Source organism: Hypomesus nipponensis, chromosome 3 (assembly GCF_054491055.1).
Source record: "Hypomesus nipponensis isolate SF chromosome 3, ASM5449105v1, whole genome shotgun sequence".
Lineage (NCBI taxonomy): Eukaryota > Metazoa > Chordata > Actinopteri > Osmeriformes > Osmeridae > Hypomesus > Hypomesus nipponensis.
This window is the reverse complement of record NC_140363.1, coordinates 8,743,489-8,815,303: the sequence shown is the minus strand read 5'-3', so window position 1 is coordinate 8,815,303 and position 71,815 is coordinate 8,743,489. Positions and strand designations below refer to the sequence as shown.

At 48.4% G+C, this 71,815-nt stretch overlaps 1 protein-coding gene across 1 annotated transcript; it reads left to right on the top strand.

The window, feature by feature from the left end:
* The first annotated feature begins 14,045 nt into the window (after positions 1-14,045).
* bmp4 (bone morphogenetic protein 4) lies at positions 14,046-25,083 on the top strand. The gene is made up of 4 exons (XM_084675323.1): positions 14,046-14,330; positions 19,040-19,162; positions 20,027-20,391; positions 23,370-25,083. Exons 3-4 carry the CDS (start codon positions 20,034-20,036, stop codon positions 24,239-24,241), a joined length of 1,230 nt encoding a protein of 409 aa, XP_084531449.1. The 5' UTR covers positions 14,046-14,330; positions 19,040-19,162; positions 20,027-20,033; the 3' UTR covers positions 24,242-25,083.
* Positions 25,084-71,815: the final 46,732 nt, after the last annotated feature.

Below are 71,815 nucleotides of genomic sequence, written 5' to 3'. Positions count from 1 at the left end.
AAAGCTGTCAGTGACAGAGCAGGTGCAATGGCATTATAAAGTTAGTGTTTACTGAATCTGTTGTCTTCTGTTTACTGCTGAGCACCTCAAGGAAAGAGGGAGAGGAAAGACACAGGGAGAAAGAAAGCGGGAGAGGAAATGATTGGCCCTGAAGAAGTCGACATAGCAACACATTTGTTGCTGACAAGTTTGCTAAAAGGCCTCCGTCAAGTGAGTGATTTCCTCATAATCTTCCCACTCTCTTCACTTGCCAAACTCTGTCTCCTGCTGTTCTCCCTTTTCTCTCCAGTGACTGCTGACCCTCAAGGTAATCAACAACTCGCTCTGCTCCTTTGTGTGTGCGAGCCTTGTGTCCGGCATCTCATTCCTCAAATCTCATCTCTCTCTACACCACATTATATCCCTCACCCCCTCTATCTTACTCTCTCGTTTTCCCATTCTTGTTCTCTCTCTCTCTCTCTCTCTCTCTCTCTCTCTCTCTCTCTCTCTCTCTTTCTCTCTCTATCCCTCTCTCTCTCTCCCTCTCCCTCTCTCTCTCTTTCTCTTCCACTCTCTCTCTCTCTCTCTCTTGCTCTCTCTCTTTCCCCGTCTTTGTCGCTCTCTCCCCTCTCTTTCTCCCTCTCCGTCTCTTGTTTTCAGTGAGGCATATGCTTCTGATATATCTTGTGAAAGGATTGTGTGTGTGTGTCCGCATGTGGTGTGTGTTTCGGAGCGGGATTCCATGTGCATACGTGTGTATACATCTGTGCGCGTACAAGAGCACAGGAGTTTGCGGACACAGAGCATGTGTGTGTGTGTGTGTGTGTGTGTGTGTGTACGCACTAGGATGTGTGTGTGTGTGTGTGTGTGAGGAGGAGATGTGTTGAGGGCAGAACGGAAAGACACAAAGACGCAGCCTGGCGAGCTTTCCAGAGTTCCTGGTGTTCACTTTGGTCAGTCTCCCGCTGGAACCACAAAGCCAGCAGCTCCCTCGCATTTCTGGAATGTCTCGCATTTCTCCCCCCTGCTCTCTCTCTCTGTCTCTCTCTCTCTCGCTCTCTCTCTCTTTTCTCTCTGTCCTCTCCCTTATTATTGTTGAGCTACTTCAGGTTTTAAGAAAGCACAGCCAAGATGTCTTCCTCCCTCTCCACGTTTCTGCAGTGTCACTATGGGACGATGAGGTTAGATAAAGAGAGAGAGTGCAGCTCCAGCGCGTGGAGACGAGGAGCTTCCCTCGTGCTGGGGCGAGCAGTCATCTGGACTCCATTTAGCCTGTTGCTCTTAGATGTTATCTATTTTCTGGGATTTTTTGTGAGGAGGGGGGGGGGGGGCAAGTAATAAAGTGACCAGTTTATACAAAAAGAGGAATTCATGGGAATTTATTTAATGTTCTGCAATAGGGCTAGAAATTGTGGAGAATTGCATGATTTCTTTTCATACACGTGTAGGCTACTGTATCACACACACACACACACACATTTGTGAAAGCTCAAGTGAAACGTAACATGGTCCATAAACAAGGTCATTTGAAGAATGACCATAGAAACTCTGTCAGTAGCTCCTGCAGCCAGGCAGAAGATAGCTATGTGCTTTAGAGGGGCTGTGGCTAGCACCATGCTACTGTAGGTCCTCCATCTGCACACATGTGGCTAATAGCTAACGCTGGAACGTTCTTGTGTCGTCAGCAGCCGAGCGATTAGTTCAAATACCCTTCAGCCTATTTCCAGATTTATTCTCTGGAAGCTGGAAGCGGGGCGACGGAGAGTAACTCAACACTTTAGCGCATTATCCTTATCACCTCCGTCTCAGCTAAATCACCACAGTAATGGCTGCCATGTTTTCATTTGTTATCTCCTCTCTCTCTCTCTCTCTCTCTCTCTCTCTCTCTCTCTCTCTCTCTCTCTCTCTCTCTCTCTCTCTCTCTCTCTCTCGCTCTCTCTCTCTCTCTCTCTCTCTCTCTCTCTCTCTCTCTCCCTCTCTCCCATCTCTGTCTCGGTCTCTCTTTCCCCTCTCTCTTTCATGCTATCATTCTCAAATTGCCCCTCCTTTTTTCCCTTTACTACTCTCTCACTGTCCTCTCTCTCTCTCTCTCTCTCTCTCTCTCTCTCTCTCTCTCTCTCTCTCTCTCTCTCTGTCTGTCTCCTCCTCCTCCCTCTTTGTCTTTCTCACTCACTCCCCTCTTCTCTCTCCCCTCTCTGTCTTGCTCTCTCTCCCTCTGTCTCTCTCTCCCTCCTTTCGTTCGACTCCAGTGCTGCCCCACAGAGACCGAGCACGAGCACCTGCAAGTGCTCACTTTGAAAGATGTTGCAGGCCCAAGAATGCGCACAGTAAACACACGAGAGCTGTATGTATAATAAATCAGCTTTATGGCCCTCTGATGGAGGTGATATCAGTGAAATTTATGCTGAGAGACCTCTCCGTCCTGTGCATACAGCTGGGAGATAGCGTTCCTTCATCCTTCCTTCCCCCTGCCCTGCCTGAGTGTCCTGGCTCAGCGCTGGCTAGCACAACATGGCTCTCTGTGTGGCGAGTCCTGGGGCTTCTGGAACACTGGAGAAGAGATCGAAATAGACCGGGGCTGGTGGGGTGGGCAGCAGTTTGTGTGTATGTGGGTGTTTGTGTGTGTGTGTGTCTGTCTGTCTGTTTATGTGTGTATGTGTTTGAGGGTGAATGCGGGTGAGTGTTCTGTAAAAGAAGGTTTGTCAGTGGTAGGGGTGTGTGTGTGTGTGGGGGTATTTTAGAACATGGCTCAGCGGGCGAGGCTGAAGGCGCTGGAGTGTGTGAGGATGGATCAGTGCTCGGTGACTTCAGCTCGTCTGAGGTTGAACCCCACATTCCAGACGCTCCTTCACATCGTCCTTCAGCACCGCCCTCAGAGCGGCGATAAGTGCGACTTGTCATGAAACACACATCCCTAAAAATAAAACGATCTCAACGAGAAAAGATCTCAAACTGAAAACCCCGGCATGTGAATAGGAATGGAATCATCCCCCCCACCCCCCTACCCCCCCACCCCACACACACACCGCCCACTCCACCCTCAATCCAGCCCCCACCTAGCCCCTGCAGGCTGTCTGAGTCCCCTCCAAGCACCCCAGATGGTTCCTGTCACCCCTGGCCAACGTACAGCAAATGAGTTTAAAAGCGATGATGTCACACCCTGCAAGCGGTTGTGTGGTTTCACCTTACAGAACCCATTCCCATCATTCCACGATGAAAGGTGACCACCCGCCTCTGTTTGGTTTTCAGCAGATGCAGGCAATAATAACAAGGGGCTGAGGCTGGAAGTGTTCCTCAAGCCTCCAGAATGCCGTGGAGTTACACATAATGAGGACGGAAGGAAACTGCGCAAACACTGTTACTGAGAGTTTTTTTTCTCTCTCTCTCCCTTTCTCAATTAAACCTCTTTTTCTCGTTGTCGTGTCTTTGTCTCCCACTCTCCTTCTCCTTCTCCTTCTCTTTTGCTTTTCTTTCTTTCTCTCTCTCTCTCTCTCTCTCTCTCACTCACTCACTCACTCACTCACTCACTCACTCACTCACTCACTCACTCACTCACTCTCTCTCTCTCTCTCTCTCTCTCTCTCTCTCTCTCTCTCTCTCTCTCTCTCTCTCTCTCTCTCTCTCTCTCTCTCTCTCTCTCTCTCTCTGAGCAGAGCTTCTGTAAATATTTGTTGTTCTGTTGTCAACACTACCCAGAAGGACCACGAATAGTTCATCCAGTGCTATTTTTGAATTGTCCAAATATCCCTACATAGGTGGACTACTCATATCAGAAAATTGGAACGGAGTCAATGACAGCAGTAGTCTCCCTGGGTGAACTCCAGTCAGTCGTTAAGAGAAAGCTTTAATTAATGGCGTGGCTCTGACTAATAGGCCTCAGAGTGGGGGTTACTCATTTTGTGGTTAAAAACCTGGCAACTCATGGATCTCCCAGCCAGGAGGATGTGTGTGTGTATGTGTGTGCATGTGCTAATTGCTTGTGTGTGGTGTCTTCCTCGTGTGATAAATAAATAGCAGATACTGTCATAAAATGTCTTTTTTAATAGGCTGCTAACATCTGGGTCCGTGCTGGGAGGGACACTATGGAGGGATGGCGGCAGGTTCTGACTCAGACCAGCCCAGGTTGCCCTCTTTCCATCCCTTCCCTCCCTCCTTTCCTCCATCCCTCCCTTCTCTTCTCACCTCCTCTTCCCCGCCGTGTCTCGGGGCTCCCAGCGGGTAAGGCGAGGTACGGGAGGGGAAAGCGGCGGAACAACGCAACAAATTTGGCATTTAACCCAGCGCCAACCGCTGCCTTGTTGGAGGGGTTGCCATGGTGACCCGTGTGCCCCCCCCCCCCCCCCCGTGGCGGATTCGGGCTTCCCGTTTTTCACACTGGCGGCGCCCCGGGGAGAGGAGGCAGCTTGGGATGAGAGGTGTTGGTTACAGCGGAACTGGAGAACGACTGAAGGGAGGAGGGGGGGGAAGAAAAACACGGCGGAGAGAAGGAAGAAGTGGAGGTGTGCGAGTGCGTGTTTGTGTGTGAGAGAGAGAGAAAGAAATTGTGAGGTTCACTGGTTTATTGCAGCTTTCAGAAAAGGGAGCTCATCTTTAATTCCTTCCACCCCGCTCAGCAACATTATTCATGTGTGTTTGTGAGTAGGGCAGATGCTCTTCCACACTGCATGAGGGCCTCCTGGGATAGACTGTGTGTGATCTCAGGCAGGTTGAGTCTGCAGCTTATCCATAAATCGAGACTGTAATATAACCACAACCACACACACACCCAAAACCACACCCACACATACAATCACACACACCCACGCACACAAAGATGTTTTATAAAAGGTTTTTTAAATTACGTATATATTCCCATAACGTTTTGGGGAAAGAAAGAATCCACACCACACACATGCTATCGCACATACAACCGCCCCCCCATGCCCCCCCCCCCCCCCCCGTGCCCCTACCCCCCCCCCCGTTCCCCTCCATCCCCTACCTCGTTGACAGGCGTGATCTTCAGCTGCAGCTCTCGAGGTCTCAGTAAAACACACCAGCAGGCCCAATGCTTGCGACTGTCCTTTTACACTTCCATTCTGTGTGTTCCCTTGTCATCTATCTCTTCTGCACTCAATGGTGGAAAATGTGTGTCATGTCATCCAGCCCCGGGGAAGAGGGGAAGAGCAGCTACAGGAGGGAGGAGGAGGGGGAGGGAGGAGGGGGGAGGGGGGAGGGAGGGAGGGAGGAAGAGGAGGAGGGAGGATGAGGAAATGTGTCTTGAGTTAGCCAGACCCATTACCACCATGCCTCTGGAGCTACGATCACTTAGACTACAACGTTTTTTTTTTCTTTATGTTTCTTTAAATCATCTCTGTTTATTTGCTCGAAAAGACTTCTCAATGGTCGTTTATGGATTTGTACTTGCAGGGCAGTGACGCTCTGTGGAGTCATGGAGTGGAGCTCTCTCAATAAGGAGATCCAACTGAGAAGGAATTACAGGTAATGTGACTAAGCCTGCTTTTAAGACCTTCCGAGCAGTCAACAACTCTGGTCACTTCCTGGAACTTAACTATCTGATTAGGGATCAGACCAGGCCCACCCTATGTCTAAACATGAGGTCGTAACCTAAACTCTCACCCACCATGGGCCAAACAGCCCTCTAGGTCTAGACCCAAACCAAACCAACGCACACCCACATCCAATCTCAGTAAACAGTCCTTCATTAAAAAATACCCTATGAATAGCAGTTCAAGTACGAAACAGTGACTTGTAAATATGCAATGTATCACTATGAGCACTTAGAGAATATAGGGAGGAATCTTGACGCCATTTTAGTCACAGTGGTGTAGTCTAGTATGACGTAGGTGGCATAATAACAGTTTCCATGCCCCCCCCCCCCCCCCATCACGTAGGCTATGCCACAGATCACAATCACATCCCAATCTAAAGAGCATCAGTCAGAGTGTGTTGTACTTTGCTAAATCAATGCATGAGTGGATAAGGATCCAGTAGTCTGTCTGTAGCTCATGGCTACAGTATGACCCAGGCAACGATGATGTGGGCCAAGCTACACCAGAGACCCAAAGAGCCACACCGCAGACTGAAACCCAGACACTCAGTGTGTGTGTGTGTGTATGTGTGTGTGTGTGTGAGAGTGTACGTGTGTGTGTGCCAGACCCTCAATGTGTGTCTGTGTGTGTGTGTGCCCGTCTGACACTCAGTGTGTGTGGGACTGGGTGTGTGCGTTGTGTGTATGCGTTGCGTGAGTGTGTCTAAGAGTGTGTGGGGTAGACTGGATCCCACCCCGGAGTTTCAGCTCTCAAATCAACGCACAGAAAATAAACACTGCACTGCCAAAGGAACTCGTTTATCAAATCTGCAACTGCACTCATAGGGCAAAATGACCTACAATTACAAGCCCAGCTAGAAATTAACTTTTCAGTCAGCCATCCAGAAAAAGATCATAGGACATCCTACAAATGGGAATTCTTCAGCCATCCCCCCATCCCCCATACCTTCCATCAAACTCCCTATTTACCAAGATGGTTGGTTACTGTCCTGCAATCCTTCAAAGGAAGAAAGGTGGCCTGTTTATGAATCAGACCCCAGTCGTGAAGTGGTGGGTAAATCACTTTTAATCACTGCATGTGTGTGTATGTGTGTGCACAAGCAATGTGCATCCCATCCTACTTTTATCTGCAAACTTTCCTCCAAATATTCCAGACAGACCCCATACTTACATGGAGAAGAGCTCTCTTTTTACCAGTTTCTCTAAGATATTCCAACCACTCCCTAAACATCAGTCATTCAAGCTGAAGCTTACACGCATTGCTGGCCCAGGACTAACCCAGAGGAGAGGGACTCTTTAAAGTGAGCAAAGTTCCCTCCTAGTTTCATCATGTACTGTTGGGTGGAACCTGGGGGCCCTCCATTCAAGCTGCTGCTTTTTATCACAGCACACACACACATACACACACACAAACACACACACTACCTGCTCACACTGAGCCATCGCAAACACACTGTATCCCAAACGGCAGGTTTCACGGCCTCTTTTCTCATGCCAGGGTATTGTGATGGACCAGCAGCAAGCTGTGATGTCACATCATCACATGACTCACAGGCCGGCTGGGGTTCAGCCCAGGGGACATGACACCTTCTCAAGCACAGGTTCAGCACTTCAGCTGGATTAGACTGTCTGGTTTGTTATGTAAAACAGGAATAACTAACTAACACTGATGAACACGCTCCGCTTCTGACACTTCATCTCTGTTATGGATTCTTGGTGTACACAGCTCATTTTCAAGGTGTCATTTAAGTTACTTTATGGTATGTTGCTTCGCTGAACCGCGGACACACATATACAAACCCACATACACACTGAAAGCATTCAACTCCAACACATTGATATTGATATGATAACAGTACAGTACATCATCACATGCCTCTCAGTCTATGATTAAGCCTTGGAGCAGTGTTGATATTGCAAACAAATTTACTTCAACAAATATCCAAGCTGGGGACAGCAAGTTTGATAAACATCTCAGTGACTCCTGGCAATTTAATACATGTTGTTGCCATTACTGTTTTGATAGATCAGCTTTGCACCTAATCACTCACTGCAAGCTGCTTGCACAAGGTCTGTTGACACGTTCACAAAGACGTCCAGCTATGATTTGATTGGTCCATTGCTGTGTTTTGGCAGTTCTATGTTTTCTTAGAACCCAAGGAGAGGTGATCATGCTGAAAAATCACGTTTGAAGACATTCTTTCAAATCAAATGCTGCACATTTTGGTTAGTGGTGTGGATCAAGTCCTGAAAGCACTGCAGACAGCAGACTCCAGTCATCCTCTGCTCTCTTCCCTTTCTCCTTTCTTCATTTGCTTCACTGCCGCTTTTCTTTTCCTATATTAGTGTCTCTTTTTCTCTCCTTTCCTCTACAGTACTCCTGGCTTTCCTCTCGTGTACCTTTCTGTTGTGTCCTCTCCTCTCTTCCTACCCACAGAGCTCCCACACAGAGATGTTAGCATATTCGGACTGCTTGGAATTCCAGCCTGCCGTCTTGGGAACACACACTGCATTTAAAACTTGTTGGGTCCTTTCAAGTTTTATTTGAAAGTATGTAATTACATTCTTGAAAGAATAGCAGGTCCCCGGAGTGATTTATTTGCCGTATTAAATGTCAAGGTTTGAAAAGACACAGTTAACACTCGCTCATCCACTTAAGAATTTCTCAAAGGCCTGAAACATAAGATGACCTCTGGTCTAAGGATGTTTGGTAAAAAAAAACACATCAAATTGTAGGGGGGGGGGCTAGAGAAAGAGCGAGAGAGAAGGAGAGAGAGAGGAGGGGGAGTGGGGAGGAAGAAGTTAGAGGGCTAAGGAAGACCACTTTGACAGCTCACCTTCAGTTCAAGCTCTTGTGTAACCACTCCCTCCGCAGAGCAGCCCTAGTGGGTCCCTGGTCTATTTGGGATTAATGAGGTCACACGACTTTGCCTCAGCCTCGGCTCCTTCCCTGGAAGACAGTGGACGCGGTGCTGCATAGACATACGGTGTGCTGTGTATATCATTCTCTTGGTTCCTGGAATGAGAGGAGGGGTTACTTAAAAGGCCCGGCCTGCCGTCATTGCTGCTCTGCTCGCGTTCAGGGTCAAAGAGTCAGGTGCCGCATATTTACTTTTGATGGTCTTGCGATCCTCTACTAATTAGATTAGAACAACTCTGCCTTTGGAATGGGGCTCTGGTTTGTCATGGTCAGGCAGCAGGATGTACTTTAAAGTTGTTTTTTTCTCATGCGTTTTAGAGTTACGTCTCTTCACATAATTTGATTGGCTGGTTACGGAGCTCTCGTGTAAGGGATTGGTTGATTACGTGACTTTAGAGATTTAGCACCCTGAGTAATATATGGTCACTGTGGTCATGCGATGCGATCCCAAAAGCCAACCATTATCTGTCCTGTTCTCTCATCAGGCTGTTCTGCTCCTTCTTGTTCTATTATTGGTTGTTCTGCTCGGTTCTCCTCCGTTGGGCTACTCAAGTCTTTTAGTGCTCCAGATCCAAGCACTTGTAAGGCTCCCTATCACAGGTCACCTGACTGCTGTTTGGCCTCTTCCCTGGCCTCTTCCCTGGCCTCTTCCCTGGCCTCTTCCCTGGCCTCTTGCCTGGCCTCTTCGCTGGCTCTCCTTCCCCGGCCCTCAGCCTCACAGGTCTCAGGCCTGGCCATGTCAAACCAGTGATTAAAGGAGTATCTCTAAGTGCCAATCCAGAAACCCCTGATAAAAAAAGCTTTTTAATCCATACGGAAGGTTCCCCAGTGTAACACCTCCCCCCCCCCCCCCGACACACACCTCCTCTCTACCCTCCTTCCCCTCAACCTACCCCCACCACCCCCTGCCCCCCACCCCTGCCCCCTCACTCCCCAGAGCCCGGGCCGAAGGCGTGGGATTGCTCAGCCTGAGGTCTGGATAGTGTTGGGGTAAGAGTGTCTCTCTCCCCTCCACACAGAGACAACAGCTTAAAATACACCCCGACTCCCCCCTGCCCCCACACATACACACACGCACACACACACGCACACACACACACACACCCTCCCAGCCCGCCACTCACTTGAGCCAGCTTCCTTTGATAAGATCGACCAGGGAGTGGGATGGGGGCAGCTTCGAACCCGTCGGTGCAGAAGATGGAAGGGCATTAACGTCTTGTCACTCACTTGACCAGAGAGCCAGCGGTCATTCCCATCATCCGCAGACCTGGCCCGGTCAAACAGGGTTGAGTGTCTGTGATGGTCACCCTCTCTCTCCTTCTAATGAGGCTACAGGGAGGCCCTGTCTATGGAACTGACTGGATCTGGAGAGGACAGCACAAGGTCTTAAACTGGAAGAGTCTTTGACGTTGTGTTATTTCAGTTAATAACAAGCACCCAAGTCTTTTTAAATAGCACTTCAGAGAGTATGTGAGCTGCCAAAATTAGGAAATCCTAGAGACATATTTCCCCTCAGTTTCCCAGCCCAGAAATGCAGGCTAACACTGACTATTCATTCAGGCAAAGTTCATCTGCAGATCCAAATGGACATGAGAGCCACAAAAACGATCTAATATTTCTAGTAAAAGCAAATGGACTGTGTTTAATAAACAGCATTGTCTGTTCAAGAAGACAGGCCGGAAGAGTAAGGGATCTCTCTTTGTTCTCTTGTAGTGTGTGTGTGTAGGATGTGTGTGTGTGTGTGTAAAGGAGGTGGAGGGTGGGAGGGCAGTTTCAGCATAGCGTCCATCCGGAAAAGCTCCACCGATTCAACATCCATCCCTCTTCATTTTCTTGCTGTTTACTCCTGGGTTCATGAGTTTACATACCAATTCCATTATAGGGATTAAAATAGTTTGTTCAACCCCCACCACACCACCCCCACAACCCTCTCGACACCCCCCCAACCCCCCCTAGCCCCCCCAGCCCGCACTCCCTCCCTCCCTACCCTCCTTCTTTCTTTCAGTCTCCCTTAACTCCTCCCGCCACTTACAGGCTTTCAGATCCATGGGGCAGAGTTAGAGGATTACTTTGCAAACACGCTGTGGCACACAGACCATTACCTAGAAATGGGAGAAGGCCCGGCGCGGGGTTCGAAGAATGTTCCAGCAAGAGAGAGAGAGAGAGAGACTGAGAGAGAGAGAGAGAGAGAGAGAGAGAGAGAGAGAGAGAGAGAGAGAGAGAGAGAGAGAAAGCTACTTTTGATGGCCCCCGGCGCGTGTCTGCACTAGCGAACACTTCACGGGGCATCTGAGAGATAGAAAGAGGGGGGGGGGGGGGGCGTGTTATGACACCAAGCTCCAGTGGTCACCTGTAAGCTGCAGGTGATTAGAGGCCTGGTGTTTCACAGGTGAGTGGCTGCAAGCGGCATTTAAAGAGCCCAGGACACAGAGGTGAAGCTGGCCGTTCTTACACCTAACACGCCGGACTGGGTGACCTCACCTGGAACACCTCACCTCTTTACCACACTCAACAACCCAGTCGCTGGGTAAACGTTCTGAATAATGTTTTAAAAACTATTTGAGTCCAACCTGTGTAATGAACAAAACCATTGCGCTTCCTTCTAGTAAGGGGTTTCTGTGTTTGTGTAGCGTTAGACAGGCAAGTCAGTCAGTTTGTCAATCAATGAATCAGTCAGTCAGTCCATAAATCAGTCCGTCAGTCAGTCACTTAGTGCCTGTGGGTCTGCGCCACCCACCCAGACAGGCTGGGATAATCTCCCAGGGATCTAAGGGGACTCACAGGGGCTAAGCCCAGTCAACCTCTGGGAGTGGACCTCCATCAGAGACGCCCAGGTGCTCCCCTCCTCTGAGCTCCCTGCTCCAGCATCCTACACCAGGCCCACGCAGACCTGGATGGGGAAACGCAGCCCAGCAAAGCCCTCCACCCCTCCAGGTTTGACCCTCCTCCTGTCTGCTCTAATGGAGCAACCCAAAAGATGATGTTCTCTTTGTGTCATGTACCATTATGGTAGACATGGTGCTTGTGTGGGAATCATTTTCTTCTCTATGTCTTACTCTGTGAAAAAATAGTTTAGTGGCCTGTCAGTAATAGTGGGTGAGTGGCCAGATTGACTTGTTATGCAGGATAGACATATGGGACCAGATCCAGTCAGACTAAGTGTTCTGGGACTCATACTGACTAAACATTCTGGGCTTGTCTGTGGAAATCACTGGAAAATATTGAAACAATTCTGAGAGACACATGCCCTCGAATGAGATGCTCACTGGCTTCCCGAGAGAGAAAATATGCTTTGGATTTGTTAAGAAGGGGTGGCTGACCACTGTGTTGCAGGGCCATGCCTGTTGAATGGATTCCAGTGACACACTTTCCTCTGTTTGTACAATTGGAGGAACTCTCCAACATTTGTCCAACTTTCCAAGCTGCACCACAGTGGGCCAATCAAAGATCCTGACAGAACTGTAATGTTTTATTGTTTTATTGCAGAACGTATTGAAAGTATTGATGTTAGTAATTTAATACATGTCAAGCCTACTATAACCTCTGCAGTTCCTTTAACAAATCTCAGGACATCCTCCTTGGCTGGGCTGGTTGCCATGGCTACTGTGGACCAACAGGAGGACCGAGACAGCGTCGCACTCTGATGACCCGGCCGGCTGCCTGGACAGCTGCTGTGGGATGTGAGCCCAAGTGTATTGCTGGTCTCTCTCTGTAGGCATGGAGACTAAAACCAACTCATGTCAGTGACTGTGGTGCAGGAAGCAGGGAGTGAACCTCGGTCCCCTGACTGCCAATACCATGTCTGGGAACCAGAGAGTCTACAACAATATCAAGAGGCTTGCATTATGGTCTGAGAATGACATCACGGGTCTTAGCCAAGTGTAGATAAAACCTCCTCCGATACATTTTCAATGACACACAAGTAAGGACAGCTTCCGGAGACCTAAAAGTAAATGGTCAAAACCAAAAACAGGGCAGTGAACCCTCAGCAAACATACCCAGGACAGAGCGAGTGATGTCAGTGATAGGAGGAAGTCACAAAGTGACGTGTGGCTACTCTGTCATGTAGAAGGCACACAGCAGACGGTAGGGGATACTAGTGCCCTGTGAGTCACCAAAAATAACTCAAACACACACACACTGGTGCACCGATCAACTTTTGCATAACTGTTTCACATCACAGATTTATGTCTGAGGAGACAGCCGTTAACTACGAGTAAAATGAGTTTCCCCCCGCTCACAGTCTCTCAACACAGTCCCCAGCGTATGACTGACACATAATGTAATAGTTGGCAAATAGAAAGCGAATACCCAGCAACCCAGGCCCTCGTCGTCAGACTGTAACTTGCGAAAAGGGGGAGGTGGGTCAGAGGAAAGTAAATAAAGCGTGAGAAACCAGGGCGGCCATTTGCAGGGCAGGTCCCTGGCCAGCGTTTCCTGTTTGGTCCACTGCTCAGTCTCAGTACTAATCCCCTCACTACGAGCGCCTTTCTCAGGATGCTTAAGTGACCCCAGCCAGAGAACCAGAGAGATCCAGAGCAGATTTAAGGCATTAAGATTCACTGTGGCCAATTTCTCTACTCTGCAGTCTTAAAAAATGTGTCTTAAAGACTTAACTGGTCCTGAAGGACCTTTGCGCAAGCTGAAGCTCAGTTCTTTGTGTTAACTGTTGTCATGTTAATAAAGTTGTTTCAATTTTGGTTCGTTTTTTGTTTGGATATGAGGTATGTAGTTGTAGTAGGAAATTGTTGAATGTTATAAATGTTCTGCATGTTTTATAAACCTTGCCAATAAGCAATATATTAAGGATTGTTTTATACTATTCCAGCTAAGACTATGCATAGGCTACATGTTTGAGTCAGGTCAACTCCTGCAAGACTAGCCTAATGCATTGAGAAGTCGTTGAACAAAACCCGAAAGTGGAATTCTAAAATCTTCCCTGAACCCCAGATTATGGTTTCCATGGGAACACGATAAACAGTGAGGCTTGAGAAGAGTTCTTGTGGAACAAGAGCGCATAGTTTGTCCATAGCTGTGAATGGCGGTGAGAAGTAGATAGAAAGGCCTAATGGACGCGTAATTATGTCATTATCAACTACGTGGCTGCCAGTTGCCTAAAGTATGTCAGTAGAAAACGTATTTTTTTAAGAAAACAGATGGGAAAAATTGGCGTATAATTGAACGGTTGATATAAAGGCTATACCAAAGCAAAACAACAGACAGTGCGCGCCCTCTCCAAGTTGGAACACGAACCTACTTGTTTCTCTTCGGGCATTAGTAGACCTAATTTGTTTATTATCAAAAGGAAGCGCGGCTAAACACTGTGTAAGAAATTGTTTGATGTGAATGTAGTCTAGTGTGCATTTTTTCAATGACGTCGATCCAAAAAGTATATGGACAAACCGCATTATTATTAAGGTCAAATTAGAAAGTTCAAATGACAAAAATATATATAAATAAAATGCGCGCATTGTGTTTTAGTGGAGAGGTGTTTGAGACAACGGAATGGGGTGGGGGCCGAGGAGGAGGAAGGGGGGTAAATTGGGCGGACACATAAAAACTGCAAGGGGCAATAGATGCTTGATCAGTTGGAGAGTCTGCCTGTCCGCGCAGTGTTCCGCCCTCTTGAACTTCTGGAGATAGGAGCCCCGCTGCAAACCTACCCGACTTCCATTCCGTCTCAGTCAGTCTCCGTCCATCGTTTCGCCTCTTGTTTTAGAGGGGTCGTTAAGGAATTAATGAGCCAGAGGCACCGAACTTCTCCGTAGGGCTCATTCGGTGTTTTCAGTACATGGTTCACACCTGGGCTGTCTTCGCGTGAGGAAAACTCGCACCTTTTTGTCATATTCACTTCAATCGAGGATACCTGTACCTCTACTGATGGTAAGCGCCGATCGAGTTTACATCTGTGGCATATCAAAATGGGCTTGTATTTACGTAAAGAAAGTTTGTAACCCACAAAACGACTTTATAGTTTGAGCGGATTTTTGAAACAGTAGCTAGACTACGTTCTAACACATTTTGGTTTTTATAAGACAACACGTAGGGAATAATCCAAATCACTAACACTAGGCTAACTCTAAATTATCGAATAAACACGATTTATGAACAATAAATATGTTGGCTATTCGTGTTACTGGATATCAGAAATGTAGAATGTAAACGAATGTAAGGAGTTAATCGTGATCATTGGTAATTCAGGCTATAGACATGTTGTGCCTTTGCCAGATTGTGTTCAGAATCTGCAGAAACTCGTCTAATGAGGTCATTTTCTGCTGAAGTCTCACGGGAGACACTTTTCTTTTTTTCGTGTTTTCTAACGCGTGAGTAATAGCACACCTTTATTTATACTGGTTTCTTTTGGTTATTTAGTGGTTTTATAAAACTTGCCGATCGCTAGGCTATTTACAGATTAAGACACCTGTGTGCACAACGTGTGGCCCCAATATGCGCGTATACTTTTTTTCTTTGAAACGCACCCTTGCGTTTCCAACAGAATATCGTTGTAGACAGTCTAAATAGCCATTCTTTGAATTGATGTGGATCTTAAATATATTTGTCTTGCTTATTCATCCATTTTCAATTATTGAAACAGGCCCATTATAATGGAGTCGCATGCGTAAATTAGGCCTGTCCATTTAGGTCACAGACTATTATGAATCAAATGACAAAGTGCATTGCTACCGAATGTTTGTGAATGACAAATGTTTCAAATATTTCAAAGCGCAATACAAACTACATTTTGTAAATTCCATTATATAACATCACCATAATTAAAGGTGTTTAAAGTTAATGAAGCTGTGATTAGGCCTACTGACAAAAGCTTTACAGTTACAAACCAGTGATTTTTTCACAATCGAATACAAACAATTCCGTTTATTGATATAATTCTATCCAACATAGTTTAAGTCCAGTGCGGACGCATTTTGGCGTCCCGTGCGCAAAAAACTTCTTAGCCTATACTGTCCAATCTGCAGCTTCCGTTTCAAAACCATTACACTGTGAGGATGAATGTTTTATCATCGTTAAAACATTACTATTTAGCTATACGTTTCTTAGAGGAAGGACACGTTGATATTGGAATTAAAATAAGGTCAAAGGTAAGCATTCATTGACATGTCAGATTGTAACAGTTTATGGAATGTGAAGAGAAGATCTTACGTTTAACTACCAAATAGGTCAAATCAACAGTCTACAATTGCAGTAATGGAAAGTGCCATATTTGTATCGGATCATAAGTGGCTACACTATCAGAACAAACTACCGGGAGCGCAAAGAAACTACAGAATAAATCAACTATAGGGTGCTTGACATTGCCAAACCCAATTGTTTTGTTTAGTCTATTTTCGTACCATATTACAGGGAGCGCAGGCAACACGTTGAGAGGAGAACTAATCTCTTGAAAGACATATTATTAACGATACGAGTGAGGATATAGGATGCACAAGTCACCTCGTTGCCTCACATGTTAAAGTTACCTTTCAGTGATCATGTTGTCGATAGTACAAACATGTCTTAAACATAAGTGAGCACGGTTGATGGCCACCAGAACTTATAATTGATTTGAACTAAGGGCAAGTGGAATATCCTGTTTTTTATAAAGGGATTGTTACGGTAGGCCTACAGCAATATTTCTTTCACAGATAAACCTATTTTATCCGTGATATTGTAGTCTCAGATTTTTCGTAGTCTTCTTTCACAATTAGGTTGTGGGCTTCAGCTTATCAGCTTTATTGAAAATAAGTTATAATCGATGATTGGCTATAATTCACAATTTAAACAACATTCGATTGAACTGTTGCAAGAACACTGTCATGTTGCAGTGCAGAAAAGAGCAGAGCAAATGTGGAATTGAAATACCAGACAGATATGTTTTAGCAACATTGTGTTCTTGCTGCCTGAGAGCATGGCAGAGAGATAAAAGGCTAAAATTGGGCCCTTCAGCTATTGTCTGTTCCCCTGGTAACCCCCCCCCCCCCCTCTTCCCCCATCCCTGTCAGATTCCTCAGGAAACACGTCTAAAGGGCCATGTGCATAGTCTGATCACATTATCTCTGGTCAGAAAGAAAGAGAGAGAGAGTTACAGGGAGGCCTAGAGAGGACACTGCCAGGCCAGGCAAGGCCACGAGAACCAAACTGCAGAGACCTAATTGCACCCTTGACTGTATTTGTTGCAAAATATGCATTGCTGTGTCTTTAGCCTATTTGGAATTTAGGAAAATGTGAGACCAAATTCCAAACCGTCTCCTTTCCTTACTTATGTCGTGTTTAGCAGAGCTAAAATGACAAGAGGGGAAAAAACGACCCATCGTGTTACAAGGTTGTCCGACTGTCAACATCACACTTACCACTACTGTGAAACTAATCTGCAAATAGGAACCCACTAATCTCTCTGTTACGGCCAGCTATCTGTCTTAAACGCGTCTTCTGCAGTCATCGCAGCACTTGGAGAATGCTTTCGTTTGAGCGAGCGCCCCAGTAACCGGCCCGGGTGTCACAGCCGCTCTGTGCAAGCTCACAGTTTTTTTTTTAGCTCGTATGAATCCCTGTCATCTTGGGAGAGGCCTCTATCTCTGTACAATGAGCGTTTGTTGTCAGGGATGCACATACACGTTCCCCCCCCCCCCCTCCCTCTTTGCAGCCCCCACCTCCCCACCCCATGGGTAATAGAGCTGATCATGTTCTGAACCCTCGCCCCCCTTCTGCCACTGGTTCTCACGGACAGGCGGGGACATTCACTCACATACACAAGACACACCAATAAACTGTTTCTAACACACACACACACACACACATACACATACACTCATGTACATGCACACATTCACGCACACCACCACTTTCTCTCACACACAGGACCGAGTGTCACGCCCAGGAACAGGGGGTCATATGGGGGTCAAGGTCTAATTCTGTGACCAAAAAAGATATAATTGATTGCCTGTACAGTAAAGCACACATGGACTAAGATAAGCACAGAGCTATGAAGCCAAACACAATAACAAACACATACACACCCTGTGTATCAGAATGTTTCTGCTAATGTGCATCTTAGCTGTTGTAATGCTTGGTCCAGTTCCAGTGGACACTGTTCCAAGCGATGACCCAACACTTGCGTCGCCCTGGATCGCCGTGAGCTGAAGAGTCTCCCGTGCTCAGCCCGTTTCACACACACTCTTTAATTACATTGTGTGTGATTCACCAATGTGCTTTTCAACCAATAGAATCCTAGTACCCAGTTGCTTTAGTTGGGGTGGTGCAAATCTAGGCTATGTGTGTCAGCTATGCAAGCGGTACAACGTTTAGGCAGGGGTGTCCGGGGGTAGGGCTCATTGTCTCAGTTGGCATAAGATTGTTTTACATCATTTAAAACTCGCGATTTCCTTTGACCTGGTTATTTAGCAGGCCCACGTTAGTAAGTCTAAGGGTTGGAAAAAGCCTTGTTGTGTCTGTCTGCTTCTCTCATCTGTGGAAACGATCCGGTTTCTGAGTTGAATCTGGTCCGAGTGCCAAGCCGTGGCCCTCATGACAGTTGGACGGATTGCAGCTTAGAGACTGCAGTTCTGGAAGCTTTCTATAAAGCACATGGGCTGTTAGCACCGTGTGCCTGTCGCAGGGTTTGGTGGGAGGAGGGCTGCAGAGCTCCAGATAGCTGGAGCAGCTGATGAGTGAGTGGCGATGAAGCAGTGGGCCTGTCATTAGAGGCCAATACAGCCTGTGTGATCTTAGGAGTGAGGTGGTGGTGGTGGGGGGGGCAGTCAGTATGGAGAGAATGGGTCAGTCTTGTGGGGGGGGAGACCTAGGTGGGCCGATTACAGGTCAGTCTTCTACAGAGTGGGTTGGGAGGGAATCCTTGAGACGGGAGTCGTTTTTTTCGGAGCACCTTTTGAAGACAAATTAGCCCTTCTACGCCTCTTGCCCCCCTTTCATATGTAGATTGATCCTCTCTCATCAATGCAGGGCTATCATTGTGCCATCAGATAGTTGGGCTCTAATGAGAGGGGAAGGCTCCGGGTGGTATGACGAGGGCCACTACTTGGCCGTCTGTGTCTGTCTGTCTGTCTTACGCTGTCGGTCTGTCGGTCTGTCTGTCTGTCTGTGTCTGTCTTACACTGTCTGTCTGTTTGTCTGTCTCACACTGTCTTACTCTGTCTATCTTTCTGTCTCTAGTCTTCTCTCTGTTTTGGCTTGCCCATTTGTGTTATTTAGACAGTGAGAATATATCAGTTCCTATGAAAGAGAGCTGTTTAAAAGAGTGGTAAATATGCAATGTGGCATGTGGCCTAAACTCTTCACCCTTTTTTCCAAATGTTTTTGTAGTCATATAGGCCTACAGTACCTGAGCCGGTTGAATGTGTCTGTTTTCACATGGTGTGTTATGAGAGCACCAACCGAGTACACAAGTGATCTGCTCTTCCTCTGGTGTGCCTGTTACAGTAAATAGAACATTAGCGTAACCTTTTACCCACGTGTTAATGTGATAAGCCTTAAAGAGAGACTGGGTTGCACACACACACACACACTAACACACACACACACCTAGTCTTCAGTGTCCAGGCTCTTATTATTACCGTCTTCCCCTGTGATGTTTTCAGGAACAGGGTCATTCCAACGTTCTCAGGCAGCCCTCCAGCACCAGCTAACATTTCCTTGAGGAACGCGTCCATTGCTGGCTCCCAACAAACATGGACTGTTTTCCCATGCTTTCTTTTCTGTCGGTAAGTGGACCACGCCGATTCAATTTGTGTCATGTGACGGTATGTCATTGGTACCCCGACCCCCCCCATTTCTCTTTCTTCTCTGATTGTGTTATTTATTGGTTGACCATGCCCTGGCTCGATGCTCGGGGGGGTTGTGTTGAGTGGGATGGTTAGAGGGAACGAGGCAGACGTTCCTGTCCTGCCTTTTTAAGGGAAACCTCGGTGAAATGTGCAGCACATGGTCCTTTGTTTGAGTCCGCCTGTTTGTCTGCCTGCTTGCCCACCTGCCTGTCTGCCTGCCTGTCTACCTGCCTGTCTGCCTGTCTGGCTGCCCGCATGGGTCAGACTCACAGAGACTCCGGCTCCTTATCGAGTTAAGAATTTGCTCTGACCCCGGGGCTGCCTCTCTCTCTTTCCTCTCTCCCTTATTGGTCTAATCACACTGGAGAAGGGAGAGGGGGAGGTAAAAGGAATGGCCCTCAGATTCCATTCAGAAAGCTGGGTTCTTAAAGCAGCTGTTTACCTTGGGAGGATGTCGCCAGAGATAAAGTCCTATCTGATGGGAGGCCATTTAACTGTAAACAAGGCAGAAGGGACGATTAGAGCCAATCTGAGCGCGCGGGCGGCTGGAACATTAGTGAGGAGGCCTCTGGGAGTGAGGTTCCTCCTTTAATGGTGGGGATGAGGAGAGGGGACACGAATGTTACATGTCACGTACAAGAGATTTCTCTCTCCCTTCCGCTCTCTTACGTCTTTCTTCCGCCCTTTTGTTCCCCCTCCCTCCCTCCCTCCCGCTAGCTCGCCCGCCCCTCCTCCCTTCTCGTCTCATTTCCACACTCTCTCCTCACCCCCTTATCTCTCCTTCCTTATCTCCCCTTCCAGAGACATCATGATTCCTGGTAATCGAATGCTGATGGTCATTTTATTATGCCAAGTCCTGCTGGGAGAGAGCCACCATGCTAGTCTGATACCTGAGGAAGGGAAGAAGAAAGTGCCGGGCCTCCAGGGTCGCACGGCTGCTCAGAGCCATGAACTTCTGCGGGACTTTGAGGCCACGCTGCTGCACATGTTCGGGCTCCAGAGGAGGCCTCGGCCCAGCCGCTCGGCCACGGTGCCCCGCTACCTGCTCGACCTCTACCGCCTGCAGTCGGGCGAGGCAGAGGAGGCTGGCGCCCACGACACCGCCTTCGAATACCCCGAGAGGTCGACCAGCCGCGCCAATACCGTGAGGGGCTTCCACCATGAAGGTGAGGAGGACAGGGGGGAGTTGGAGGAGGAGGGAGGGGTGGTTAGGAGGAAAAAGGAGGGATATGCTGCAGAGAGAGGGAGGGATTGAAGGGGGGGGGCGGTGAACAAAGATGGTCTGAGGAGACAACACGCCGGTCTGTCTGTGTTTTAGGCAGGAACAGAATGAAGAATTCAATTAATTCTTACATAAAAGCCACATGTGATCCCAAAATGGAAGCTTTGAATGAGAGTTGTCCTCCGTAGCTAATTTGCTGCCATCATTCACAAAAGGCACAGACAGAAGGGGAGCGAGAGAGAGATACAACCACTAAAGAGACCAAACCATAGTCAAGGTAATTGGTTAGCGCGCACCTGGAATAGCAGAAGTGTGGGAAGAAACACAACCTCAAGAAGTCCTCTCCCATTCTCCCGGTCTTCAAATCAGCAACCGGTCCTCGCCTCTTCACATTCCACTCGTTCAGATGGTAGCTGACTTCGTTAGCGTGGGGCGTTTCCAGTGGAGAGAAAAAAAAAAGCAACATTTCCTACATCCCTTCAAGATTGTTATAAGACATCCCCACCCACCCCAACATAAACTACAGACGATTAAGGATGTGGTCTCAAAATGGTGGCCAAAGAAAGGGCGGAATTCAGGCCTGACAAGTTCCTCACTTCTCCCAGGAGTCTCTGTGGTCCTACAAAACCCTACGCCGTGTGTTTGGTTTGCAGCTCAAGGAAAAGCATACCTCCATGTTATTGAATTACACTTCTCACCCCACCCTGCACTAGCACAGTTTTTTTTTAAACCTCCCTGGGATTTCTCTTTCTGTCTCTCTCTCTCCCTTTTTCTCCCCCAGTCATCGCAAACTGTCTCTCTCTCTCTCTCTCTCTCTCTCTCTCTCTCTCTCTCTCTCTCTCTCTCTCTCTCTCTCTCTCTCTCTCTCTCTCTCTCTCTCTCTCTCTCTCTCTCTCTCTCTCTCTCTCTCTCTCTCTCTCTCTCTCTCTCTCTCTCTCTCTCTCTCTCTCTCTCTCTCTCTCTCTCTCTCTCTCTCTCTCTCTCCTCTCTCTGTCTCTCCCCCTCCAAGTTTATATGGAGGGCCCTTCGAGAGGGCCCTTCCTCAACATACAATTATCTTTAATGCTACTCTGCAGAATTCTAAATAAAGTCTTTGCTGCCATCAGTGTGGGTACAGGCAGATCAGACAGGAGCAGGTCAGAGCGCTGGGAACGCGGGCCGAGGACGCGCTCTGAGAGAGTGCCCGGGACGCAGCCTAGACAGGAGGCTCCCAGCCGTCTGACGGTGTGTGGGTGACCTGAAACTGAAAGCATGCTCGGGAGACGTGCGTCAGGGAGGGAAGGATAACAGTAAGAACACGTTTGAATAGGTGATTAGGGACAGCCATCATGGAACAGCGAAAGTGATGACAGAGGGGAACAAAGGCCTTTGGATGAGTGTGATGTGTACATTACAGTCCAGTACCAACCTGCTGGCATCAGTTCACAGTGAGAGGTAGGTGTGTATCGAGGGCAGAGACAGGCTGAGCTGGAGGGCTGAGGAAGAAGTCAGCCCTGAGGAGGAGGAGGAGGAGGAATGAGTCAGCCTTAATGGGATCTGAGTTCTACACACAAACAAACACACACACACACCCTACCACGGCGAAGCACCAAGGCCACGCAGGAAGCACACTCCTCACCGGCCTATGATGCAATGCTTGTGTGTGTGCGTGTGCGTGTGTTCACTCAAAGATTCTAGTGGTATTTTAGTTTCCGTCCACCCAGCTATGTTAATAACATGCTTGAGGTCTTTCTGAGTTTCTAAGTTGCTTGCTTTCATGTACAGTAAAGTCCATTGTGTGAGGCTTAAACGAAGGGAATGTATATCTCACCAATTCCCGTTTGATTGAGTAAAACACTTACAATGAGACGAGAAACAGTTTGTTTCAGCGAGAGAGAAAACAGGACTGGATGGAAACTCAGACGCCAAAGATGACAAAGAGGTTAAAAGATGCGATAACACTCGTTAAAAATCCTCAAGGAATTCAGGACGCAAAAAAAAAGGTTTTCCAAACCTCCTCTTATCCGCCTCCGTTGCTCCGCCACCAAACACCCGTCTGTCAGAATCCTTAACAATTATTCTTGATGAAAATGATAAATGTCCCAAGTTAACAAACTGCCGAGCCAATCAAAAACACAGCAGGTTTTAATAACGAGAGCCACCTGGGTAAGATTAAGGTCTGGGTGTGAAATAACAGGGTCGGATCGAGCAGGGAAATAGCAGACACAACATTCCTTTCCCAACAATGGTGATCTTGCCAAAGATCTGCAGACTGCACACGGAACAGCTCCCCCTCCTCTGTGTTTATTCTGTAGCAGTGCTCCGATAATCACCACTCTCCTGGTAATGCGTGTTTCAGCAATGTGCCCCAGAGAAAGGCACCGAGCAAAGAGCGGGCGATGATCCCTGGATGGATAGATAAGGACGGATAGAGAGCGTGTATATTTGGACTCGGAATCTCTCCGCCCCAACCATCCCTCACCCCCTAGGCTCATGAAAAGCGAACATGTACATTCTTTTGTGTCAATTAAGGCATGTTAAGAGTGCAGAGGTATGTGTTTTGCTCAGTTGAAAGCTGTCTTCCATAACCCCTAACTGCAGGCGATTGGAGAGCGTGTGGTTGCAATCACGGAGATTGACAGAAAGGGAACCGGTTCAAACATCAGAAGGTGTAAGAGTTTTGGAGGGAACGAGTGAACAGCGAGTGAGAAGGAAGAAAAAGAGAAATAGTAGGGGCACTTTAAGTACAGGACAGTGGTTCGTTAGTTCTGTGGTAGCTGTTACCATTGTGGGAGTGTGTGAATGTGCTCTGTTGAAAATTCTAGGTAAAATACTGTTGTCTCTCATAGTGTTACCCTGAAACCTACCTCAGAGACTTGGCCTGACCATATTCATTGTAAAGCTGTAGAGATTGACCTTCTTGTTGCTCTTCTCTTTTGTCAGAACACATGGAGCGGGTGCACAAGGCCAGTGAGGCAAGGGACGGGGAGGCCACGCCCCTACGCTTCCTCTTCAACCTCAGCAGCATCCCCGAGGACGAGCTGCTGTCCTCGGCCGAGCTCCGCCTCTACCGCCACCAGATCGACGAGGTCATCGGCCGCGCCGATTCGGACGGCGGGCACGGCGAGGCGCTGCATCGGATCAACGTGTACGAGGTCCTGAAGCCGCCGCGGGGCGTGCAGCTGATCACGCGGCTTCTGGACACGCGGCTGGTGCGCCACAACGCCTCGCGCTGGGAGAGCTTCGACGTGAGCCCCGCCGTCCTGCGCTGGACACGGGAGCGCCTGCCCAACCACGGGCTGGCGGTGGAGGTGCTGCACCTCAACCAGACGCCGCGGCACCAGGGCCGCCACGTCCGTATCAGCCGCTCGCTCCCCCAGGAGCCTGGGGAGGACTGGGAGCAGCTGCGCCCCCTGTTGGTCACCTTCGGCCACGACGGGAAGGGCCACCCACTGACACGTCGCGCCAAGCGCAGCCCCGCCAAACGAGGACGCAAGCGCAACCGCAACTGCAGGCGACACGCGCTGTATGTAGATTTCAGCGACGTGGGCTGGAATGACTGGATAGTGGCGCCCCCAGGGTACCAGGCCTACTACTGCCACGGGGAGTGCCCCTTTCCCCTGGCCGATCACCTCAACTCCACCAACCACGCCATTGTGCAGACTCTGGTGAACTCTGTCAACACCAACATTCCTAAGGCCTGCTGCGTGCCCACAGAGCTCAGCGCCATCTCTATGCTCTACCTGGATGAGCACGACAAGGTGGTCCTTAAGAACTACCAAGAAATGGTGGTGGAGGGCTGTGGCTGCCGCTAGCTAGGACTAAGACTACAGACAATGACTGGGCGACTCAAGGCAGGCTGCAGCTTGCACAGACACTAGGAAAGTTACTTTAACTCCCAAAAACTTCACTTGGACCCTTATTTATAACTTTTATGTTGAGATGTATGTTTGTCTCGTTTTTTTTTTCTTTGACAATATGATCATATATTTTGACAAAATATATATATTTATATCTACATATTAAAAAAATGAGTGCGTTCTTATTTTAAACATAAATAAAACAGCTGTACAACTTTTGATAATGTATATTAGATTGTATAAGGGTTTTTAAAATGAGAAAATTGTAAAAAAAAAGAAAAAAAAATCTGAAAAGAAAGTTTATTTACTGGTAATATTTATTGCTTTCATATTATATACATTTACATGAAAAATAAAAACATAAATTGCCTTTCAATATTACATTTGAGCAGATCACAAGACGCACCATTTGTGTACTTAAATTAGAGCACTGCGTGAAATTGTCACAACACTGATTTACTACAAATCAGTTGAAATAATCAGAAATGTACATGATTTAATTCACCTCTTTACATTGATCTTTAAACCTATGATTTTGTTAGATAGGTCCCTTGAAATTGAATCAGTTTTATATTTGTTTTGAAATAACTGTTAACTATCAAGATGACATGGGTTGTGAAAAAAAAAGAAAGATCCATGACTGTTTTACATGAGTTTGAACTGAACACTGAGGCCATTTTGAAATGTATTGAAATAATTGTTGCAATTCATGAAAAAACAAGAAAAAACAGAGACATCTTTCTGATACTCTGTCTCTCCCAAATAAAAGAATGTTCGTTTTCACATCTGCCATCAAACAGCTTTGACTAATTAACAATTTTTTTTTTTTTGATGCATTTAAAACCAATGTATAGGGAACGAACTTACCTATTTGTATTAACAATTGGTAACCTAATGGACAAGCTAGGAATTCGGTGTGGTTTTGATAATGAGCTGGTAATATAGACTAAAAGAAATAACTTTGAACAATGGCTTGAGGTTTGCCTTTGTTATCCTCAAATTTCACTTTTATGTCAATTAGGCCAACATGCTGTGGTTAGACACTCGCTAATCCAATTGCCGTCTAGGCGGATTGTTGAAACTGATTGCGGGAGACACTTGGGGGAGTGATCCTATTGTTTCTCGTGGTTTGGCGTTGGCGGCGGCATGATTGCAGACGATGCGTCGTGCTCTGACACAAGACGATTCCGTCCACAGAAGAATCAAAGGTTAGACCGTCTGTCTCCTCTTCCTTTGTCCTCTGCAGCTCATGCCGGCAGAATAAAGACGCCAGTCTCCAACCTGTGCCCCATTAGACAATAGACTTCTACATCACTTATTTACAATCCGACGGCTGCGGCAAATTATGTGATAACATTTAGAGGGGGCGGAGGCTGAGGGGGGCGGGGGTACTTTGAACGTTGAGGGGTGAAGGGGGGTACTCTCTTTCACTATACCGATGCCCGAGTGAACTGGTGGAGCCAGTGATCAAACAGATTTGGCAGAAGGATCATTCACAAAGTAGATCATTGCATAAATTGAGTGTCAGGATTTCAGGGACACGTCACAAAATGCCAAATCCAAACCTTACTTCTATTGTTAGGTGGTGTGAGCCCCTTGTAGCCTAATCCAAGCTTTCATACCATTAGGCCTTCCACTGCCATTACAGCCATTAGGCTACATATTTCCCTTCATGTTTAAACAAAGTAATTGTTTCCATTTCAAAGAGGGTTGGTGTGAGAGGCTTTCGACGACAACGGCATGTATTTGAAGCCAAACCGAAGTCGTTAGTCTTTTCCCTCTTAAATCAGTTCACCTTTAGCGGAGTCCGCGATGCCCCAGGCCCAAGGCTTGAGGGCTCCTCTTTGATGAGCGCATATCAGTGTGTAGCCCAGTCCGAAACGGGAGGGAGATTAGGGAGGGGGAAAGAATTTCATTTTGCAGTGACTGAAGGCAGAGAGGGTCTTTTCAGCAGCTTGACTGCAATTACACACATATTCAACTGATCTTCCAGGGTGTGTTGATAACATCAGCCAGACCCAGTTATGGTAATAGCCTTGTCGTCCATTGTCTCACCTTGTCTCCACAACGAAGAAGCGTGTTTATTAAAATGTATAGAATAAGGATGGTTCTGGTTAGGAGAAATGTAAACAATAGACTGATGGTACATCCTTCCAATGCTATATTGATGGATTTAACAGTTTTACAGTTTATCTTCTGTTCTGCGATGCGCATGTGTATGACAGTTGTTAGTCTATCAATTTCTGTCAGATCTGACTGACAACAATGGTGGGGGCACCGAAGTTGGATGGGATGGCGTGCTTTGTCATTCCGATGTGATGTGCCACTCAGTCTCAGGAGAGTGGCTGTTCTCACGCAATTACAGGTGAGTCATTACGCACCAGGGTTTGTTGACACTGCCCAACTAATTGACAGAGCGACCTCTTCAAAAAGCTTTTTATTCCGACGTTCTGCTGTAAAAGGCAAACGTTTATAGACAATAAACCGCAGTTTAAGAACAAAGAAAAGTGAACTCGCTCGCCTTGCCTTGTGAGGCACTCCATCCCTTTGTTTAATAATATCTTTACTCAAGTTTAAGAAGATAATTGCTTTTCAGAGGTTCAATGCCTATGGCCATAATAACCTTTAGTTATCGTTACAGGGACATTGGTAATTTGTTGGTAATAATTGTTTAGATATTCCATATTCAATGATGAAACAAATAATTCTTATTCCTAATTTTATTTTGGATACATTGTGGGAAAAAGTAAAAAAGTGAAACAAATTTGTTTACAAAAATGTCATAGTTGATTAAATAAGACCACCAAAGCAGTGTTTAAGTGTTTTGCCCTGGGCTATATAGAGAATTGCTTAGAAAGGAGGACTAGCATTTTCAATCCACTACAGAATGACTGTCTGACAGAGTGCACCTCTCTCTCACCCACCTCTCGCTTGCTCATCCCTTCTCCCTATCATCCCTCCTCAATGGCTTCACTTGTGCTCCCGTCCAAACTCTTCATTGGTTTGAAAGCAGCCGTTTCAGATAAAGAGGAGATGCTTTCCTACGCTTGATTGGGTGCTTAAAAGCCCCATGTTGTTGAAAGGGGGGGGGGGGTCTCTATACGGTCAGTGGATGGAACACATAGACACAGAGAGAGAGATAGACACATACTATTGGTGCAGGATCAGCAGGGAGTGACGATAGCCAATGTCAGTGCAAATGGAGGTCAGGGCCTCTCGTTTCACTCTCCCACTCATGGCAAAAACACACACTTGCACACTTGCACGTGCATACACACACACACACACACACGCAGTCATATCTTTTCTCTCCCATTTCCACATACTATGATATTCCCTGTATCTGTGTCATACACACACAGAACGCCCATTCTCGCACACCCATTACCAAAACACACACACACAAACACACGCACACGCACATACACACACACACACTCACACATGAGAGGAGCATGAAACCCTAGACGCTGGCCCCTGCTCGTATGTGGCCTGGGTTATCTGGGTCCCACCTGCTCTCCCCCCTGCCTGGCCCTCTCCTCCACTCATCACAGACACATGGTACCCAGGGCACGGCCTACAACCAGGAGGGGACGAGGCTGTCAACAGCGGAATAACCTGACCCCAGGGTCACCTGGAACACACACATGCTAAATGCAGCACACATTCACAGTCACACATTGACGGGCGTGGAGCAAGCATCTGGTGGTCTCTGAAATCTTTGGTTTTAAAGGGCTGGGAGGATGAGGGACGTCTCTCTTTACTGTTTAGTGACATGGATGACTTAGTCTGGTAGAATTCAGGGGTTGTTTTGGTAAACACCTTGTGTCTTTGGTTGCTGTGTAGGAGAGAGTTCAAACCCAGTGTTGCAGAGCTGGAATAGTTGAGAATAGAGAAAAAAGGGAACAGAGCCATGGTTAATTTCACAGGATGGAGATTTCCCTTATTCATAGTAAATGTGTGTGTTTATTTAGTGGTTGTCATGCTGCCCGAGTTAGGGATCAGTTAGTTACCCTCACATTAAGAGTTAAGAGGAGGAACTGCTGCGTGAGTGATTTGAAGGTTTCTCAGATATTTCCACCTCGACAACAGTTCCCAAACACTGTAGCCAGTGTACCCCCACCTCTGCACCTCTGTCTCTCTCTCTCTCTCTCTCTCTCTCTCTCTCTCTCTCTCTCTCTCTCTCTCTCTCTCATTGTTTGGCTTCCTTGTGAGTGAACACTCTCCCTCTCTTTCTCAGTGGTTCTCTCACACACATATACCAAACTGAGAAAGATGGCGTGGAAATTTCCACTTGGTGAGGAAACAAACCTGTATGTTTAAAATTGGGTGTCAAGTGCTGTTGTCGCTGTGTGGACGGAATGCCTCTTTTGTTGGGCGAGCCCGCGGTCTAATTTTGGGCAGGGCAGGGTGTCCCAGCAGTAGGCCTTTCTTCCCCCTGGCCCGCTGCAGTTTCATTAGATACGCCTAATGAAAAGATGACCGTCGGACAGCGGCCCAGCCCTCCAACAGCGCCGGCCTGTACTTACCCCCCCCCCCACCACCACCACCACCAACAGTGTAACAGGTGTGCAGCTGAAAGCCTCCCCTCTCCCACACTGTGGCCCAATCCCAATACTGTCACCGTCTCCTCTTCTTACGCCCTCCTCTTCCTCCTCTCCCTGAACTCTCCCTCAATGTGGCCACATCCCAATCTTGTTTCTCAAAAACATTTATGGTCAGATCCCATTACAGTTTGATCTCATTTCCTTGTGTCTTTCCCTTGAAGACATAGGTAGGTGGGGGTTTTGAGATGAGTGGCAAAGCAGGAAAGGAGTGGAACACATTGCGATGTTAGGACACGGCCAGATGTCCCCTCTGCTTGCCTCCACAACCCTTGCAGCAGGAATCTCCCTTCCAACCACCAGGTCCGTTCACTACAACCTTCCAATCTCCAGAGTCCTCCAGTGCTCCAACTGTGACCCTAAGTGTTGTGAACGCCCGCCTCCAACCAGACAAAACTACTTAGGCAGTAGTAACCCCTCCACACACCTGCCCGACAAACAAAACACCCTGTAATTAAGCAATATCACACGAGAAGGAGTGCTGTTATGCTGCACGTCAGCGCGGCTGCAATCCGATCGTAGGTTTGAGGCCTGAAGGGTGAAGGCCGAAGATAATCACTGTCGCTTTCATGCAACACATCTACAAGCCCCATTCATTAGTTAACAGGAATAAGCAACATCAGAGTTTGATTTGTTTGTTTATTGAATCCGTTACTTTGCTCTGCCAACACAAATACATCTGCAACTAGACTGGGACTGGACTGTTGCCAAGCAACACATAAAATGTTCCTGCACACTTAGCTTGCTACTTAGTGTGGCTCTACGCGTTACTGCAGGCTAGCAACTTTGAAACATGTATATAATCCATTTATTGTGCAATAAGCATCTGTTGTGGAAATATGTTTATCTTTGGGGAGCAAGGTTCATTACAATCTAAGATGGGTAATGACCATTATTGTAATTAAGGGTTATCAGAACACCGGCAAAGCGGAGTGATACATCTAGTTACGTTATATTCCATATCAGCATTCATGGCATGCTACTTGTCCCATAAAATGATTTAGTCAGAACTGCTGTAACAGTTGTATGAAGCGAATTCATCTTTTTCACAAGCCACATCGAAACACAGTGTGTTGTTTAAACGAGAGGACAGAGTCGTGCTTCAGTTGCAGTCAGTCATCGCAGACTAACGTGGCCCGAGCTCACGTTTTCCATTCAGGTGTGTAAATAGAAAGGGGACCGAAGCGGTGTTTGGGCTGGGAGCGTCAGTCTGGACCCTGGTGTTTATTTGCTAACAGGCTGCCTGTGTGTTGGTACGCAGGCCCTTTGTGTGGCTCCCAGAGTGGCAGGTGGACTGTGCCCAGGGTTTGAGGGCTACCGTTTTTGAAAGCAGTGACGTGAAACCAGAGATGTAACGTGACCTTGAGGCAATTAGGTCCACAATGAAGAGCGTTTTTTTGGTCCGCTTCTTTTGTTTGGCTAAATGCTGTTGGGTTCGGGGTGGGGGGTTAGAGGAACGTTTTGTGTGTGTGTGTGTGTGTGTGTGTGTATTGAATGAAAATCAATGGAATGATTGAGGAATGGAATCTGTTGGTGCTCGGAGTTTGTGCAGTTTATGCTGGCAAGGGGGAAGTAGAGAGGGTAACTTCCAACTGTGGTCAATTGGGCTTCTTTGAAGTAGTCTCACCTTTTTGGGCTGCTTTTGTGGCGTGAGGGGCGGTTGGAAGGTGGTGGTGGTGGGGGGCATGTGAGGGTAACACTGTCTGTTTGGGGGGAGTGCAGTCAACCCTTTCCCATGTTTGCAGACAGACAGAGAGGGGTGGCAGAGGCAAGAGAAGGAAGAGGAGAGAAGGAGGGAGGAGCATGCCTCTCCCTGCCCTCCTCCCTTCCGCTGCTGTATTCTCTCCTGAATGGAGTGTGTCCACCGGATCTGCCTGGGATGAAATGTCATATCTCAGACTGATCCTTATCTCTTAATCGCTTCCTTTGTCTCCCACGATTCCCCAGACCCTCCCTGACTTCCCTCTGTGGACCAGGCCCTTTGAAGTGTCAGGCACGGTTAGGGACGCTGGGGGTGGGGCTGTGTGTGTTTGAATGTGTGTGTGTCAGTCTGTATTTGTGTGTCTCTGTGTCTATTTATGCTGGTGTGTGTGTGTGTGTGTGTGTGAGTGTCGGGAGGGGGGGTAAGGTCTGGTTTTGCTCTGAACTCAAAGAGAGCTTGAGAGTGTATCTAGATTCATCTGTGCTGGGCTGGGAGGTTAGGGAGGGTGTTGCTATTTATGCTATACAGCCAGATATATAGATGTGTGTGTGTTTGGATGTGTGTGTATATGTGGGGGGGGGGGGGGGGTTCTTATCTACCAGTGGGTTGAACTCATCCCCCTCTTCTCCAGCCACTAGCAGATGTGTGCTCTGGTGTTGGGGGAAGCCAAATATGATACAAATGTCAGGAATCTTACACAGAGAGGAGGAAAAAAAAGATAGGAACAATAACAATAGTGAAACCAAGAAGAGGCTAGGAAGCTGATTGTGGAGCGCAGATGAGGCCTGTCTGGGAAGATGCAGCTGGGCCCAAGATGGGGGCCAGAGGAGAGGCCCCCACATCTGCACACAGGGATTCGCATGTGAACACAAAAGGTTTTGGGCAGAGCAGGGGAGAGAAGTGTAGAACCGAGGAAAATCGCAGAAAAAGTACAGTAGGTTGGATTGCAACAGAGTACAGTACAGCGTAGTACAAACATGATTATAGTGAAGGACAGTACAGCTGGTTAGAGTAGAGCGGGGTTGGAAAGGAGTGGAGGACAGCTGGGTACAAGGGCCAATCGCAGGGGAGTGCAGCAACGCAGGGTCGAGGCACGCGGGATGGGAGAGCGGGGAAGAGAAGGAGAGCCCTGACAGGAGCGAGAGAGGACGAGAGCGAGGAGAGCTGCGGAAGACAGGAGGAAGGAGTGCGGAGAGCAGAAGGGAGGGAAGGGAGGCAGGCCTTTTGGGGTTATATTTGGGTAGACCAAGGGATAGCTGCTTCAGGATCTCAGAAATGTGCTGCTGCTGCTGTCCCGACAACAGGGGGAACAGGTGGTGGTGGTGGTGTGTGTGTGCGTCTGTGCGTTACAGCAGTGTGTGTGTCGGATGCACGAGTGTATGTCCTATGTATCTGTCAGACAAGTGTGTGTAAGAAATCGAGAGACCAGAGAGAATTGAAGAAGAGAAAGGAGAGCAGAGGAAGATGATGTTAAGAGAGCGTACGTTAGTTAGAGACAGGGAAGTGGTGTCGGGCCTTTTCCCTTGAACCATCACAACATCTGGAGGGTGATCCAGTGACCACGACATGGACCCCACATCCTGGGTGTGCCCCCTCTGCTGGCGAGAGTCAACATGACACTCCGTGTCCATGTGTGTACAGTGTGTGTGTGTGCTTGTGTGTGTGTGTGTCTGAGAGAACAACACCAGCTGTTTCTGTGGGCTGGCCACCCAGCATCTGCCACGTACGGACTGACAGAGATAGGAGACCTGAATCAGAATTAGAAGCGTAGTCCTGGCCAAGAGTAACATGGTTCATTTGGTGGGGAGGGAGGGAGGGAGGGAGGGAGGGAGGGAGGGAGGGAGGGAGGGAGGGAGGGAGGGAGGGAGGGAGGGAGGGAGGGAGGGAGGGAGGGAGGGAGGGAGGGAGGGAGGGAGGGAGGGAGGGAGGGAGGGAGGGAGGGAGGGAGGGGGTTTGTGGGGTCTTCCTCTGGCCTAGCCACCTGGAGAGAGAAGGAGAGAGGAGGAAAGTGGAGAAAAGAATAACAGCATTAGTGTCAGGACAAGCACACCAAAAAAAGTGACCACAAGAACAGATTCGTCAATGTAAGATGTAATGTTCGTCATGCAGGCTATTACCAGCATCTAGTTTGTGGTTTTGAACAGTAATTCTAAACCCATGGATTTTTGGACTAAGGCTGCTACATCGTTGCGTCCACTAGTGTATCAACGTGTGTATTTGTACTTCTAAGACGGGGGCTTGGGGAGAAAATAAGACAGCTTTTTTCCCCCAGATTTAGGCCTAAGCTTGAATCAACTTTGACACTCCCTCCTCTGCGAGGGTTTGTCAGGAGTTAGCTTGTTGGTCTTGGCTCATGCCTGCACAACTGTATACGGTGCTTGGCTGGACCCTAGGACATGAGAGGGTGAGATCATGCAACATGTGGTCAGGGCACTTAAGGCTGTTGCTCTATACGTTAGGAACACTTTCAGTATGGTAGTGAAGAATGACTATGTGCATGCTAGGACGGACCCCTCCCTGGAAAAAGACAAAAGTACATGTTCTATAGTTCAATAGGGAAATTGGCGGACGAAAACATAGCTGACAATACATGGATATGTGTGCTTTATTTATTTGTATCATTAGACTTGGAGATTTATTTGGAAATTAAGAACAAATAAGGAAAACTGTTATCCACTGTTACACTATATAGGCATGTTGAAGATGATTGATATTATTTGTGCCTATTTCTGACATTGACTGTTTAGGTGGGAAGGGATTCTTACTTTATCCTGTGATAACTGTAATCATATGATATGCCATTGTTTTTGTTTTGTAATGGTGTTCTAAGTATGGTGAAAAAGGTAGTGACAGAGTGCTTCTTTTCCCTTCTCTCTCTCTCTCTCTCTCTCTCTCTCTCTCTCTCTCTCTCTCTCTCTCTCTCTCTCTCTCTGTCTCTCTCTCTCTCTCTCTCTCTCTCTCTCTCTCTCTCTCTCTCTCTCTCTCTCTCTCATTGTTTGGCTTCCCTGTGAGTGAACACTTCCTCCAGCAAAAAGTCGGAAGGGAAAAAACAGCCACAACACAAACTTTCAATGAAACCATCCAGTCATAAAACACGGAGGGAGAGGCAGGTCGAACAACAAACAAACCTGTTGCCCCGGTAACAGAAGGGCAACCGTGAATCCTGGGTTTGCACTGTGTGGGCATCAAGCTGGCACAGGTAGAGCACCAGCGACAGGGGCAACAATAAACACAAGCTAGTCTGGGTGGGTGGTAAACACAGGAAGACAAATAGATTGACACAGACCTACCAAAAACGCATTGAACCCTTTTGGGGTGACGTCGAGTGTTTTTGGGGGGTTGGGGTTGCGGGTTGGGAGGGCATTGGGATGAAGCAGATCAGAGTCTTAATGAAGACCAGGCTTTATCTCAGAGAAGAGGAGAGGATATCGGAGGAGAGGAGAGAAAGGGAGTGGTGAGGAGTGAAGGGGAGGACATATGAGAGGAGAGCTGTGGATAGTGGTGAGGGTGTGGTGTCAACATGTCACGTCTCCTGGGCTGCGGAGAGGAGAAGACGTTGACCCTGCGCACGTGGTCGACGCCAAGCCCTTTCTCAACGACCTGTTGGTGTGGTGTTGACTCCTGCAGCTGAAAACGTGTAGAGTAAGGGTGGACATCACCCTGGCCTGCAGTAGCACTGGAAGGATAGGAGGGGACATAAGGGACTTCCTAAATGGTCACCACGTGTGTGTGTGTGTGTGTGTGTACGTGTATGCATGTGTGTTTGTGAGGCTGGCGGCCACAGTCATGCCCGGAAAGCCTCGGAGCACAACCAGTCATTAGGAAGTCAAGCCGTCTGGAGCGCATTATGGGCCGGGTACTGTAACTCTTACAAGCACAGGCTGGTATCAATTCCACCCATGGAACGAGGGAGGGAGGGAAAGAGAGGGATTGAGGGATAAACGGAGAGGGGTGAGGCAAGGAATGAGAGAAAAGAGAGAAAGAGAAGGATAGAAAAGACTGTCAAGCTTGAGGGTGTTGAAATGTTAGCCTGAGCTAATCCAGAAGAAGAAAATAAAGTATGGAGAAAAGGATGGAGGGACTTTGGGAGAGGCAGGGAAAGAAAGATAGAGAGAGGAGAAAGAAAGCCTGTGTGTGAGAGAGAGAGAGAGAGAGAGAGAGAGAGAGAGAGAGAGAGAGAGAGAGAGAGAGAGAGAGAGAGAGAGAAACAGAAAGAGAGAGAAAGTGAGACGGTGAGATTGTGAATGTCCAGCTAAGACAGTGCTAACATGTTGGCCACAGCTGTAGTTTTGACTGTAACCCTCAACAGTTTGACAGTTTTTGGTGTTTCTCGTCAAACCACTGCTTACATTGGCTCTGTTTGAGTTTCATCAAATGGACATGATTCACTCCAGACCAGAGAGAGTGGAAAGAGGGAAAGAGCGAGAGAGAGAGATTGAGAGAGAGAGAGAGAGAGAGAGAGAGAGAGAGAGAGAGAGAGAGAGAGAGAGAGAGAGAGAGAAAAAGAGACAGAGAAAGAGAGAGAGAGAAAGGTGGATGGAGAGGGGGAGAGAAGACATGGCCTACATTCCAGATGTACACTTCTGTGGTGTAGATGAAAAAAAGAGCGAGCGGCCTGCACCCTTCACAGGAAAAAAGCGAGAGAGAGAGAGAGAGAGAGAGAGAGAGAGAGAGAGAGAGAGAGAGAGAGAGAGAAAGTAGATGGGAGGGAGTTGAGTGAGATGGATCAGCTGACGTAAACAATGGTGAGCGTGGTGTGCATCAGTAGGCCAAACACCACAGCTGAGGGGTCAAAGGTCACTACCGAGGCCTCCCACCAGGCAGCAGTCTTGACGGGTCACCACCCCACCCGGGGCTTTACTTAGTTTATCAGTGGTAACACAATGTGCATCCAAATGACGGATCGATTGAATAAGCTATGTGGCTTGGGTGAGATGTGTTTGTGGTATCCCTGTGTTAGTCTGTCTCCCCCGCTTTCTCTCTCTCTCTCTCTCTCTCTCTCTCTCTCTCTCTCTCTCTCTCTCTCTCTCTCTCTCTCTCTCTCTCACTCTGTTTCACTCTCTCATTCACATTCCTCTCATTCTAGTCCTAATCTAAGGCAGAGAGGCCAGCTCTCTCTCCTCCCTTTTGTACTGTCAGAGGCAGTCTGTGCCTTTACCTGAGCCTCACACATGGGCGGCTATGTGAGTGCGTGTATTGAAGCTAACGCGTCTCGTGGCATTTACGCTAAGTGTTGGTTCATCTATTATACTGAAGCCTACCTCCGTCTATAGTGTGCAAATCCACGACTGAATAGCAGGATGAAACAGACATGAGCCTGACGTTTGCCATTTCAGAGATGGTCTCTGAAATCATGATTTCACCCTGCTCTCTGTTTCATGATTTAAGACCAGAAGAGGAAAGGAATGGCCTGGCATTGTCTCTCTGGGCATGTTAGACCACAGTGTAGCACCACACACCTGTTTTGATTTATTTTGTTTGGAGAGTTGGCAGTGGAAGGACTCTGCACCCAGCTTCTATGAGGCACACACACACTTGCACATACAAAGAAAATACACACACGTACACACACACACACACACACACATGCACACACACATTGTGCTCCTTACAGCTTTTACAAATGAGCTGCTTGAAGAATCAATCGTCAAAGCGGCGGTGTTCCAGGCTCTGTGAGTCTGGGTTAATACCTTTCATTTCTGCTGCACTCCCCCCCCTTTACCCCCCCCCCCTCTCCCCACTGAGCACAGGTGCACTGGCACACAATAAGAGGGGGAGGTGGGAGGGAGGGACATAATGAGTGAGAGAGACAGAGAGCACGGGGGGTGAGAGAGGTATGGAGAAAGATACAGAAGGGAGAGAAAGACAGAGGGAGAGAGAAAGAGGGACAGAGAGAGTGAGAGTGAGAGAAAGAGAGAGAGAGAGAGAGAGAGAGAGAGAGAGAGAGAGAGAGAGAGAGAGAGAGAGAGAGAGAGAGAGAGAGAGAACAATAAGAGTCACAGAGAAATGGAATGGATGGAGAGAGGAAGGAGAGCCACATGAACACCTCCTCTCTTGGGGCACCGCTCCTTCAGGGGGAAGTGAACAGGGCCACGTCTTGTCTGCGCTCTCCGTACCACGCAGATCCCTCTGACCAGGGATGGAAACAACAACTCCCAGGATCCTCTTGAACCACAGACGCGGGACAGACCGTCCCAGACTCCGCCACGAGCCAAGGTTCTCCTCCCTCTCTCTGCCCGCCTGTCCATCTGTCTGCTGTGCAGAGAACACCAAAGCAAATAGAAAGGCCATATGCCAGGTGTCTGACCTTCGCTGTCTGTGGGACATATGATGGATTCGATTGGAAAAAGAGACAAAAACAAGGAGTGTGGGGGGGGGGGAGATTTGAGGAAATCCCAGGAGTAGGAGTCAGAATGTTCCCAGTCTTCGCACCTGTATGAACTAGCAGGAGATCACGGGTTCAGACTGAGGCGAAACAGCACCTCCCCTTCAGTCTATTTTGCGGTGTATGTTGGTATGTGCTATAGGTTTGTGTTCTTTTTTGAGGTGCATATCCTTGTGCGTGCTCGGTGTGAGGGGGATTTTCACTGTCTGCTGTGGCCCACACCCATCCTGGGAGCTGAAGTCTGTTTAGTGTTTCCAGCTCGCTGTGTTGCCACTGATGCTTGTGAAAAAGAAAAATGTTATGACTAAAATCAGACTACATTTCAGGTTTTTCCTTCCCTCTGAGGACCAGCTTGTGGCGGTTCAGTCGTCTCGGCTGTGGGTCAGATGTCGTCACGGTGACGCATGTAAACACGGGCCTAATTAGAAGGTTCGGCCCGAGCCAGGTTGGCAGGCATCGCCACGCGGTCCTTCCCTTTTCCTGTGTCACGGCATGACATCACAGTCTGGGTGCCAGCCCCCCCCCTCCCCCCCTCAACATCCCCACCCCTCCATTGCCATAGCGATGAGAAGTGATCCTGTGTAAGCTCCGCCAGTCATGCCCCCCCACCCACCCACTTCCCCCCCCCCCCCCCCAAAAAAAAAAAAAAAAACCACAATCAGGAAGTAGGCCATGTGTGCATGGGTCATGCCAGTATGAACCAGGAATGCTAATCACGGTGACTCTGGAGTGATGCACCGCACTGCAGTCTCCTCTGCAGCTGGGACAACAACATGATGGATGGAGAGGTCCGAAAGGAAAGGGAGTTGCCCATCCAGACCCCCTCTCCTCCCTTTCTCTCCATCTCCCTCTCTGCACGTCTCCGTCTCTCCCTCTCTCCCTATCCTCTTCTTTTTCCAATCTCTCCATCCTCCTCTCTCCTCCTCCCCCTCCTCCTCCCCCTCTCCATCCACACACCCAGACTCCCGTGGAGGGCGGGGGATCCGGGTGGAGACATTTGCGAGCTACGGGGTTCTGTGGCGGGCTAGGGAGCTGCTCGCCGGGGCCGCGGCCATAAAACAAAAGCACTTGTAACATGAAAGAATTCCTGCGATTTACAAGAGGAAGTGGAACATCTGAGAGACGATGTTGTTTGAATTCTCTGTACGCTCTTCTGGGCAAAGTGTCAAAGCCAGGGTGGCTGTCGGCTGCTTTTCCCCTCCCTGACATATCCCCCCCCCCCCCTTTTATCTTTCTCTTTCGTACCTTCTTTACCTCCAAAAAGCTCTTCCTGTTCCCCCATCTCACCCCCATGTCTGGGTGACCAGAGGGACCTCAGTAAAACATGTTCACCCCAGACGCAGGCACCCGCGGCAGGCAGCCCAGGGGCTGGCGAGGGCCCCGGCTAGGCTTTGAACCTGGAAGCTCCAGGGAACATTCCTGGCTTGAAAGGTTTATTTGGTTATCTTTCTCCCAGTGTCCTGATGTGAAATATACTGTTAAGTAAACTTAACTGATACAAACCAGTTGTAGACAGGCAATAGTAAACAGATTCAAAATGCTTGTGATTTGGCAGAGTCCCTGCCACTCTCAGTCATTGTAATATGCCTCAGTTTCCGCATGTGAATATACATGCATTTATACAAGAAAAAGATCATCTTGTTTTCATTGTTTTTCAATATTCATTGACAAGTCTGACATTTATGAGAGTGCACTGAGTCCAATACCTGAGCCATCTTATGTCACTATTATAACTCAGCCCTTACATTCACTCTGGATTTGTTTTAGCTTTCAGCCTTACAGATGGCTTTTGGAATAGAGGAAAACGGGTGGGCGATTGCTTTTCCCTTTTGCAGGGTCGTGTGTGTGTGTGCATGTGTGTCTTTTCAGAACTTAGTCTGCATTCATGTGGATAATTATAACTTTATGGAGTTTTTTTCCCTTCTCTCTCTGCCACCACATCTGCTAGGAGGCACAAGTGGAAGGGTGTAGGCCAGTGGTTCTGCTTTCTCTGTCTTTTCCCCCTTCTCTCTCTCTCTCTCTCTCTCTCTCTCTCTCTCTCTCTCTCTCTCCCTCCTTTTCTCTCTCTCTCTCTCCCTCCTTTTCTCTCTCTCTCTCTCTCTCTCTCTCTCTCTCTCTCTCTCTCTCTCTCTCTCTCTCTCTCATTCCCTCTCTCTCTCTCTCTTTCTTTCTCTCTCTCTCTCTCTCTCTCTCTCTCTCTCTCTCTCTCTCTCTCTCTCTCTCTCTCTCTCTCTCTCTCTCTCTCTCTCTCTCTCTCTCTCTCTCTCTCTCTCTCTCTCTCTCCATAGCTGGGACCACCAACGTCAGGGTCCAGGGTGGACCCAGGACCGGTGCTATCAGCTCAAGTATACTCAAACGGCCTGTAATGACTCCCACTTATAGCTAGTCCATAAACACTCTCAGATGCACACAGACAGCCCGGTCTGACCTAGGCCGGCCTGGTCTGGCAGTCTCTGCATCCCTCAGTCTTGTTCCTAGTTTGGGAGTTTCACTGTTTCCATTTCAGTTTGCTTTTGTTGTTGTTTGTTTGTTTTCTACTCAGTGCAGCTACTACAGAGAGGAAGCCTTGTCATCTTGGAAACTACTAGAATCTGTGGTACTTCACTAGATCTTCTTTCTCTATGACAGTGCTCCATCGTAAGACTCAGTGTTCTCATCTGAACTGGAAGGAGACCCTTGTGAGGTACAAGGAGCCGTTTCCATGGTGAATTCCCCCTCTGATTGGCCTCAGTCGCGGTGATGTCCAAAGATCCTTGTTCAGAGTCCCGCCCCTCGGAGGTATGATGTCACCCCGCATTGTGTAATGATGTTTTACATTATGTTAAATAGGCTTCATGTGTTTTACCCTGCATGGGCGGGGCTGACACAACTCTCAGATGACCTCATGCCCATCCGAGCATATTCAAACTGTGTGATCGCTTCAGAGCAGGTTTAGCCTGTAGAGTAGCCTGATTAAAAGTGTCACGTTGCTAATGTCCGATGTTGAGCTTGAACATTTTTCGAACAGTGCCAAACGCCTACAGATGTCCAGATGTGTTCCATATGATCTAGCATTTATACAAAAAACACTGGCTGCAAACCCAACGGGACGGAATACTCATTTTTGTATGTCGTTCAGCAAAATAGCAACAACGACAGTCCATGAAAGGAAACACTGTTTGTCACACGTGACACTGACTGTACTTCAGCCCTAGTGGCGGGGTAGTTCATCACCATTGTGACGGCGGAATGTCAGTTTAAACCAATCAGCCCCATCTTTATCTCAGCACCTGGAGTTTATCTCCTGAGCAGATACAGACACTGCAGTTCACACATCAGTCCTCGCAGGCCCTGCTAAACAGATGCTGATGCCTCTGCGGTCACAGATTACGACTGTCTATCTCTCCCCTGCTCTGACGGAGGCTCGGGGACGTGGACGAATGGGACATTTTTGCCAGCAGACCGTGGACCCCATTACGTGACAGCAGGCCAGGATGAAGCTAAAGCGAGAGAGAGGGGGATGGAAAGATGGAGAGATAGAAATGGTGCGTGTGTGTGTAAGAGAGAGAGAGAGAGAGAGAGAGAGAGAGAGAGGGGAAGAGTGTGCGTGTGTGAGAGACAAGAGAGCGAGATCATAGAATGTTAGATTGAGGTGTAAGCAACTCCTTTCTCATGGCAAGTGTTGACGTTTGCTTGGTTGTTTCGTGTCACGTCAGGTTGTGCTCGCACATCACAGAGACGGTCTGAGAAACTCCACAGCCTCTTCATAGTCACAGAAATGCGATGCACTGTATGTGTTAAAGAGGTGGTCTGTTTAGACACTCATAAACAGATAAATGGACAGCATATGTATAACTTCTAAACACGCATACACAGACGGACAAACCCGCTTTCACAAAGAGACACGTCAAGCGCACACGCGCGGATATCAGCCGGAAGAAATCAAACACAGTCCGAGAAAAACAACTTCTTTTCATCTTGGCTTGTTTTTGTTCCAATCCCATGTTTCATCCTTAAGAGAGACCGTGCATCTCGTCAGTAGATCCCCCCCCCCCCCCCCCCCGCCGCTCCGTCTAATCTTTCCGGACGTTGTCGCCCCTCTGCATCTGTACACAGGTGGGTTATCTCCTCCGCTCGCCATCCTGCCAGCGTGGGGATTCACAGCTCAGCGGACTCTATCTGGAACGAGACTAAGCGCTATCTTGCCATGGGGGCCGTGTGGGCGGGTGGAGATCAGACACCATGCGATGATGCCCCCTGTGTGCCAGCTCTCCGGGAGATGTTGCAAAACTGACTGTTGTCAGATGTGGAGATCTGGGAGGGATAACTGCTTAGACGTGGGCCAAGAATGGGCCATGATGTTTTTCGGGGTTTCCAGGGGTTTTCTCAGAGTTGGCACAGCCACACTGGAGAGCTAAGGGGACAAATCTGCGAGTGAACCGTCTTTGAGAGGAAGTCAGAGAACAGACAGGGCAATGAAAATGCGATGTACCGCAACAGAAAACTAAGAATTGTCAAATCTTCCACAGCTAGTCAATCCCATATCTAACCTTAGGGTCGACCTTTACTAGGAGCTTCTGCTTCCGAAAGAGAGAACCAAGGTGTGGTGTAGCCATGTCTTTATCCTCCAGGTCACACAGAGGTCTCCTGAGAGTGAGTCAATTAGGTTTGCTGACTCACTTTGTGAGTCAATTGAGTTGGTGAATCATTTAATGAGTCGAGTGTTCTTGTTTTTCCCGCAAACACAGAGAGTCCTTGCCATTGTTTCGAGTCCCCGCTGTGTTGACAGAATGCTGCTCCTAATTGAGGCTCCTTTGATGTTCACTGTTAATGGGCTGTGTGTGTGCAATGTCACTAAACAGGAGCCTCCGGCCAGATTTACTGCAGCTTGACCACTTCCTGTATCTTTCTCTCTGTTGTATCTGCCTATTTCCCTCTCTCTCTCTATCTCTCTCTCTGTCTCCCTCTCCCAACTCATATTTCTTTATTTCACTCTTCCCCTCGGTCTCTCGCCCTCTCTCTCAGCAGAACTGTGGAGGATAGCAGTGAGGACAACATGTTGTTTATGTGCCGTGACCAAACCTGTCTCAGACCACTCCCCCGGCGTGGTCTGAGACACACACCAGCTAGCAGCCCAGTCCCACAAGACCCTCCAGGCCTCAGTTCCACAGGCCGCCAGAGGAGCAGCGGAGTCAGGGAGGCCCGGCCGGGGGTCCACCCACCCACGGTGGTACCCTCCAAGGCCTCCTGTCGGCTCCCTTCTCCCCTGTCTATCTCGGGGGGTGTTGAGTGGAGAGATTTGGCTCCTTCATCACAGCCCTAGTGCCTGTGGACAGGAAGGACAAGGCCATCTGCTGAAGCAGTTAGCTCCCTGAGAGAGTCTGTATCTGTGTACGGGAATCTGTGTATGCAGTTTCAGTCTGGGTTTCAGCGCACCCAAATAATCTCCAGACGAACACGCACACTTTGCAGGCAGGCAAGCAGGCACGTACACACACACACACACACACAGCACTCACACACAGAGGGAGAGAAGGACTTCAAAGGAAACAGAAATTATAGCTTATGTACTAACTGGGGCCTGGCATACGTGTTCTCTCTCTGGCTCTCCTTCTTCTGAAAAAAAAAATACACCCTCAAATACAAAACAGACAGGAAAATATTGACTAGCAGAACACATGCTTAGCTTTTAGTCTCTTTCCTTTAAGCACATTTTGTTTATTTCTGGAAAGGCCTCACACAGTCACAGTTGTCTTCCTTTCGAATTTGAAGCATCTTTAAACAGTTAAGTAATACAACATTGTTCCATTTTCGAGAGCACGCACTAGCAAGTGCACACACAAACACACACCGCCAGACACAAACACACGCATGCATGCACACACACACACAGACACACACACGTAGATTCATCTTGTGTCAGGATTAAAGTGGAAAACACCCACGCGCCCCAATAAAGCATACTCCCTCAGAACTATTGTGATTTGGTGATACGTTTTTATGTCCTATGGCCTCTATCTCAGATGAGCAGGGGTCCACGCATCGTTCCTATATGGAGGAGATTAGATAACAGCCAGTGAGGACTGTGAAGGTCTTGGAGGAGGGTTTAGCTCTGAACATCTCAGGGCCTCTCTTATCTCTGGCTATTAAGGCCGATAGCAGCACGGCTGAGCGCTCTGACGGTCTCGGGCTCAGATACGAGGCGAATATGGGCATCATATTTCCAAGGCATCGTCACAATATATTTCTCTCTGAAGGGAAAGTCAAACAAAGGCCCATTCCTGGGATTCCAGGGCTCTGAGCGGTATCTTCTGTTTTGACCAGAAGAAATAGTCCCTGGAGCACAGGAGGAGGCAGGCAGTGTTCAACCTGCAAAAAAATCCTCTGATGGAATCTGATTGCGATAGGTTCTTAGATAGCACTCTGGTTTATTGTTGTCCAGATGGAATGCAGACCAGAGTGTCCAGTGAGAGGGAGTGTTGTTCCAGTCTGATACATTCATACTAGACGGCTTTCGGAAATCAGCACTTAGGGAGCAGAACAGGACACAAAAGAAGAGAGGGAATGGTATGTTTTTGAGAGCACTGGGTTTAAAGTACATCTGCTTTCTTTGTTTAGAGAGGGTGAACTCGCTCTCTCTCTCCTTCTCTCAGTCGCACACACACACACACCCGCTCTCCAAAGGCATAAATCACAGAGAGCAATGATACAGTAAATAAATCCCAGGGACAAAGGAGAACCTTGCCACACCTGATGTCTGTCTGTCTGTGTGTGTGTCTGTCTATTTGTCTGCCTATCTCTGACCAATTTTGTCAGTTTTCTGTAGGATGTGTGCAGAATACATACAGTACATACAATGTTTGTGAGGGTTTTCCCTCTTCCTCTTCCTAACACACACACACGCACACACACACACACAGCCGGCCAGGAAAGGCCCACCCTGCAGCCTGATCTTGTTAGCAGTGTGGCTGAGAAGCACAGCCACACCTCCGCAGAAATGAAAGGGAAGATGGGAACGAGCGAGTTGATCCACTGTCGACCCCACTCCTCTCACGTTATCCTGAGATGTAGAGGCGGAGAGGAGGAGGAGGGGGGGGGGGGGACTGGTCTGCTGCTTGTAGCCTGACGACATGGGGGGGGGGGGGGAGAGGACTGGCCAACAGAGAATCATCCCAAATGTACATTTCCCTTTCCCAACCCACACCCACGCCACCATATACCATCCCAAACCAATGCATTCATGTTCTTATTAACTCATAACACAACACCTGTACTGTCCATCACAGACATACACATAGGAACACCACAGTCTGTACACATGTCAAACTGTTTTGGTGCAATCCCAGCATGCACTACGGTACAGCAGGCTTACTTGGGGGTGAGGCAACAGACCGGGGTCAGGATTTCTCGTTGTCACTGCTGGAGCCTATAGGGGCCATGCGGGGAGACAGAGGAAGGGGGAGTGTTTGCTTCATAAACTACCTCTTCAACAGGACTGTGGCCCGGAACGGTGTGCTCCAACCTCTGTCCTGATAGCTCTCTCTCTCTCCCTCTCTCTGTCTTTCTGTCTGTTTCTGTCTCTCTGTCAATCTCCTCCTTCCATCCATTCATCTGTACTATACTGAGCACTGGGATCAAGCATACTTCCAACAAATCCACCCAAAATGTGCCCCCTGCCACACACTTGCACACTTACATACACAAAAATAAGCTGATATACACACAAACACAGCCAGGACACAGACATACACACACACACACACACAAGACACGCACACACATGCACACAGACATGTGGACAACAGTTTGGGTTCCAGCCATGTTACCGGAGCAGAGAGAAGCTGAACTGAGCAGCATATTGTCTGGGAGGTGGGTAGAGAGACAGAGACAGAGGTAGGGAGGAGAGGGAGCTGGGGGGGAGTGAGCTCACAGCTGGGAGAGTGCTGTGCAAACCCCTGCCAAAGCTCTAGCACATGACTCTCTCCACTTGTCAAAATCACCGTGTGTGCAATAATGTGATTACAGTCTGGTTACTATTATGATTTAAAACAACAGCTTGTGTGGAAGAAACACACTACCCTGTGTGTGTGATTGTGGACTTGGGGGGCAGCAGAGGGGTAAGGGTGTGTGTGTGTGTGTTTGAGGGGGGGTAAACAGTAGTGGGGTGCCTTGGATTGTTGCTCCCACCCCCACCCCCAAATAAACCCTTCCCTCCGCATGTCTCTCTCCCCTCGATGCCCTGTGTAGGGAGGCAGGGTGTGGGTTTCTGGGTCTTGTCATGGATTTACAGATTGGAGGAACGCTTTATGTCATTCTCTCCTACTCTGTAGCCCCTACACCCGCCCCCACTGCCCCCCACCCCCATTTTCAGCCTCTCAGTCCCCTTCCCCCCTCCCCGAGCCCCCCTCATTCCAGGTTACACAATCACTGCACACAAGGGGTTGTCATCACAGGTGCAGCCGAGATTCGCCAGGATAAAGGAACGCTTCCAGTTCAAGATGTTTTTCCCCCTGTTTTTTTTTTTTTCTTCCTTTTTTTTTTCTTCTCTTCTCCATCCATCCATCCCTCCATCCATCTCTCACTCCCTCCTTTGCTCTCTGAGCTGTTTCCAGGCAGGGTTGTGCTAAAGGGGAACAGCAGGTCCACATCAGCCGCACACGGCCCCCGGGCCCCCAGGCTTCATTAAAACAGGATTCTGTCATCCCTAACTATCCTGGGTGAGGGTGGGACATTGCCGATGCCCGGCTCCTGATGCCTGGCCCCTGGCTCACTCCTGGTGCAACGGAGGTGGGCTGGGCCTGGGCACCGCTGGGCAGGGGCTGGGACAGCCAGCCGAGCAGGGTGGGATGGTTCATTTGCCAAAGGTCTCTTTGACGGCGTGTGTATCCTCCATGACTTCACAGGAAGGCCCAGAGCTGACTGTGGAGGACGTGGGGCTGGCTGGCTCGCCTTCTTGGTGGGCACAGCCCGGGCCGCAGGGCAGGAGTAGGGGCGGAGGAATGGAGGAGGGGAAGGGCGGAGGGGTGATGGAATAGAGGGGTGTAGCAGGGAAGAGGTGGAGGGATGGATTTATGGAGGAAAAGATGGGAGGGGTGTGGAGGGGTGGAGGAGTGGAGGAGGGAGAGGGGTGAGGAAAGGGCCTGCATGCTGTAGCTAGTCAACTAAGCTTGTTAGAAGCTGGAGCCCATCCACGCGATGCCAGCCGGGCATGAAGGCAGCGCTAACGATTCCCTCCTGGGCATCTGGAAGTGAGAGAGAGAGAGAGAGGCCGGGCCGGGCCGGAATGCCACCCATCTCGGAACAGCGGCGGTGGTGGCAAAGGAAAACAAACGGCGGCGGTGGCCACAGAGAGGGATATCCGGTCGGGGGTTCTCTAATACCTCCCAGGAATCCCAGATCCTCGGAATCCGGAGTGGAAGAGGTCGGGGCGAAGCTCCGTAAGCCTCTCAGGAGCGCCGTAATTCCGACTCTAAGTTCCACCTTTCCGCATTAGAGCCCATCCACTTAGCGCAGAGAGCCCTCCAGCCCTCTCTCCACCCCTGGCCCCCTCCCACACCTCACATGGGGGACATGAGAGTGGATTTCCCCTGATAGGAATGGAGAGATCAAGTCAATTACCGCAAATAGCTAATCGGTTCAAATCCCTCTCACCCCCGCCTCCCTTCAATGTCTTTTTTTCCTCTCCGTCCATTTTATTTCTTTTGATTCCCACGATTGCCTCCATTATGTATAGCTGAGGAACGCCTGTCTCTTCATGTAAGAGCGACTCCAGACCTGGGGATGAGGTTTGGAGGCAGGCATTTGGCAGGCCACCTCGGCCTACCCAGCAAGACCCTGTGAGAGTGTGTGTGTGGAGGGGGGGGGGTTTGGAGGTGTGAAACAGTCCGCTGATTCTAAGCCCCCCCGTCCCCCCCCGTCCCCCCCCGTCCCCCTCCCTCCCCCCGACACGGTGACAGCAGGCGTTTGATGTCCGGGACCCGGAGGTGACCAGATGATTTAGTCAACGTTCATAACGGAATCCACTCGGTAACCCAGGTAGCCAGGGGCCTTGTTCAGGGGCCCCGTCCTAATTCTTTCACCAAGTCTCCCCCTTAGCACGTTCGACAGACAAAGCCCAGACTCCTCGTACAAAAAAGGTTTGGAAAGTCCCCCTTGGCTTTTTAGAGAGGACCGTTATCTGAAGCATGTGTCGGGTCGTGTGGGTGCTATAGGTTTCGGTCCAATTGCTTTTATGACCTCTTTGGTTTCTCCTGTTGAAACATCTGTGTGTTTGCGGACGGGGGGCTGCTCTGCATGGCTGTGTGTGCCGGGCCCTCTGCGTGTCTCGTGTGTGCTCGGTGCGGCCCAGGTTGTTTACGTCACACCCCGGTGTGTCTGGCCTGTGTTCTCGGCAGACCCGTGTACTGTGTGTCCTGAGCACTCGGAGCTCGCCGGTTTTTCTAAGCAGTTGAAGTCTTCGTTTTATGTGCTCCTGGGTCCCTGTGAAGAGACAGCTGTGCCGTTACGTGTGTGTCCGTGCACAATAGGACGTCCGTGTGTATGTGTGCGTGTCTAGTACGCGCGTGCTTTTAGACGGGCGGCTGGAGTGCCATTGGAGCCCGGGTGACCTCTGCCCCCGACGCCGCAGGATGGCGTGAAGGAGCGAGGTCACCGCGCACCACGGCCTGATGGGAGTTAAGGCATCTGTCTCACCCGTGATAAATAGGGAGCACCTGCGCTGCTCACGAATGAGAACGGGGATGGAAGAGTGAAACGGAGGGAGGAGAGAGGTGAGGAGGCTGGAGCAGAGGAGTGGGAGAGGGAAGGGGGAGGAGGGGCGGGGGGAGGAGAGAGGTGAAGAGGCTGGAGCAGAGGAGTGGGAGAGGGAAGGGGGGAGGAGGGGCGGGGGGAGGAGAGAGGTGAAGAGGCTGGAGCAGAGAAGGGGAGAGGGAAGGGGGAGGAGGGGCGGGGGGAGGAGAAGCAGAGCCCAGCTCCAAATCGGCAACAAGAGACCTCACCTGCTTCAAGGACCTGAGCAATAAAACTCGCAAACCCCATTTCAGCCCGTCTCCCCCAGCCCCTTGCCCCCTCTCTCCCCACACCACACATCCCTCACATTCCCTCCTTTCTTGCCTCCCTGAGAGAAGTAGCCTTACCCCCCCTCCCCTTCCCTCCTCCTCCATCCAAGATGTTTGTCTTGCTAATGTGGGGTACCTCGGGGAGAATCAGCCCCCAATGCAAGGAGGCCGCCAGCCCCCAACACTCTGGGGCCTCAATAAAGACGAACCACTGGACGATCCTGGCTGGAGCTGGACGGGGAGAGCTGAGAGGAGGGTGGAGAGAGAGAGAGAGAGAGAGAGAGAGAGAGAGAGAGAGAGAGAGAGAGAGGGAGAGGGGGAGAGGGGGAGAGGGGGAGAGGGGGAGAGGGGGAGAGAGGGGGAGAGGGAGAGAGAGAGAGAGAGAGGGGGAGAGAGAGAGGGAGAGAGGGATAGAGGGGGAGAGGGGGAGAGGGAGAGGGAGACAGAGAGAGGGGTTGGGGATAGTTTTACAAACAGAAATTCCTTTAATTAATCACCCTGTTTGAACAGCTGGCCTACTCAAGACAGGTCGTAACGGGATCCTCGCGTGGAAGTGCGGATTACAGACACGGATTCGGCAGAAAAATATTAGCTGTCAAGCTCCACGGTGGAACGATGGAGCGGTGGAGGAGAAGGGCCCTGCTTCCTGGAGGGGAGAGGGCTAGGAAGGGGGGAGTAGGTCAGCATGGCTCCCCCAGGACTGTAGCTCGACGGGGGCAAAGCGGAGCCTGGGGGGGGTCCCAGGCAGTGAGTCCTGGGTGGTGAGACCAGGTGACTCAGTGGCTGCCCTCACAGAGAAAATGATGCCATGTTTGGAGACAGGCAATTTGGTTCCCCCTTCCAGAAGAGGATGAAGTCCCTCACTGACAAGAGTCCATTTAAGTTGTCAGTGATGTGAGAAGGGTTTGCTGTCAGGTCCTTAACATGGCTGTGTGTTTACAATGCGTGAACTCTGGCTGGTTAGGACATGGGCTCCTCTGTTTACCTATGCCCCCACCTCGCCTCTCTCTCACTCTGTCTCTCTCTTTCTCTGTCTTACTGTCTCTCTCAATCTTTCTCTCTCTCTCTCCTTTCCTCTCTCGCTCCTCCACCGCGGGAGTGAGGTCATTTTGAACCACATACATTTACGGGTCAAACTCCACTCTGAGAGTAGCTAGACTGCATAAGTATTGGAACCCTCATAAACAAAGAGACACTGGGCCAAGATGATGAATGATAAACTGTTTCCCTTGTCCCCCTTCTTTGTTATTTATTAAGTCACACATGCTATCATATATGCACTGCATGAAACTATACAGTGTAATTGGCTCGGTGGACAGTTTTCTATAACTTTGTTGCATAAAACGTAAACAAACCACTCACACTTCAAAACAAATGAAAGGCTTTGGAGGTATCAAATGCTCAACTCCTTTGCAAAGGGGAAAAGTGCATACCATTTTTATTGTGGATATGTAATCCTATTTGAGAAGTCTCTCTATGTGACTGTGTGATATAAGTATCCAAGCGTGTGATTAGTCACTGTGAATCTCTCAGCTGGCTGGCGGGTCAGCAGGGTGACTTGGTGAATGAGCTCAAGTGCTTTTCAGTGAATACGCAGCGCGACCGCAGCAATGTTTGGCATGTTAGACACCGTCAGACTGGGCCTGCTGCAGACAGCCATCTGATGTCTAGCTTTAGAATATACAGTACGGCATTAGAACGAGAGACTGCCAAACAAAGGCAGGTATTAAAAGAACCCCTTCAAACCTAACATCTGTTGGATTTTCCATTGAGAGCCCCATAAAGTTTCATCACATAGTTTCTGGTGATTTTGGGCCCTTCTCTCTGTCTCACTATGGGGAGGCAGTGGTTTGCTCTGTGAACCGTGCTCAGTTCAAAGCGGGGAGAGGAGAGAGGATGATGTATGGGCATATAGCTCAGACTGGACCACCGAGGTCATGGAACATGGTTTTTGGTGTGTGTGTGCGTGTGTGTATGGATATGTAGGTGGGTGTTTGAGTATGTACATTTGTGTTTGTTTGTGCGTGCGTGTATGAGTGTGTGCATGCGCCTGTGTGTGTGTGTGTGTGTGTGTGTGTGGTGTGTGTGTGTGTGTGTGTGTGTGTGTGCGTGCGTGCGAGGAGGAAGAGTACAGAAAGCAGCAGTAGAAATAGACATTGTCCATGCCTCCAAAGTCTTCAGAGGTCATTACACATAGTGTTGATTCTTAAGTGAAAGAACCCAGGGTGTGGGTGTGTGTGTGGTGTGTGTGTGTGCGTGTGTATGTGTGTGTGTTAGTGTGTGTGTGTGTGTGTGTGAGTTTGTGGGCGGACGGTAGAAGGGCTGGGAAGCACAGTGATTCAGCTGCACAGGAACAGACCATAGATTTCCCAAAATGCACTGGGATATTTTTGCTAATTTGCCTGTGTGTGTTTGTGTGTGCTTGTTCAATTACATGAGGAGCATGCGTTTATGGTGTATGCGTACCGCGCGGTCGTTTCTGTGTGCCTGCTTTTCAAGATCATTGCTTTGGAGAGAGAGAGAGAGAGAGAGAGAGAGAGAGAGAGAGAGAGAGAGAGAGAGAGAGAGAGAGAGAGAGAGAGAGAGAGAGAGAGAGACAGACAGACAGACAGACAGACAGACAGACAGACAGAGAGAGAGAGAGAGAGAGAGAGAGAGAGAGAGAGAGAGAGAGAGAGAGAGAGAGAGAGAGAGAAAAAGGAGAAAAGGAGAAAAGGAGAACAGACAGAGAGACCAAGAGAGACAGGGCCGAACGAGTCAGGGCGACGGGAGGAGAGAAAGTGAGGCCGAGCGACATTGAAGGATAGACAGACCGATAAGGGGAGAGAGAGAGAGACGGCAAGAGAGGGGGAGAGGTGGTAGGGGCTGGTTCGGCAGGCGCGAGGCGAGGCTCTCCCACGTCCCTGCGCTCCTCCCTGGGCGACCTCGCCCCCCCCCCCCCCCCCCCGTCTGCATCGGGAGAGAGGAAACGGACGAAGGATTTACTGTTGGGTCCTGACTTGTACACATTCCTGGTGTTGTTGCTCTCCCCTCGGCCCCTCGGCCATACCAAAGGCCTCTAAAACAACAGGCTGTCAGGTTGTGACAGCTGGCTTCAAACAGCTCCTACAGCAGCTCAGCACCCAAGTTCCCAGCCATAGAGAGAGAGACTGAGTGGGTGGGTGAGTGTGTACGTGCGTGTGTGTGTGTGTGTTACTTTGGCTGGTTCGCGAGCGTGAGTGGATCCGCGTGCAATCTCTTACCCTGACACGAGTAAAATTTCAGTGGCGAAATTTCAGTGAATTTCAGTTCAACACTTGAACTCTTGCAACAACAATGTGTGCGCGTTACATCGCCACCGCCACCGCCACCGCCACCACCCTCCGCCCTTCCTTCTCCCTCCGTGGCGAGCCCAGGTGGGAGGGGTGGCTTTAAAGAGCGGCAAGCCTCCCTGTGATTCAACCGTCCGTCCAGGTGTGTGTGGGCTGCACCCCGCCTGTCTCCGCCGTGAAGGCCCTTTTTGTCTGAGCCCTGTCAACCAGGGTAGCAACCTTACCACACCTCCCAGGTACTTGGGACCCTGCAAGCCTCTGATGTGGGAGCTGGGAGGAACCAATACCCATCGGAGGGGGGGGGGGGGGGTAGAGAAGAAGGGGGGGGCAGGTGGGCCAGGTGGAGTCAGCGCAGACAGGTGAGTAGGGCCAGCCCTCTTAGCACTAATGGGATAATTGTTTGCTCTCCACAGGTGCTCGCCTCCCAAATGAGGTCACAGCTCAAGTGTGGCTCTTCAGAAGTGGAGGGGGTTTGGAATGTACAGGCTACCTTATTGCTGGTGGGAAATGTGGGAAACACATTCAAACACATTCATGTACACACACACCCACACGGACCACCAGACACACTTACACATGGATGAAAAACACACACAAAGAAACACACAAACAACCAGGAAATGAAAAAAAATAAATCAAGGGGATGTACATACACGCTAAATCCTCACAAATGTAGGTAGATGGAGGTCTTCTGAGGACAACAACTCCATTACCAGATCGGGAATTTGAAGTTTTTTCCTTGTTGGCTCGCAGGCATGCAATGACAAAAACATTTTAAATTGAACTTTTTGAGAGAACCAATCTTTCCTCATTGGAGACAGCCGAGGGGTTACAGGGATGAAGAAAGGAAGAAGAGAGAAATGGGGGGAAATTAAAGAGATTTCTATTGTCTTTGATCAGGTTGTCAGTTGGATAGCTGGGGATTTAGGCTGCACTCTGGTCCTTGCTAGCAGAGCTGAGGCCTCTGGCTAAACTCTGACTCCGATGAGAAATGGAGAGAACACGTCAGACGATCACATGAAGATAAGCAACCTGGTGAAGAATGGTCAGGATCGGCCTGTAGCCTACATATACGTGCAGACACACACACACAAACGTGTCCACATGCAGGCACACACACACACACACACACGCACACAAACACACATTCAGATCCACGTCCAACGGTCTCATTGTCCTGCCCCCTTGGTGAGGAGGACATGCAGGTATTTACCTGCACCCTTTCCTGTGCTTTTCAATCTCTCATTGTCCCCCGTCCCCCCCCCAGCATTTTGTGAGTAGCCTCACAAAAAACACATTGATGTCTTTTTTCCCTCCTTCACAGGTGTTTACATCCACAAACCGTGTACTGTTCCCCTTTCACAGGAAGCTGTAAAGACAGAGAGGGGGGGACACTGGATCTACAGCCTGTCCCAGAGGATTTATAAAAGGGAGAGAATTTGTCGTTTTTCCCAAAGCAAATATCTCCCGTTTGGTTACTCGGTTTTTATCACCCTAACTTGGGCCACAGCCTTGCTATGAGGGAGGAAGCCGGTATTAGCAGATCAGGTGCAATATGGCGGGCCGAGGAGTGAACCATTTCCTGTTGGTGTAACTTTATGCCCTTCCGAAGCTAATTAGCACAGCGATGAATGGGCGGTATTGAGTGAGGGCCTATTAAAGTCAGGCCGGGGCCCGGGGCTTGAGCTGGGGCTGAGACCGGGAGCTGGGGCTGGGGTTGACGCTGTGCCCAGCACTGGGGCTGGAGATGGGGGCTGGAGCTGTGGCTACATGGGGATATAAATGTTGGAAGGTACCCAGGGACCAGCACCCAGAGAGCCCTGTTATCCAAGGGAAGAGACAGGATGAGGAAAGAGGGGGCCACTCAGATCTCACAACCTGCCCTGGAGCAACGGCCAACATGGCTGACTTGATGAAAATGGAGAACAAGACAAAATTCCTACATGATGAGACCTATCACAAAGCCATGAGTCTGGAGAAAGAGTTAAGGAATGTGGGAACAATGGGATAAACAGCTATGTCAGTTGGGCCAGACTCTCCATTCTAGTTCATGGCCTGTTATTGTTATCTTTATTGACTTCAACATCAACGGTGGACCCATCCTTCATTGCAGCATCTTGCCACCAACGGCTACACCTACGCAAGCATTCAGAGACACAGACACACTAAGAAGAGCATGCTCCGACACGTTTATGGATGCACACACCCACACACAAACACACACACACACACCGACACAGACCTCGGAATCGCGACATCTGGAGGAGCTTGTTCAATGCACAGACACACACTTCCTGGAGATCACCAGAGGAACCATCAGACATGCTTCAAACAGCCCCCACACCAGCACTACACACACTCTACACACACTCACCACACACACACACCTCTTGACCACCGAGGACAGGCCAGATCAGACAAGTGGGGGGAACAAAGAGAGTCTCTTAGCACTCTGCAGCAGTAAAGGTTAACTCTCCTAACACAAGGACGGGCATTCTTCTTTCTTTCTCTCTCTCTCTCACTCTCTCGTTTTCTTGTCTTTCGTTCTTTCTTTCTTTCTCTATCCCACTTCATCCTCTCTCCTCTTTCTTCCCTCTCAACACAGCTTGTAATATACCGCCCTGCCCGGGCCTTGGGCCGACCAGAACACAGAAAGAGCCAGGGGGCACGGGGTATTTCTTGTGAATCCATTTCAGTGTGTCAGGGTCAGGCCGTCTGGCCATAACAAGCCCCTGCAACAAAGAGAGAGAAAGGAGGCCGGGCCAGAAGGGGGGGGGGGGGGGGGGTATTTGCTGACGTACAAAATCACTACAGGAACGAGGAAAGACGGACGGACAAGCGGACAGGCAGACAGACAGACATATCGACGGAAAGTTGATGTGTGATTGAATCCCAGCAAAGTGGGAGATCCAACTGCAGATGCCTCATCGTTGTCCTTGAGGAGTCCACGTCCTCCTCCTTCCTCTTCTCTCCTCCTCCGTCTGTCTGGTTCCTCCTTTCTCCCTCCATGTCACCACTGATCTGACGAGATACGGCAGTCGGGGTGAAGCCGCTACAAACATTCACAGAATCAACAAGTAGAGGCAGGGAAGGTGTATTTCCACCGAAAAGGGGAGGGTGTCAGTATTTGTTTTTGGTGGGGCCTTGAGGAACGCTCCCCCGTTCTTCTCTGTGTTTTACCTCTTCTTTTCCAGACAAACACTGTTTATCATTACCCCCCCCTACCCCCCTACCCCCCAACTGAGACCTCATCCCCTGCCCGCCTCCCCACATCCTGCCCCCCCCCCCTCACCTTCTCACCCCTGAAACCCCACCCACCGTACCCCTCCACCCATCCCTTCACACATTCTCTCCCTCCCTCCATCCCTCCCTCCTTTGCCAGCCTCCAGCCTCACCCTGCTCCACCACCTAGTGAGCACATTTCCTCATGCCCCCCCCCTCCTGCCAACAAAGAAAGAAAAAGCTTTTACTCATTAGTGTGCGACCCTTGCCCCCAGGCCACTTTTTAAGAGGCTCTACTTGACTCCTGACATGGCCGTCAGCTATCAAAACATGTGTGTTCAGAGCAGGCAGACCTAGGTGGGAGGTGGGACAGAAGAGGTGGGGGGGGGGGTATTGATGGGGTAGATGTGTGTGTGACAGCAGCCTGACAGAAGACAGACAGGTTCACTGCACGACATGATACGACACAACTCCTCCGTGGCAGTCTGGACCAACAAGCCAACAAGCCCTTGAGAAAACCCAGGATCGAGGTTCCAATGGCGGGTGGGTCTCACCGCCGGTGTGGCCGGGTGCTGGAGCAACGCTCCGGTGTCGGTGAGGGGTTCTGAGGGAGTTGCGGGGATGGGTGAAGGCATGAGTGTAACATGTCAGTGTCAGGGAAATGTTGCTGATCCTTTTTTAATGGTTCACAGAAGTTGGCAGAGGTGAGGTTTTCACGGAGGTCTGACGTGTTTGTGTCTCTGATTTCACAGATGATTTCACACACACAAACACACACTTAGTCGACCCCTCACACCTATTATCCTGCGACTAGGGCTGAGCGCTGACTTGAATGGCCTGGGTTATTTGAAGCGTGTAGAGATGGTTGTATTGTGTGTGTGCAGGCGCTTGCATGTGTAAACGTAAGTGTGTATGTGTTGGCATGGTTGCAAGTAGGTGTGTGGCCGTGTGTGTGTGCGCGTGTGTGAATGTGTTTGTGTGTCTAAACGTGAGTAGGTGTGTGTGAACCTCCTGTGCAGCCAAGGGAGGTCTTTAATGAGTAAACTGACAGGTTCCTCCCCAGGGCACAGCACAGCTACTGTAGTAATAGCTCTTCAATTGCTGACAGATTCATACATGCTCCGTGTTTGATGTGGCTCTCTTGCTCCCCGCCAGCACTGACCTTGTCTTTTGACATTTTCTTCCCAGAAGAGGAACAGGTAATTAACATCTTTTTCTGTGTGTTACTGTCATGTAGCGCTCTTCATGTCACCCCCCGCCATGGATACCGTCTATCTCAGACTGGAGGAACACACAATCATCTCTGTCACCGTCATTATCCTATTTTTATTTTTTTACAAACGGGGGTGGATCCTTCAGGCCTTTCTGAGCCAGTCAGGTGCAAATGGTTACGTTTTAAATAGACCTACTTTGATCTTTGCATAGTGTGAAAGTGGCACAGGTATCTTGAACTTTGTCTCTGGTATGCTGTCGTCAAACTTTCACAACAGCTTTTCTGACATGTTAGCGTAAAAACAACAATAAAGAGGAAACTGAGTTGAAATCATATGATCCTAAGCTTGGTCTTGGGTTCAACGTTTACCATTTAGGGTTCAGGGTTCAAGGTTTAGGGGGCTGAGGCTGGGGTGGAGGGGGCTGAGAATGAGAGTGGGTGTACATCCGTGCATGTGTGTTTATGTGTGTGTTTATGTGTGTGTTTATATGTGTGTGTGTGTGTGTGTGAGGCTCCTGCGGGGCCTGTCCTCACCACTCCACCAGCCAGCCGCTGTGTTTGGACAGGGTTTATTTTCAGCCTCTCCATGGATGTTTAGCATGAAACCCTACCCTGCAATAACCACGCACCCAGCTACAGAGGGGACATGTGGCCACCAGACTCCCTCAGACCCCCTCCCTTCTCACCCCTCTCTTCCCTACCTCCTGCTCTCCTCCCTCTATTCTCCTCTCTACTTCCACCTTTTCTCTCTCTACCTCCTTCTCTCATCCTTACCGACCTCCTCCTCTTCTCTTCTTGCTACTTTCTCTTCAATTCAGTCAAGTTCTTCTTTACCTCCTCTTCTCTCGTCCTTACCTACCTCCTCCTGTCCTCTACCTCCTCCTCTCCTCTCTACCTCCTCCTCTCCTCTCTACCTCCTCCTCTCCTCTCTACCTCCTCCTCTCCTCTCTACCTCCTCCTCTCCTCTCTACCTTCTCCTCTCCTCTTGACCTCCTCCTCTCCTCCCTCCAGTCCTCTCTCCATTCTTCTCCATTGTCTCTTGTTCTCGCTCCCTCCCGCCGTCTTTTTCATGTTGCTCCACTGCTCCTTGGAAAACGGTGTTTCCCGTGGCATGAGCGAACATGTTTGGATGTCTCTCCCTCCTTCCTGCGGACCAGGAAAAGGTCAGCCCCACTGCTGTGTCCCGTCGGGACCAGCCCATACAGCGACAGCATCATCGACCACATGTCTCAGGGAGCTGCAGGAACCTTCACACTCTACTCCGCCCGCGGGCCTTTCGAGACCAACACGAGAGGCCAGGTCTCAGATGCTGAAGACACTGAATGACGGGGTAGGTATGCATATGTGTGAGGGAAGGGGGAGGCGGGGGTGGGGGTTGGGGAGGGGGGGGGGGGCGGTGTATGTGCACATGAACACACCTATCCTGCTTGAATAGGCTGCCCTCTAGTGTTCAGAGGTATAGCCTTGCTCTTACCTGGGGTGGGTGTCAACAGCCTACCAAAGCGTCCTGCTTAAGGTTACTTTAAACCATTCAAACTAAAATCGGGGATATCTTGTCCATGTGTTTTTAAAATGCAATATGTTGTGTTTCTTATTATACAGGGTAAAAGTTACTTGATCAAGATATTCTGTCAGATGGATTGTTGGAGAAGTAGGAGAGTAGGTGACCACTACAGACTATTAAAATACAGCCGTCCCTTCCCTTCAAATCTACAGCGGAAACTGACCTGTAAACTACCCCGCTCACAGGTGCTCCTTTGGCTCCACACTGCTCCATTCTTTCATCCTGTGACAGTGTACACCCTGGTACGCAATGATTGCTTTCCAAACACAGCCACGCAGACGAATCCAAGATGGCCGACTTCAAGGACTAAGAAGCCATTGTCGGTGAAGCATGTTTTTTTTCCCCTCAAGCCGCCCAATCTCCCCTCCCCCCTGGCTCAGTGAAGAGCGAGGTCCCTATGATGTGGTCATTAACTCCCAGGGGTCAGAGGTCAAACAGAACATCAACATTTCATGCACATTATACTCTGCCGAGTTCAGACGCTTTCTCCTCTTGTGAGCCCTGTGGTTGCATCGGTTTGGTGGAGAGTAGGTAGGCCACATGAGAGAGATTCTGTGAGAGGGAGGGAAAGAGAATGATAAAGGAGCTGTAGTAGGCTGACAAGGGCCCTAAAATATCTCCTCACTCTCGACTTATTATGGCCTCGAGCAAGTAAGTCTGTCCAAGAACTTACATGGCAGAACTGTACACACACACACACACACTCAAGACCAGGCCTCAGCCTTCTACTGTCCGTGTGAAATGATCTCATGGAGAGTAAGCGACACGTGAAGCCCGTGTAGATACACTCACTGTTTGCTCTGGTCACTCTCCCATGAACAACCAACGATTGGCTTGTATGTAGCCTCCCACCTCTCGGTTTTAGATACAGCTGCAAAGCGTCTGCTCTGGTCAGTTTGCGGTCACTGTACAGTGGACCACGGAACGAAGCATCAAAGTATTTTGGAGCTGTTTTCACCTGTTATGTTGTAGAATCGGTCATTGGGAGCTGTGTGAGGTCCTCATTAAGCTCTCAATTTGTCTCCCGCTCACGTCAAAGTAGGGCAGTACAGTAAACATTTGAGAGAGTAATTGCTCCGGCTGGATTAATACCATACAGACATGCTAAGTTGCTGCAAAGCACAGTTCAAGATAAATCCATTGTTCTCGGAGAAGCCGCACAACATTAACGAGCTGTAAAGCTGAAAACGGACATGGCTAGTCTCTGTGACTTGTTTGCTCCCTGGAGGACATTGACTCACACAATGTCCACAATTGGCCATTGTGTGAGTGTGTGTGTGTTTGGGAAGGAGAGAGAGAGCGAATGCTGGCTGCAGCACTAAGACTACACACAGTATCAACCTGCTCTGTTGATTCTCAGGTGCCGGAAGTGGTGTGTATGCGTGCATGCTTGCATGGATGTATTTGCGTGTCTGTTAAGTATGGGTGGGTGCAGTTGGGGGGTTGGGGGGTGAACTAAGGGGGCAGTAAAGGAGCTTGACTAAACCAAGCGTTTGTACATAAATTGACATGTGCAATTAGGGAGATGTACACAGTCCCCCTGGTCTGTTTAAGATCCGGAATAGTTTCCTAACAGTTTCAAGATGCCCTACTCTGGCTGTGGTTCCACATTTAAATCGGTTTTGACCTTGTTGAATAATGGTGCTGGTGAAGTTCCTTCTGCTCTCTTTGGACACTGGCCAACTCCACTTCATGTGCTCTGTACAACAAACACTGAGAGGGAAAAGGAGAGTGGGCTTGTCACTGGAATCGGTTGGGAAGTAAATGAAGCACTGAGCTGAACTTTAGTTCCTTACAACCAATTTTGCAATCGCATCATAAACATGTTTGGTTTGGCCTTCCTGTTTATACCCTGTGTAGAAGTGCAGGGGGACATTAAACCAGGAATAGCTGGAGCAGCTTAATACACTCCGCCTGGAAGTCTTCAGGCTGAGAGGCAGCAGTCAGCTCTCCGGCTTTCCACCCCTCTCCCTCTCCCTCTCCCTCTCCCTCTCCCTCTCCCTCTCCCTCTCCCTCTCCCTCTCCCTCTCCCTCTCCCTCTCCCTCTCCCTCTCCCTCTCCCTCTCTCTCTCTCTCTCTCTCTCTCTCTCTCTTTCCCAGATTCATCCCTATTCTTTCTCTGTCTCTGTTTCACTTTCACTCTACCCAAATTCATTATTTTAATCTCTTCCCTTCTGCCTACATTTGTTTCCTTCCCCCATTCATTCCACATCTACGTTCCGTCAATTATCTACATCTCCCCTTTTCATGTTCTCCCTCTCTCTTCTTCCTACTCGACTGTTGACCATTTACACTCTGTCTTTTGACAGAGAAGCACACACAAAGCGCTGAGCTACAGGCCAGACAGCAGCGGAACCTAGAGGGTTAAAGACAGCTGCCAACATCTGTAGCTGAGGCTGGCTTGTAATTGTGAGGCCCAGAGATTGAGTGAGCAGCATGGTGGAGGGGGCCTGGAAGGCTGCATATTTCAACCAAGTGTTCACAAAGCAGCTTTCCGGCCGGCCATGTGGACTCAATGACGGCGTCCATGGGCGTGCTGCGTTCCTATGAAATATTAAATCTGCCTGGCCCCTGAGCGCGGACAGACCACCTGCAAGCAAGCGTGGCGTGCGGCGAGCAAAGGGGATCGGATGTCCCCTAACAGCTCACCACACGCGCATGCAAACATACAAACACACACTCATTTTCTGATTCTCGCACGCTGACACACAAACACACAGACATTCTTTAAATGTCCCAGCAAAATCTGTGTGTATACTATCTCACTCAAAGGCATGTTCCTCAAATGCACAGTATGTAAACACACAGGAACTGTGTACAGTACATGGAAACACTCATTCAGGCCTGCATGTCAGTGAACAGGCATTCATAGCTAAACTTACAGTATTCCTAACACCAACATGAAAACACAGTGTTCTTTCAACATTCCCATTTGTAACCCAAATAAAACTGATCTGGGCTGCCTTGACGCAGCCTTGACACCCCCCAGTCTGAGAGGGGAGACAGGGCACAGGGACGATGCACAGCCCCCCCAGACACTCTCCACTAGGCCTCTGACCACTCTGACACTGTTCTTCTACCCCCAGCAAGCAGTCCATGGCAACGGCCCCATCCCTTGCCCCAAGTTTGTATTAGATAACACCAAACGGGCTGTAGTGCAGGATGAACAGAAAAAGAAAAAGAGGAAGAAGAAGAAGAAAAAAGAAACAAAAAAAGCAGCACTCGGAATGTTCAGAGCCCCGCGGAAGGAACTTAAGCCTCCATGGAAACGCGGCCAAGAGGACGACGGGTGCCTGACGACGGCCGACCCCTCAGGGGCCTCGTCCGTTTACACGTCGCACGGCCATGGCCTCCCGGCCGCTCCCCTGAGGTGCTCCCCCTCCCTCTCCTCCCTCCTCCTCTTTCTCCGTGCCCCGCCAGCCCAGATGTGCGTCTGTTTATGTGGGGCAGCGGTCATGACAGCCGGCCTGCACATGCTCATGGTGCACTGAGGGGGGCGCCGCGAGGCTCTCGAGAGGAAAGAGCTGACGGCTCTGGTTACTGTCGGCCTCCAACAGCAGGTTCGGGATCGCTTCTCCCACCTTAGTTCTGTTGCCTTGAACCATTGCAGGCTGTACAAGCTAAATAATAAACCCTGTCAACTGAAATAAAGCCATGATATGGACCCCTGTCCGTTTCTCCATAACTAGAGGGGAGAGAAGCCAATACTGACTGCAGGTGTGCAGACCGATTTATCCCCAAGACGTTGTTGAAACACTGGGGTATTACAAGCTGCTCCACAATCTGTGTATTAAAATGTGGACATTTACAGAGCTTTGAAATGTCAAGCAGTTGATGTAAGAGCCTTTACCTACAGGGAAATTGATTATTAATTTACAGACTTCGGCGACACCCTGTGGACAACTGTGTTATGGCAGCAACAGCACCAACGTTTTTGGTGCTTTTGGCTGGTAGACCACGACTTCATTGTTTTGAGAAAACACTTGGTTTGGTCAAACAATTTGTCATACATGCTGCAGAGTCTGAATCTTTACTTACTCAATTTTTATGTCAATTTTTGCCCAACATGCTTAAAAATGCCTAATATGCCTGGCTTCTATACATTGTTACTTCCATACATTTTGTTTAAATAAAACTCTGCAATGATTTTTTTAAATGCTTTTCCCACAAGAAAAATATTAAAAAACTAAGAGTTTGAAGTGGAAGGTGGCTGAAAAATTCTGGATACCATGACAATTTAAATGTTCAAATATCACAGGCCACGCGCACGGCCCACAACCGTTGCTTGTGCAGATCGAGTAGAAACAGGCAAGACTTGATAGGTTGTTGTTCTCTCAACGTCGCGAAATGTCGAAAAAACATAAAGTCAACGTAAGTATTATTTTAAATAGGTCTATTGTTTTTATTGATGAAGCCATATCAAATATTTGTAGTAACAGTTTTAGAAAAGCAATAAGCCCCGCGAGTCCGTGGTTTACGCTGATTTTAGAACAGGTAAGGGGGTTTTCGGCACTTCGCTTCGCGTCGTGCCTAACAACTCCCCTTACCTGTTCTAAAATCAGCGTAATTGGGGCTTATTGCTTAATAACATCAAGAACGCTAGAACACTTAATGCCTTGGTAAACTCCAATTTTCGTATGTGTAAGCTACGCAAGCGGCATTGTTCTCATACTCGACTGTTGTTTGTCAACATGGATGTTTTAGTTAACTATGTCTTCGAGGTAGGTCAGCGACAAATCATGTTGTGACTAAATTCGTTGTACAACAGCAATAACCATTGTAACATCGGCGGAGGTGTTGTTATTCATGTTTATTCTCTGTAGCCTTTGTGGATTGCAAGCCAGCTCACATGCTTTGCTCTTTAAAATGTACCGCCGTAGTGTACTACTACTTCTTCACTGTTTCCTGATTTTATTTCGCAGCACGTAAAGGGATATTTGGTATACTGCGCCACAATTTATTTTTTGGTATTGCACTTTGAATATGCGTACATTTAAAGGCCAGGAGACGAGCACAATGTAGCCTACACACCAAACACACAGCCATTCAGCGTATGCATAAACATCGTGCAGTATATTTCGGCCATTAAATGTACGCGTGCACAAGGTGTCTCCAGGGCCCTAAAGCGAGCAGGAACGAATGTCTGACCCCGCTCTCATCCTGGTCACAAACTGTTTCAGACACTCTCCCCGCAGCAGGGGGCTGCGATCCATCAAGACCAACACTTCACGCCGCCAAAACAGCGTCTTCCCATCCGCAGCTGGCCTCATCCACAAGGTCTGGGTCCCCCCACTGACAGATTTCAACGTTACATTAAGGCACTTCTTCTGCATTACTGTCCTGCACATATTCTTAAATTTAAAGTTGTGCATTTTTGCTTCTCCTGTATGGCTCATCATTTATTTAAGTTATATGTACACATCTTTATACAGACTATTCTGAAATGTATTTATTAATATTGTATTACTTGTTTTATCTATGTTTATTGTTGCACAAACCTACCAAAGCAAATTATTTGTATGTGTAAATTTACTGGGCAATAAACCTGATTCTGATGCTTCAGTTGGACATTCTGGTTATTCTACCAGCTTTTGTGACTGTTTCTTCAGTGTACGGATTTGTGAAAAACACACAACTGGTTGTTGTACCTTTTTTTTGTTGTAGAGATGGATGGAGACGATGGTGCCAAGTTCAGAACCCCCAAGAAGAGGAGGAATCTGACTGAAGATCGGCGGTTCATAGCTGAGGATGTGGCTCATGAGGGCATGAGCACACAAGAGGAGAAAGTAAGTATCATTCTAAGGTAGTATACGTATCTTACATCTGTTAACATTAGGAACGCTAGAACACTTAATGCCTTGGTAAGCTCCAGTTTCGTACATGTACACTCGAAAGCTACGCAAGCGGCATTGTTCACTGTTGTTTGTCAACATGGATGTTTTAAATTTCCACTATAGGAGGCAGGTCGCGACAAAACATGTTGTGACTAAATACGTTGTACAACAGCAATAACCATTGTAACATAGACGGAGGTGTTGTTAATGTTTATCTGACTGAAGCATTTGTGGATTGCAAGCCAGCTCACATTCTTTGCCCTTTAAAATGTACCGCCGTAGTGAACTACTACTTCTTCACTATCACGTCAAGTGATATTTGGTATACTGCGCCACAATTTATTTTTTGGTATTGCACTTTGAATATGCGTACATTTTAAAGGCCTGGAGACGAGCACAATGTAGCCTACACACCAAACACACAGCCATTCAGCCTATGCATAAACATCGTGCAGTATATTTCAGCCATTAAATGTACACGTGCGCAAGGTGTCTCCAGGGCCCTAAAGCGAGCAGGAACAAATGTCTGACCCCGCTCTCATCCTGGTCACAAACTGTTTCAGACACTCTCCCCACAGCAGGGGGCTGCGATCCATCAAGACCAACACTTCACGCCGCCAAAACAGCGTCTTCCCATCCGCAGCTGGCCTCATCCACAAGGTCTGGGTCCCCCCACTGACAGACTTTGACACTACATTAAGGCACTTCTTCTGCAATACTATCTTTGACATCTTAAACTTTAAGGTCCCATGGCATGAACATTTCGCTTTGAGGTTTTTTAACATTAGTATGAGTTCCCCTAGCCTGCTTATGGTCCCCCAGTGGCTAGAAATTGCGATGGGTATAAACCAAGCCCTCGGTATTCTGCTCTGCCTTTGGGAAAATGATAGCTCAGATGGGCTGATCTGGAATTTTCCCTTTATGTTGTCATAAGGGGGAAGGTTACCTCCCCTTTCTCTGCCTATTGGTCCGCCCAGATAATTTGGCCCTCCCATGAGAAAATGAGTTACGACCGTGCAAGACCACCAAGGTCTATATAAAGCATCCAAAAACAGCATGCCATGGGACCTTTAATGCTGTGAATTTTTGCTTATCCTATATGGCTCTTCATTTACTTAAGTCATATTGTGCACATTTCTATATAGGCTATTAGTAAATGTATGTTTAAACAATATTTCATTCTTTTATCTACTTACTATGTTTATTGTTATGCAACAACCTTCAAAGCAAATTATTTGTACGTGTAAACTTACTGGGCAACAAACCTGATTCTGCAGGTGGACATTTTGGTTATTTTGCCAGCATTTGGTGACTTTGTTTAGTGTACAGATTTGTGAAAAACACACAACTGGCTACCAATTGTTGTGCCTTTTTTCTGTTGTAGAGATGGATGGAAATGATGGCGCCCAGTTCAGAACCCCCAAGAAGAGGAGGAATCTGACCAATGATCTGCGGTCAATAGCTGAGGATGTGGCTCATGAGGGCATGAGCACACAAGAGGAGGATCTGCTGGACAAGGGACTGCTTGAGGAAGAGACGGACGAAGAGGAGATGGAACCTGATCCTGAGGCAAAGCGTGCATCCAATGGTGTTTCTTTTCCCTCCTACTCTGACGCTGATTTAAACGCACCAAATCCTATCCCATTTACTCCTAGACGTCCTTATGGTATTGACTTAGGAAACGTATGTCAGGCTCTGCTGCCCACCACAAAGAAGATGTCGCAAGAAATGAGTTTTTTCATGCTGTTTTTTACTGAGGCTGTAGTTGCTGACATATGCAGCTTTACAAATAGTCAGGGGTGGGCGCTCGTCCTAAACTGTGCGACATATTCCAGCTACAATGGAACTTGGACGGAGGTGACCGTCAATGAGTTTTACAAATTTCTTGGTTTGCTAATTTACATGGGGTTTTCAGTTCTCCCTGATTCCCACCGCCATTGGGGAACCAAGTCACTTCAGGGTTCGTGGGCAAGGGGATTTATGTCGCGTGACCGCTTCAAGGCTATTTTGGCAGCTCTACATGTTGTAGACCCTCTCACGGAGGATAATCAGGATCGCCTTAAGAAGTTGCGTTATCTTATGGACCACCTCAAACAAAAATGCCAGCAGCTCTTTCAGCCTAACCAAAATCTCTCAATAGATGAACGCATGGTGAAGTCTAAAGGTCGGTCAGGATTTAAACAATACATGAAACGCAAGCCTACTCGGTGGGGTTTCAAGTTATGGGTAATTGCAACCTCAGACTCGGGGTATACTCTGGACTTTAATGTCTACACAGGTAGTAGTGTTCAGCGTGACACTGACTTGGCCACCACAGTAGTTGAATCCTTACTGCAGCCATTCAAAGACCAGGGCCACAATGTTTGGTTTGACAACTTTTACACATCCCCAGCTCTCATGGTGAAGTTGTTAGAAATGGGAATTAATGCCTGTGGGACATGCAAGGCAAATCGGAAACAGATTCCTGCAGAATATAAAGACGTCAAAAGATGGGAACGCATGACAACTCGTGGGGATATGAGGTGGTGTAGGATTGAGGGGAATATACTTCTAATCCAGTGGAAGGACTCGCGTGCTGTCACATGCCTCTCTAATTTCCACAATGCGAATGATATGAGTGAAACAACTAGGTTTGTAAAAAATGGTGGCAACTGGATAAAGGAAGTAGCCCCCCAGCCCACTGTCATCAGTGATTATAACAAAAACATGGGTGGTGTTGATAGGTCAGACCAAATGATAAAATCGTATGACTTCCTACAAAAAACTCATAAGTGGTGGAAGACACTTTTTTTCCACTTCATAGACATTGCCGTAGTAAACAGTTTCATATTGTTTAAGGAATGGCAACTTATTAATGCGAAACCAAAGGATAAGTCTAGACTAATGAACATGACACAGATAGATTTCAGAGAAAACCTGGCACGTCAGCTGGGAGGGATCGATATTAAAGCGAGCTTCCCTTTGCATTCACCAAAGCGTGTTGTCCCTCCTCCACCTCCACCATCAGTCCACACAGTCCATGTTCCTATATTGGAAGAGTCCTCTAGGAGATGTTGGCTATGCTATCGGAAACGAAAGGCTGAGCATAAAACCAAAGTAGTTTGTTGTGCACCAGAATGTAATGGCAAGAGACTTTGCTTGGTTCGTGATAGGAACTGTTTTCAGTCTTGGCACTCGGCTGAGTGTGACCAGTTTCGTTAAGCGGCTCAGGTTCCAAATAGAAAAGTGTTGTTGCTGTCTTTTCCCCCTGCCTTTTTTCACCTTCTCTTCTCTTCACAGGTATTGCAGTTAAGTGTTTATACATGTATGTATCTTTTGTTCATGCACTCTTACACGTTACAAATGTATTTACTTTAGCCTAGATAGTTTGATTTGGTATGTTTTTGTTGTGTTATTCGTTCACCCCACAGTCTAATGTTCAAATTAACTAAAGTGTTTCTTTTTTTAACACAATATTTCAGTGTTTGTGTTGTGTCATTTCAGATGCAATCTCAATGTATTATTACAAGTGCTCAAAAGAGTATTTGAGGAGTGTTCATGTGAAATGTATCTTGACATTCTAAGGAGCAGTTTTCCAGACATGGATTAGACCTTGTCCCAGTCTTAAAAAAGACAGTTTTCAGAAGAATAAGAAAGGGGTTTTAATCTCCATGAAAGTTATTACAGACAAGGAAATAACTTTGGCAGGAAGATGCATACATTCAACATATAGAGATCATAAATCTTGAATAGTAGTGTACAAGTCTAACTATACTAACAGTACAAAGTCTAATACTAAGGGGCTGTATTTAGAATTCAATTGAAATATACAAAGTTAAGTAGCTATGATATACAATATAAAATAAAAGTAAAAAATACAAATAGGGTAACTTGCAACGTGCAAATATGATGCGTGCAAATGTGGCAATGGTTAAGTCTATGTGAGCCCATGGCCTTGTTGAAGAGGCCAGCAGCGGATGGGAAAAAGTTTTTTGTGGTGAGTGGGTGTATCCTGATGGACCGCCTTCTGCCGGAAGGGGGTGGCTGAAACAGAGTGTATCTAGGGTGGGAGGAGTCGGCCACAATCTTCCTCGCTCGCCTCAGTTGTGCAGGTCCTTGAGGGTAGGCAGATTGCAGCCAATCACCTTTTCAGCAGTACGGATGATATGCTGCAGTCTGCTCTTGGCAGTAGCAGCAGTGTACCAGATGGTGATGGAGGGGGTGAGGATGGACTCATTGATTGCTGTGTAGAAGTGCACCATCATTGTCTTTGGCAGGTTGAATTTATTCAGCTGTCGTAGGAAGTACATCCTTTGTTGTGCTTTCTTGGTGAGGGAGCTGATGTTTAGCTCCCACTTGAGGTCCTGGGAGAGGATAGTGCCCAGGAAGCAGTGTTGACTGAGTAGTCGCACAGGGTGATAGGGGTGAGTGGGGATGTATTCTTTCTGAAGTCCACAACTCCACGTCTTGAGAGCATTGAGCTCTAAGTTGTTCTGGCTACACCAGGCCACCAGGTTGTCAGCTTCCCACCTATAATCAGACTCATCCCCACCAGAGATTAGCCCAATGAGGGTGGTGTCGTCCACAAACTTCAAGAGTTTGACAGACAGATGACTGGAGGTGCAGCTGTGGTTGTACAAGGTGAAGAGCAGAAGAAACAGGACGCAGCCCTGAGGTGATCCGGTGCTGATGGACTGGGAGTCAGAGACTGGCGTTCCCAGCTTAACGCACTGCTTCCTGTCAGACCAAAAGTCTGTTATCCATCTGCAGGTGGATCACCTGAAGCAGTGCGGGGATGATGGTGTTGAAGGCAGAGCTGAAGTCCACAAACCTGTTGGCTCTGTAGGCAAACTACAGGGGGTCCAGTAGAGGGTCTGTGATGGATTTGAGGTGTGCCAGCACCAGGTGCTCAAAATACTTAATTACCACAGAGGTCAGGGCGATGGGTCTGTAGTCACTATGTCTTGTTGGCCTTGGCTTTTTGGGCACAGGGATGATGGTGGAGGACTTGAGACAGGTGTTGGTGGTGAAGATGTAGGTGAACACTGGAGACAGCTGGTCATCGCAGTGCTTGAGGGTGGCAGGAGAGACATAGTCTGGCACAGCTGTTTTGCGGGGGTTCTGCCTCTTGAAAAGTCTGTTTACTTATCTCTCCTGAATGAAGAGAGTCATCACTGTGGTGAGAGGGGAGGAGGTCTCTTGGGAGGCAAGGTGTAGTACAGGACAGGCCAATTGTCTTTCAAATCTGCAGTAGAACTCATTCAGGTCGTTGGCCAGACGAGAGTCGTTAGTGGTGTGGAGGGCTCTGGGCTTGTAGTAATCTGCCCATGCCCCCTCCAGACAGAATCCGAGTCGTTAACAGAGAACTGGTGTTTCAGTATCTTGAATAGTCGTTTAGCCTCTCTTACCGCTTTGCTAAACCTGTTCTTCGACTCCTTGAATCTGTGTCTGTCCCCACTCCAGTGGAGATCTTCTTTGAATGTCTCTCTTTAGGACGAGGCTTAACCCATGTTTGGGAAACTGATCCTAAATGGGGTTTTAAATTATGTTTTCCCACAAATTACTAGAATGGTCATAACTTTTAAACACTGCATTATATTTCTATACTGTCTATTGTTCTTCATTGCATGCACACGTATGTAGGCTATCTTTCACATACTTTAATAAAACAGTACAGTTGGGCCTCTTTATAGTAGGGGTTGGGCACAAGAGCAGGTCTAAACTTTCTCAATCATGTGACATAATTTAAAAACTTAACAAAAAAATTAAAAGCCTCATGTCACTCATAGTATTTGTTTGAGGCCATGCCCTTATTCTGAAGGCGAAATCGGAAAACCGGATACTCGGCTAGTTTCACGGTCGGTACTGACACCGGTGTTCCGGATAATTCAGTTGCCCTGCTCCTTCTTTGCTCGCTCGTGTTTTCTCTTTTTGCTTAGTTGAGCTGTGATTTATATACAATCGCGTGTGTTAGTTTTTAGTGTACCCTACCTACTTCCCATGAGCATAAGGTAATTTTGGTTATGTTGGTTGTTTAATTTGCACTCAAATACAGCCTTTAAAGTATAGTATAGGCTATAGTAAGTTGTTTTGCTCAATAGTTAGTCCCTGGAAAACGTGATAGGTTGTTGTTCTCAGCGTCGCGGAATGCCGAAAAAACATCAAGTCGACGTAAGTATTATTCTGAAGTATACTCTTTGGTATAAGTATCTTACTTCTATGAACATTAGGAATGCTAAAACACTCAATGACTTGGTAAACTCCAGTTATCGTACGTGTACACGCAAAAGCTACGCAAGCGGCATTGTTGAACAATGAGTATGTGAACAAATTGTCCACGGTTTGTCAACACGGATGTTTTAGTTAGGCCTATGTCTTCTATAGGAGGCAGGTCAGCGACAAAACATGTTGTGACTGAATACGTAATACAACAGCAATAACTATTGTAACTTAGGCAGAGGTATTGTTAATGTTTATCTCACTGTAGCATGTTTATTGCTAGCCAGCTCACATTCTTTGCTCTTTAAAATGTACCGCCGTTGTGTACTACTACTTCTTCACCGTTTCCTGATTTTATTCAGCAGCACGTCAGGTGATCTTTGATAAACAGCGCCACAATTTTTGTTGGTATTGCACTTTGCACAACTTCCGGCTTCTAAACTGGTTGCGCTTCCACTCTAGTTCCATATGAAGGCGCTCACGGGCAAGTGCAGAGGTCTATGGAGCTAGCGTTATATTACCATACCCCTCAAAATACACTTTTGTCAGGATATATTTTTTTGTCTAGTATTTGAATTTTGCAATCGAAATTGGAGGCAACGAAAATGCACACTGCTTGGTGGTAGATTTTTTAAAAGTTGCTTTTTTATTTGAAAAAGCCTTTTAAAATGACAATGACGTCATACACATTGTACGGCCAGAGATACACCTTTATGGCAAGCTCTGAGTCACTTCCTTTTTTCTCTCGAGGCATTGACAACACAGCTGACAGCTTAGGCTCTTCCTGTAAATACACGTGCTAGAAGACGTTTTGGTTTGCTAATGTTTTAAACACCACGCCGAAATGTTCACACATTCTGGTTCCGCTTCGGATGCCATCAAGCGGGATCTCTGGTCGTAATCAGTCCTTCACTAACCAATCAGCATTCATTAGCAGAATGTTAGCGTGTTATGGGCAACAACGACTCACCCTGTAAGAAATCGAAAAGACATAAGTACTCGTTCATTCAACTTTCAACCTATGATCCATGTTGAACTTGCAAAAACTACAATCAAATGTGAGATTTCTCAATGACAATCAGGCGAGAAAGACACATTTAGCAGTCCAGCTCCATAGACTCCCATTCATTTTGCACTCGTCCGCGAACACCCCCAGTGGAACTCTGGTGGAACTGCAACCAAATTCGGTACAATGGGGCTTCATTGGGAATGAACAGGCTCTCCGTAGACAGGCTCTGGTACACACCAAACAAACTCCGTATACGTGCAGCAGCCATTCAGCGTAAATAGCGTGCAGTATATTTCGGCCATTAAATGTACGCGTGCCCAAGGTGTCTCCAGGGACCTAAAGCGACCAGGAATTAATGTCTGACCCCTCTCATCCTGGTCACAAACTGTTTCAGACACTCTCCCCACAGCAGGAGGCTGCGATCCATCAGGACCAACACTTCACGCCACCAAAACGGCGTCTTCCCATCCGCAGCTGGCCTCATCCACAAGGTCTGGGTTATCCCACTGACAGATTTCAAGTTACAAGTTATACTGCCTTGCACATATTCTTAAACTTAATGCAGTGTATTTTTGCTTTTCCTATATGGCTCTTCATTTACTTTAGTCATATTGTACACATTTTTATATACCAGTAGGCTATTGGTAATGTATGTTAAAAAAAGATTTAATTACTTGTTTTATCTACTTACTATGTTTATTGTTATGCAAACAACTTACCAAAGCAAATTCTTTGTATGTGTAAATTTACTGGGCAATAAACCAGATTCTGCAGGTGGACATTCTGGTTCAGGGTTTCCCGCAGAAAATGTGTTAGTTAAGGTGGTAGGTGGGATTTGCTGTCAGACCGGGGGTGGGGGGGTGGGGAGAACCCTGTGGTTATTCTACCAGCTTTTGGTGATTGTTTGTTCAGTGTACGGATTGGTGAAAAACACAACTGGCTACCAATTGTTGTACCTTTTTTCTGTTGTAGAAATGGATGGAAATGATGGCACCCAGTTCAGAACCCCCAAGAAGAGGAGGAAGCTGACTGATGATCTGCGGTCAATAGCTGAGGATGTGGCTCATGAGGGCATGAGCACACAAGAGGAGGATCTGCTAGACCAGGAACTGCTCCAGGAAGAGACGGACAACGAGGAGATGGAACCTGATCCTGAGGCAAAGCGTGAACCTGACTGGATTTCTTATCCCTCCTACTCTGACTCGGATTTAAACGCACCAAATCCTATCCCATTTACTCCTAGACGTCCTTTGGGTATTGACTTAGGAAACGTATGTCGGGCTCTGGGGTCCGGCACAAAGATGTTGCAAGAAATGAACTTTTTCATGCTGTTTTTTACTGAGGCTGTAGTTGCTGATATATGCCGCTTTACAAATCGTCAGGGGTGGGCGCTCGTCCTAAACTGTCCGACATATTCCAGCTACAACGGAACTTGGACGGAGGTGACCGTC

Bases quoted from the DNA above. Each gene is read 5' to 3' on its own strand.
- bmp4 (XM_084675323.1), top strand. From the start codon at position 20,034: ATGATTCCTGGTAATCGAATGCTGATGGTCATTTTATTATGCCAAGTC. The intron at 20,392-23,369 runs GTGAGGAGGACA...CTCTTTTGTCAG, and splicing joins GAGGGGCTTCCACCATGAAG to AACACATGGAGCGGGTGCAC.